At 40.4% G+C, this 72,089-nt stretch overlaps 1 protein-coding gene across 4 annotated transcripts; it reads left to right on the top strand.

Annotated features, from left to right (window-relative positions):
* The first annotated feature begins 52,951 nt into the window (after positions 1-52,951).
* Positions 52,952-71,474, top strand: Serbp1 (SERPINE1 mRNA binding protein 1). Of its 4 annotated transcripts, none has more exons than XM_021164558.3 (8): positions 52,952-53,374; positions 57,024-57,174; positions 57,714-57,854; positions 57,984-58,055; positions 58,679-58,753; positions 63,522-63,699; positions 67,300-67,473; positions 69,415-71,474. In XM_021164558.3, the coding sequence occupies exons 1-8, from the start codon at positions 53,062-53,064 to the stop codon at positions 69,469-69,471; spliced, it is 1,161 nt and encodes a 386-aa protein (XP_021020217.1). In that variant the 5' UTR covers positions 52,952-53,061; the 3' UTR covers positions 69,472-71,474. The 4 variants fall into 4 exon arrangements, with proteins under 4 accessions (XP_021020217.1, XP_021020214.1, XP_021020216.1 ...); XM_021164555.3 differs by having other exon boundaries at positions 58,634-58,753; XM_021164557.3 differs by having other exon boundaries at positions 57,966-58,055.
* Positions 71,475-72,089: the final 615 nt, after the last annotated feature.

Genomic DNA, 72,089 nt, shown 5'->3' with positions numbered 1-72,089 from the left:
TACTTATCTCAGCCATTGCTATTAAACATTACATTAAATGTGTTTAAGCAGCAGGGAGCTTATCTACAATTTGCATGATTTTTAAAATAAAAGAGGTCTAATTAATGCCACTTATCCAGAAACAAGAAAACTCACACACACATGTTTTCTAGATAAAGCCAACAAATTAGAACTGTTGGGATATGTGATGATTGGTATATGCTCAGCCAGTGATACTATCAAAAGGTGTGGCTCTGTTGGAGAGTAGGTGTGGCCTTTTTGGAGTAGTAGGCGTGGCACTGAGGGTGTGGCTTTAAGACCCTCATCCTAAACCTGGCAGTGGTGGCACACTCCTTTAATTTCAACACTTGGGAGGCAGAGGCAGGTAGATTTCTGAGTTCGAGGCCAGCCAGGGCTACACAGAGAAACCCTGTCTCCAACCACCACCACCACCCCCCCCCCAAAAAAAAAAAAAAAAAACTCATCCTAGCTGCCTGGAAATCAGTATTCTCCTAGCAGCCTTCACATGAGATGTAGAACTCTCAGCTCCTCCTGCACCATGTCTGTCTGGATGCTGCCATGTTCTTGCCTTGATGATAATAGACTGAACCTCTGAACCTGTAAACCAGCCCCAATTAAATGTCCTTATAAGAGTTGTCTTGGTCATGGTGTCTGTTCATAAAATAAAACCCTAAGACAGAAGTTGGTACCAGGGACCAAAGTATTGCTTTGATAGGCCTGACCACGTTTTGTTTGTGGACTATGGGACTTTGGGTTTGGAAAGCAGTGGATTGCTTTAAATGGAGCTTAATGGACTATCCTGGTAGGACTATGGAAGACTTTGTTACTGAAAGTGATTTGAATTGTGCAGACCTGCCCCAAGAGGGTTCAGTGGAAAATTTCAATATATGGCCTAGAGACTGTTTTCGTGGTATTTTGGTGAAGAATGTGGCTACTTTTTGCCCTTGTCTGAAGTGTCTACCTGAGGCTAAGGTGAAGAGACTCAGATTAATTGCATTTACAAGGGAAGTCTCAGAAATGTTCATCATAGACTTTGTTCTCTGGTTGAGTCTCACGAAGAGCATTTTAAACAAGTGTAATAAGCTGAGAAAGGGAAAATATAAAATATATGATTCGAGTATTAAACGGGCACCAGAAAAGTGAAATGGAGCTGACTCCTGTGTTCAAGGAGATAACAAATTAAGGAAGTGGGACTTTGAGGCAAGATCCTGCCCAGCTAAATTTAGATCCAGGAATGATGGTACACACTTTTAATTCCAGGAGATAAAGCCAAGCAGATCTCTGAGTTCAAGTCCAGGCTGAGACAGAGCAAGTTCTAGGTGAAGAAAAGTTTGAATCCAGGCATGGTGGTACACACCTTTAATCTCAGGATACAGGTATGCAGATCTCTGAGTAAAACATCAATCTACAGAGCAAGATCCAGGACAGCCAAGCTTAGGCAGTGAAGGAGTTGAAAAAGAGGAAGCGAGTGATAATGTATAGAGCAGGGGAGACATGTTCTAGGTCCTGCAAGCAGCAGAACTCAGCAGCTTTGGCCACATGGCTCTGGCTTTAGAGTCCAAAATAGAAGGGACTACTGGAACAATTGATACTTGTTAGCTGGGACTAAGAAATTAGTGGTGGTTAAGAAGAGACCAGCACCACTGAGGTGAAATCTTCTGGGAAGTGTTCTTAGAGAGCACAAAGAAGCTGTATTCCAGAGATAGCCAAGGTTGTACCTCGTGTTACAGCTACACTTGGTAATGTGTAAGGGTCACCATGTGGTTCTGCTTTTGAAACCGTAAAGGGGTCAAGGAGACAAGCTGAGGCTTTGGCACTGTGAGAGGCCATGGAGGGCCATTGGTGAAGGTGCAGCCTCAGTTGCAATTGATGGCCAGGACCTAAGGGGTCATGCAAAGGATTTGAGGCTTGGCACCATGAAAAGAGCCTATGAGAGGCTATTAGTGAAGCCTAGTTGCAGTAGAAGACCCCAGTGTATACCATGGCATAATCACCAAGAACAGCAGCAGCAGTGGAATGGATCAACCTGCGCTTAGAGTGCTACAGAGGGAAGAGCTGGAAAAGTGACACCAGCCCTTTGGAAGAGCTCCCAAAGATCATGTATGGATCCCAGACATTGAAACATGAAACTGTAACATTAAAGTTGCTCTGGAGGTCCCAATATGTTTGAAATGCCAGAGCCATGGGCTTCTGCTGAGGAAGGCTGGTAACAGGGAATAGAATCAGCCCAGGAGAAAGAAGTTTGTTGCCACCAACAAAGATGAAAAAGGAGTTGGAGTTCTGAAGAGCACTTTGACATCAGACAGGAGATGCAGAGTTTGGAGTTTGCTCAGCTGGTTTCCTGTCTTGCTTTGGGGTTTACAGTTAAGTGATTGGATGAATCTCAGAAGAGACTGTGAACTTTGGACTTTTAACATTGTTGAGGCTGCTATAGTGTATGGGAACTTTTGAAATTGAACTAAATGTATTTTGCATTATGCTATGTTTAGGTATGGCCCCCATAGACTCATATGTTTGAACAAGTAGATGGGGGTGAGGGAGTAGAATGTGATGGTTTGTATATGCTCAGCCCAGAGAGTGGCACTAATAGAAGGTGTGGCCCTATTGGAGTAGGTATGGACTTTTTGGAGTAGTAGGTGTGACATTGTGGGTGTGGGCTTTAAGACCCTCATCCTAGCTGCCTGGAAATCAGTATTCTCCTAGCAGCCTTCACATGAAGATAGAGAACTCTCAGCTCCTCCAGCACCACACCTGTCTGGATGCTGCTATGTTCTTGCCTTGATGATAATGGACTGAACCTCTGAGCCTGTAAGGCAGCCCCAACTAAATGCTGTCCTTATAAGAGTTGCCTTGGTCATAACATCTATTCACAGCAGTAAAACCCTAACTAAGTTAGGATACCAGTGGTGGATCTAACGTGGATCTTCATTTTCATTCCTTCTTTATATAGACCTTCACAGGCATAAGAGTCCTTTCTTCTATGACTTGGGGCAGCTATTGCAAATGCTTGGGCATGGGTCTTATGTGGAAAGTCAAAATCTACATGTCTTAGAAAGTAGATCTGCAGGCTGGAGAGATGGCTCAGAGGTTTAAGAGCATCGACTGCTCTTCCAAAGGTCCTGAGTTCAATTCCCAGGAACCACATGGTGGCTCACAACCATCTGTAATGGGGATCCAATACCCTCTTCTGTGTGTCTGAAGACAGCAGCAGTGTACACACATATACAAAATAAATCTTAAAAAAAAGCAATCTTGTTTAAAAGGAAGAAAGAGGGGCTAGAGAGATGGCTCAGTGGTTAAGAGCACTGACTGTTCTTCTGAAGGTCCTGAGTTCAAATTCCAGCAACCGCATGGTGGCTCACAAACATCTGTAATGAGATCTGACACCCTCTTCTGGTGTGTCTGAAGATAGCTACGGTGTACTTACATATAATAATAAATACATTTTTTTTAAAAAAGGGAAGAAAGAAAGAAAGAAAGAAAGAAAGAAAGAAAGAAAGAAAGAAAGAAAAAGAGAAAGAGAAAGAAAGAGATAAAGAAAGAAAGAAGACCTGCTCCATTTATACTGCTGAAGCCTTTAACTATCCAACTTGTAGGTCCACAGTAACATGGTTGAGAGCCTAAGGGTTTGATATCATCTTTTTTCACTCCTTTTAGTTTTTAGTAAACAAAATAAAATGAAATATCATGTTAACAATAAATAAACCAGAGAAGGCAGGCAACAGAACAACTCTCAGGAGTCATAACTCAGTGGGCAGGATGGCCTTAGCTAGTAACAAGTTCACGTCCTGCAGCCTGCAGAAACAGATGTAGAACTCTCAGCTCCTTCTCCAGCACCATGTCTGTCTGCATAATTTAATGGGCTACAATAGCAGGAGTATGGAAGACAGTGGTGCTAAGTGTTATTTGAAATGTGGGGGGCCCAGTTCAAGAGGCTTCAGAGGAGAAGAATATTAGCATGTGGCCTAGAAGCTGTTACTGTGATATTTTGGTGAAGAATGTGTCTGCTTTTTGCCATTGTCCAAAAGATCTGCCTGTGGCTAAATTGAAGAGCTCTCATTAGCAGCTTTGGCAGTGGAAATTTCCATATAGCCTAGTATTGACTTTGCTGCTTGGTTATTAGTAGAAATACTTATTCAGATTTATGATGAAAAGTAGCAAGCTAAGCAAGAAAAAATAGAAAATGTACCATTTGAGGAGAAAGGGGAACACCAGGAAGTGTAAACTGACTACAGAAAAACCTGATGTTAAAGGGAGTGGTGACCTCAGGACAAAATCCCATCCAGTTAAGCTTCCAGTTTTTGAAAAGGAATTAAAGAAAAATTTAGGGGCTGGTGAGATGGCTCAGCGGTTAAGAGCACTGACTGTTCTTCTGGGGGTCCTGAGTTCAAATCCCAGCATCCACATGGTGGCTCACAACCATCCGTAATAAGATCTGACTCCCTCTTCTGGTGTGTCTGAAGACAGCTACAGTGTACTTACATAGAATAAATAAATAAATCTTAAAAAAAAAAAAAAAGAAAAAAGAAAGAAGAGAAGAGAAGAGAAGAGAAGAGAAGAGAAGAGAAGAGAAGAGAAGAGAAGAGAAGAGAAGAGAAAAAGAAAAACTTAGATCCAAGTGTGATGGTGCTCTCCTTTAATCCCAGCACTCTGGAGGGAGAGGCAGACAGTTCTCTGAGTTTGGGGCCAGCCTACTCTGCAGAGCAAGTTTTAGAAAGAAACCGTTTTGTGAGCCAAGTTTAGGCAGAGAAAGAAACTGTTGAAAACAGAAAGCTGGTGAAGATGTAATTGAACAAGGGGAGGCATGCTCCAGCCGCAACAAACAGAAGTACTTGGCAGCTTCAGCCAAATGGCTCTGGTTTTAGTCAAGGATAGAAGAGAGGGATTATGCAATCTTCCTCCTCCATTAGGGAAGCTGCTGAGGCTAGGTCAGGGGTGTCTGTGCTTGGAGGCCTAGAGAGGCCATTGTGTGAAGCTGTGAAGGTGAAACTTAAATTGTCTTAGAGACCCCAAGATGTTGGAGATGCCAGAGTGATGGGATACCTGCCAGGGAGAGCTCCTAACAGGAGTGGAACCAGCCTGAGAAGAAGTATGTTATTGTCAACAGAGCTGAAAGGAGTCGGAAATCTGAAGAGCACTTTGACATCGTACATGGAGATGCAGAGTTTGGAGTTTGCCCAGCTGGTTTTTGGTCTCGCTTCAGAATAGTATTTCCTCACCAGGTTCCCTTTTCTCTGATTTAGAATGGCAATAAATATCCTGTGCCAGTATATGTTGAAAGTATGAGATCTGCCTATTAATTTTTGTTTTGTGGAAAATTAGAGTTAAGAGATTGCATGAATTTCAGAAGATATTTAGGAATTTGAACTAATTTTAAACAGGATTGAGACTGTGATAGACGATAAGGGTGTTTGAAGTTAGAATAAATACAATTTTACATTATGATATGGGCTATGAGCCTATGGGGACCAAGGAGTGGAATGTAGTGGTTTGAATAAAGATGGCCCTGATAGACCCATAGTGAGCAGCACTATTTAGAGGTGTGGTCTTGTTGGAGTAGGTGTGGCTTTGTTGGAGGAGGTGCATCACTGTGGGGTGAGTTTTGAGATCTCAGAAACAAGCCTGTTCACTTCTTGTTGCCTGCAGAACGGGATATAGTACTCTCAGCTCCTTCTCCAGCACCATGTCAGCCTGCACACTGCCATGCTTCTTGCCATGATGATAATGGACTAATCCTCTGAAACTATAGACCAGCACCAATTAAATGCTTTCCTTTATAAGAGTTGCTGTTTTACTAAGGTTTTATTCCTGTGAAGAGATACTATAACCATGGCAACTCTTTTTTTTTTTTTTTTTTTTGGTTTTTCGAGACAGGGTTTCTCTGTATAGCCCTGGCTGTCCTGGAACTCACTTTGTAGACCAGGCTGGCCTCGAACTCAGAAATCTGCCTGCCTCTGCCTCCCGAGTGCTGGGATTAAAGGCGTGCGCCACCACGCCCAGCTCATGGCAACTCTTATAACGAAAAATATTTAACTGGGGGTTGGTTTATAGTTTCAGAGATTTAGTCCATTATTTTCATGGCAGGGAACATGGCACCACACATGATGCTGGAGAAGTGAGAGTTTTACATGTTGATCTACAGGCAGAAAGGAAATACTGTGTACCACACTGGGTGTAGTTTGAGCATAGGAGACCTCAAAGTCTCACCTCCACAGCAACACACTTCCTCCAACAAGGCCACACCTACTCCAACAAGGTCACATTTCCTAATAGCACAACTCCCTATGGGCCAAGCATTCAAACCCTTGAATCTATGGGGCTATACCTATTCAAACGACCACAGTTATCATGGTAATGGTGTTTTTTCACAGCAGTAAAACCCTAACTAAGACAGAAGTTGGTACCAGGTACTGGGGTATTGCTGCAATAGGCCTGTCCTTGCTTTCATTTGAAGGAATGTGGATTTTGGTGCACTGAGTTAGAAAAGCAGTTGAATGCTTTCTTTAAGCACAGCTTAACAGGCCATACCAGTAGAAGCATGGAAGACTGAGGGTGATTTGGACTTTGGGGGCCTGGCTCAAAAAGTTCAGAGAAGAATTTTAGTATGTTGCCTAGAGATCATTCTTGTAATGTTTTGATGCGGAATATGGCTGCTTTTTGCCTTTGTCTGCCTGAGGCTCAGGTGAGAAGATTAGATTAATTTTGCACTGGCAAAGGAAATCTCAAAATAGTCTAGTACAGACTTTGTCCTGTGCTTCACTCTTATGAAGAGTATTTAGATGAAACAGAGCAAGCTAGAAAGTGACCTGCTCTGGCTTTGGTAGAACCTTCTCCTTTTTGGAGATCTGTGCTCAGGTGGAGGCATCCTCCTGTGGTGATCACCTCAACAACGCCAAGAGAGAGGCGGGCCATAATTTCCACTTCCCTTTTCAGCAGCAGCAGCATCTCAAATCTGAGGGATCTTCAAATTCAACGAAGGCAAAGCCAGGAGGGTTTTGAGCAGTCCACACACTTCAGAGTGGTCCATAATACCCAAAAGCCTGGTCTAATTCAGTCTTGTTCCCATTGTTTCCAAGATTCCTACATAAATCTTACAGTTCACAGGACAGGAATCACTATTTCATTTCAAGATCCTGGGTCCAAAAGACCAAAGCTCAAATTCTAATGATCTGATAGGCCCACCCAGCTCCCCTCTGGTTCTGTTCTCACATATGCTCTCCATTGGCGTCCACGAAATGCCTCCACTTTCCCCCTTTAACTTTAACGTCTTTCTTATTTCCTGATGGTAAAACAAATACATAGTTGTTTGTTTGTTTTTAAAGTTAAATAGTTCAATATAATAGTTAAAATATTGGCAGCACTCCATATAACTCCAAGATTAATATTTTCACTTGTGGTATTTAGAAGCCTATTAATTGAGTAGAGGAAATAAGATTATTTGAATTAAAACCCAGCACTTTGGATCTGTCATCAACTCAACCCTTGTTCTGCCATATATTCTCAGAAGAAAAAATCTCAGCATGGATAATCAAGTTCATATCAGTTACTTTCCCTAATGCTGTTATAAAATTCTCTGATCAAAGCAACTTAAAGGAGAATGGACTTACTTTGGCTCTCAGTTTGAGGGTACAGTCCATCATAGTGGGGAAGTCATTTGGCAGACGCTTGAGTAAACTGCTAGTCAAATTGCATCTAGAGTCAAGAAGAGCAAGTGATGAGAGCTTGTGCTCAGCTCACTTTCCCTTTGTTCTTCAGTCTAGGCCCCCAGTTGATGTCATGATGTCACCAGGAGTTAAAGTGGCTCCTCCCACCTCAATTAACCTAATCTAGATAATCCCTGAAAGGCATGCCCAGAGTCCTGGCTCTTAGGTGATTCCAGATTGTGTCATGTTCACAATCAGTAGTAGCTACCATTAAGTTCACAGTGGATAATCTTTTGTAATTATAATCTTGAAAGAATTATATCAGGCAATGAACTCATAGAAGGAAAGATGTGATGGCTAAACCTAGGATAAGCAAGCTGCAGTTAAGTCCCTGGAGGCTTTGGAGCCTGGCCAACTCAGAATCTCATCTCTATTACTTTCATCAAATGGGAAACTCAACTCCACAGAGCCTAGACAATAAAAAATGACAATAAAGCCTGTATTGTAAAAAGATCATACATCTCTGGGATTACTGGGATCCTGGTATGGAGCTAGGCACAGAACATGTCCTCACTCAGTGTGACCCACTTGTATATATGGCTTTCAGCACAACGTCATAGCAACCAGCACTAAAGCAAGAGACAGGAAAGCCTGGCTCTATGCTCTGAATCATCAAATTTTCCTTTGGTAACTTTATGACAAGTTATTTATAGAAGCAGGCTGGACCAGGCACATTCTACTGTTGCCCTGGATTTGGGGAACTGGGTAGTAGTTTCCTGGGAAGCAGAGGCTTAGCTATAGTCTACAGTAGTTAAATCCCTCCTCTGTTACACAGAATATTGTCCAGATGAAATTTGGTAGAAATAAGTGGAGTGAAGGAAAGAAACCACAGAGGGACAATCCAAAGGCTGGGAGAACTGTAGAGCCAGGCAAACAATTGCTATCTTCAGGGCTCTGTGGAGAGACAGAATGGGACAACAAAGCCAAAAACCATGATAGAAAAATCAGACAGATCCCAAAGTCTTGGAAAATCAGTTCAGGAAACTCGAACGGGGTTAACTTGTTAAGCCTTTGGAAGGATACTGAGCAAAAGTGCCTTAGGAAAGGGAACAGAATATACCATGTCTTCTGCAGGGAGAGATTCCAACGAGTATTTTTCTTCTGTTTCCTGTTTTTTAGAGGAAAGGATAAATACACACACTCTCTCTCCTCCATAATTAGTGGTTTATTCCATACTTCTTTTGGATTTGCCCGACACCAGCCCCGGGAGCCAACTCTTCAGATTCTGGCCCTTTGGGAGTAGACCCTTGGAAACACATTCAACTTTGAGATCTGAACAATCCAAACTAAATCAGACCAAGCAACCACTTGTGAGAGATGGTTTATTTCTTCAAGGGGGCCTACTTCCCTTCTCTAGTTCACTGCCATTCCAGAGTTAAGATACCATTTATAGATGCACAGACTATGCACAAATCAGATCTCTTCCCTGCCAGTTAAATCCTTTGTAGCTTCCTGTTGTCTTCCTACTAAAAGTCAAATAATAAATTGTGGGCCATAAGTTTCATGTGATCCAGTCTTTGCTCACCTCAGTCCTTAGTCCACCTTCCTCTCAGCATCTTCTGGCTGGTCAGTGATTGTACTATTTTTGCTTTAGATGTCTTCCTCCTGGGCTCCCTTCTGTGTAGGCCTTTGTAGCAGCTGTTATTTGAGTAGGAAATTCTCTTCTCTCTGATTGTGGCATGGCTGACCATTTGCCTTTCCCAGTCCACATAAACAAGGAACCTTCCAGAAACACCCAATCTAAAGTCCTCACTCTCATTCATCAGCAGTTTTTACTTTCTAGCATTTTTTCTTGGGCCTTTGCATCCTAACTGCAGCTTATCACTCTCCTGGGTCTGATCTGTCATCTTTACCACTGAATCCACAAATCGACAATATAATAACTACTGTAGACAAAAGGAAAAAAAAAGGAAGCTCTGATTTCCCTCCCCGCCTCCCCTTTTCCTTCCTGCCTTCTTTGATGACTACCATTCACTTTGATGGTAATTAATTCCTTCCATGCCATGCAGACACAGGGTAGCCATATTCTAGATTTTATTCTCCAATTCTGGTGCCCTGAAGGAAGAGAGGCAATGTGGGCACAAGCCAAGAAGCTACCCACGGAGTCTGGCTCTGGTTCTGTGATTCATCTACATTAAATGGTGAGACCCTGGCCTTCACTCTCTTCAGACACATCTCAAAACTCAACTGTGGGGACATTTTTACTTGAGAAAGTTTAAATTCATTTCAGGACAAAGCACCAAGCTTGAGAGAGTGAGGACAACATAATACCCCAGTTGAGGGATGAAGGACAAGTGTGACATCTATGCAGCGAGAAGAGAAAACATGAGGAAGAAAGTGTTTCAGTAAAGACAACAATGTGTGCAAAGAATAAAAGATGAGTGGGCAGACAGCTCCATTCATCTTCAACACAGCCTAGCCTTGAGGACGGTCTAAATACTCTCCAGGTGACCTTAATGTGTACCCAAGGTTGAATCAGACCATTGGTAAAACAAAAAGGGTTAAGGAGAAGTGATGCTGAGGGAGTCACCTCAACAGATCACAGGAGGCTTAGAGGACCTTGCATTTTCTTCTCTGAGCACTTGGAAACAAACCATTTTCTTTTAAAGGGAAGGATGACCGGATTAAACTTGTATGCATCAAGACATTCTTCTTGTGGACAATGGACTGGTGCTGGGGCTGAGTATAAGACAACCAGTTTGGAGGCTCTTGCAATACTAATTCAGGCAAGAGATAACCACAGCCTCAAGTTGAGCTAATAGAAACAGGGGTGAAGAGAAGGTGAATTCCAGAGATGTTTAGCAGGTAGAAATGCTTGGGCTTGATGAGAGACTGGCTGTGGGAGGAAGATGTCAAGAACCACCTGCTGTTAAAACAGCTGGGTGGAGGATGCTTCCATCACTAAGATAGAGATCTCTGGGTGGAAGGCATCAAACACAGGGTAGAGGCCAGTCTGTGGATATATGGGTGAGAACATCAGCCTGGGAGCTGGTGAGTTTGCGGTACCCATGGGACATCCAAATGACACCAGAAGATCACAGATAATAACTTAGACTTAGGAGAAACCCCTAGACTGAGGACAGAGATTTGGGGATCTGCTGGAAAGGTTGAGAATGTGTGAAGTTACTCAGAAGTGAGTGGGGAGTGAGAAGAGGCAAGTGTGTCACAGGAACTCAAGTTATTCTCTCAGCTAGGCAGCCCTAAACCACCAAAGGCAATTACACTGAGTGCTGAGCTGACTTGTCCTGGCTAGTCTTCTTCAAATCTCCAGCCAGTAGGAACACCTGCTGCTGGCCCATGTTATTCCTGTCTCTATCAGTCTAGTGAAACCAACCTGGTATGCACTGAGGGAACTGGGTACTTTGGACTCAGATGCAGAAAGCCACTTTAAATTCCAAGTTCCGGTTTAGAGCTTCCTAAACATACTGGGAGTTGTGTGATTGACATCTGAGCTATTTTATTTTATTTTATTTTATTTATTTATTATTATTATTATTTTTTTGGTTTTTCGAGACAGGGTTTCTCTTTATAGCTCTGGCTGTCCTGGAGCTCACTTTGTAGACCAGGCTGGCCTCGAACTCAGAAATCCACCTGCCTCTGCCTCCCGAGTGCTGGGATTAAAGGCGTGCGCCACCACGCCCAGCTGAGCTATTTTAAAGGATGCCAGTCTAAATCATCTGAGAATGGGGATATTTAAGAACTAACTCAAGGACCATTGAGATGGCTGAGCAGGTAGAGAGGTGCTTGCCGCGCAACCCAACAGCCTATGTTCATCCCTGGGATTCATATGGGAAGAGAAAAGGACCAACTCCTCTGAGTTTTCCTCTGATCTCCACATATTTACTGTGGCATACATATGTCCACAATATACAAAATAAATAAATGTGATCAATAAAATAAACACTAACTAACTCAGTATAAAGTCTTAGGAAAAAATTCTATAAGCAGTAGCAGAACTTGCTCTGGGTGAGGAAGGCTAGGTAACCGCTCTAATTCTAGACTTTGGATCACTGTGATTTTATCTCTAGCTTTCAATCTGGATGACTCTACATTACCTGTTCTACCTCTAATTAGAAGCAACATTTGTTGCATTATGAATAATGATGGCAGAGAAGTTTCTTTTATGTCTTACAACAGCCTATAAAATAGATTAAGTTCCATTTTAAAGGTGAAGAAACTGAGACTTGAACTAATGAACTTGACCAAAATTTAGCTCTACGCCACATATATATATATAATTTATTTATTTTATAGTTATTATTTATTATGTTATAATTTGTTATAATCTAAGTTCAAATTCCATTCAGCCTCCCTAACTACCTTTTACTTCTTTCTTAAAGGACCTCTGGACCAGCCCGAGCAGAGAGCTACGGGAGAGAGAAGGAGGGTCTGAGAGAAGCCCCGAAGCTACTCCCTGATAGCTCCGTGCTTGTGACTTTACCTTTCGCCTTCAGTCCCTTCTCAGTACAGATCATCCGCATCACCACCAAAGAGGCTGACGACGAAATTTGTCGGGAAGGAGGGGAGGCAGAGTTGGCTGGGCAGTGGCGGAGTGCTCCTCCAGCATGTATAAGGCCCTGGGTTCAAACCCCAGCAATGAAACTAAGCAATTGTATTCTTAAACTACATATTTTTTTTCTTTTAGTTATGTCTTCATAGATCTGTGATAGGGAAACTTAACTAGGGAAATGTCTGTGGTGTTCTCTTCCCCATCTTTCACGAAAGGCATAGAAAGAAGTAGGTGAAGGTGCCTAGAAGGTAGAGTGGGTGGAACTTGTCGGGGACAATAGGATTATTGGTTCCACCAGTTTATTATTCACTAGTCACTAGAATTAAGCATAATAATAGTTTGCATTTATATAGTATGTTCTAATTTATAAAGGGCTTTTATGACATTATCTCATTTGATCCTACTGACAACTTTGTAGACAAGGCATGTATAATTATCTCGTTTTATAGTTGAGAAAAAAACAAGACTTAGAGAAGTTAAATGAATTGTATGTTCAGTGATTAAACTAGAAACCAACTGTTCTTACTTAGAAAGCTTGAACTTGACAAAGGTCATTAAGCTACACTTAGCTTGAACCCCACGGAGGTCAAAAGTGTTTGCTTTTAAACACCATGTTCCACTAGTCGTTCAACAGATATTTATTATGTCTTGTTTTCTTAGTTCCTTGCTCATTCTAAATATAATCCGCGTGCTTTTGATGAAGCAGGTACTCATTAATGAAAACACAATTGCGTAAGGCTTCTAGAAACTTCTCCATACCTCAGCAACTCCTTTGACCACTGAAGCAAACACAAGCCTGTGGCCTAATCGCAGAGTCCCCACAAGCACTAATTGCATAGAAGATGAACCAAGCAATGACTGAGGCACAGCCCAGAGACTGTCACTCAAGACCTCTCAACCTTTGGGCACTGGGCTCATGAAAAGCTGCTAAGAAGTCATTGTGGTAGCTCCCAGCCAGAAGCCAGCGCAAGGTGATGAAAAAGCTTTTACTCCCAGGAGTCTGTGTGATTCTCTTTTGCTGCGCGTTAGCCTTTCCCTTTAAAAACTGGTAGCAGCTGTTGGCTGTCTTAGAAATTGTCTAGCCTTAATAGAGCACATCAAAAAGCGCCCCGTGGAGCTGGACCCCTGGGGCAGCTCTGTAAATAGCACCTGTGACGTGTGAATCGGAGAGAGCCAGAAAGCCCTGCTGGCTCTTCTGCAAGCCCGTACTGTGAAACCTGGAAAAGACGGCCTAGCTACAAGCGTCTCACACCGCGGGGTCTTCTGACTTGACAGTTTCCTCTCTTTCTTCTCCTCTCCCCTGCTTAGTTCTCTACCGACTCGTTTTATCCGTCCAGTCTGTCAGATGATATTGTACAAGAATCCAGACCGAGCTCGCCTGTCTATTTATAGAAGCCAGTCCTGCCACTTCAGCCCCGTAGGGAATGAGTTTGGTTCTGGATTATGTCGCATGTGAAAATGTATTTATTCCCAAACGCTTCAGCCCCACCCTCGTTCCATCACATCAAATACTCCTCTTAGAATGACACACCCTGCTCCTAGGTTCGTTTAAAAAGTGTTTGAGATCACAAAAGTAGTTCAGACTAGTTAAGAGTGTCACAGACTATATAAATGTACAGATAAAAATTGATTAAAAAAAAAAGTCTCAGGTTCTTGCTCCAAGATAAAATTTTTAATGACTTTAAAAATGTTTTGTTTTGACTCCCCCCCCCCCCAGCTTGGAGGTCTGGTGAAATGACTTATGGGTAGAGTGTTGATAGTAAGACTGGAGACTCAGCCATGATAAATCTCCTAGGCAAAATCAATAGGTTATCAGAAGAGGAAGAGGAAGGAAATGAACACTGATCTTTCAGCCTGGGTGAGGAGAGTTCTCATAGAATAATCCAGTGAGTAGGCTGAAGCACAGAACTGGGAAAGATCGGCTGAGCGTGATAGTGACTAGTGCCAAATACTGCCACTCTAGAAGCCACAGTTACAAATGCCCCACGGCACTAAGATAGCCTCCCGAATCCCAAACTTCCACTTTAGCATCTCAGCAGCTACGAAAATTCAAATAGACTGACTTGCCCAAATGCCTAAAGACCTGCAGTCAGCGCCCAGGCTCCACGTGGTAGAAGGAGAGCACTGACTCCTGTAGGTTGTTGTCTTCTCCATACTTGCACCCTGGAAACACATATACACATACAGAGCAAACAAATACAATTATTATATGTGTGTGCGGGGGGGGGGGTGCAGGGAAGGTGCAGGGGGCAGGGGGGCGGGGGGGGGGGGTGCCTGAGCCTTAAGACCAAGGAAAGACAGATTTGTTTTGTTTTGCGCTTTGAGTTTTGAAACAGGAGTCCCCTGGGTAGTTCAGGGTAACCTTCAAGTAGCTATACTACAAGCCTGCATCACCACACCACGCTCCAGTCAAACTTTTGATCCATACTCCCTAGGCACTGTTTAATACTGCTGTTGCTTTACTCACTGCTATGCGCATAACCTGGGAAACTTTAGTTGGGTACCTGACTGACAAGTCCCACTGGTTTTCCTCTTTCTTAGCGCAGAATCTGACAGTCTGCACTTAAGTAGCGATAATAACACCAGTTCTTCCACACCTGGAGTGAGGCTAGGGCAGCACTCAGCCTCCAGTCGGGCTGACTTCAGTGAAGCAAGGTAATTGCTGCTGGTTTACAGGCTCGGCTCCCTGGAGATCCTGATTTCCCGGGATTGTGCCTCCTGCGAGTTTTTGATGGGGTAATGATTGAAGTGTCTGCACTTTTCTTGCTTTGTAATGATTATGGATGAAAAGCAAAACGCTCTCTTAGTGCTTGCTGCCCTATAGTTATTTTATTTCAGTTTAATTTGACATTTTAGATTTTTAATACTGGCTTAATTACACATCAAAGTTTAAATTTTCTCACCATCATCCAAAGAATAGAATGAGGGAACATTAAGAGAAAACAGGGAAAAGAGACAAGTTTCTTTTTCTTTGTTTTGTTTTGACAGGGTTTCTATGCATAGCCCTGGCTGTCCTGGAACACACTCTGTACACCAGGCTGGCCTCAAACTCAGAAATCTGCCTGCCTCTGCCTCCTGAGTGCTTGGATCCAAGGCATGAACCACCACACCCGGCTATAATGTGAAATACTAATAATGACAATAAAATAATAATAATAAATAAAAGACTGGTTTCCATACCTAACATTTGTTAGTACTTTTCCTTACTAGACAGAGAGAGAGAGAGACCCAAAGAGTAACCCCAGGGATCCCAAGTTCCCTCTCTTTCGAGCAGGAGCTAAATGAAGTCAGTGTTAACTGTTCTGAGGAGGCAGTCATGAAAAAGCAAGGCAAGTTGGCTGAGAATCTCAAAATTATACCAGAGTGACATCACTTGCATATCATCATCAAATTTTCCCTCACACTGGCATCTCATATCCTGAGTTATAAATACACCAAGAAAAGATCAGACACAAATGGACTAAACTTACCAAAGCCAACACGCGCACACACACACACACAAACACAAACACACACACATACACGCATACACACACATACACACACACATACACACATACATACAAACATGCATACACACACACATACACACATACATACACACACACACACACACACACACACACATACACACACACACACACACACACACCACCTCACATACACCCTAGACAGCCTTTTTCTCATTCTCACTGAGAAACATAACTTCAGTGTACTGGATGCATCAGATGATTGAATGCATTATCAGTTGTGAAAGAAAAGAATAAACTTTCAGGGGCTGGAGAGAAGGCACAGTATTTGCTGCCAAATCTGATAACCTGAGTGAAAGCCCCAGGATACACACTGTACAAAGAGAGAATGAACTTCAATGGGTTGTCCCCTGATCGCCACATGAATGCCATATCACAAACATACACATACAAATACACACAGAAATAAAGTTATTTATTTATTTATTTACTTACTTACTTACTTACTTATTTATTTATGGTTGAGTTCCTCTGTATAGCCCTAGCTGTTCTAGAACTTACTCTGTAGACCAGAGTGTTTTCAGACTTGGAGATCTGTCTGCCTCTGTCTCCTGACTGTTAGGATTAGAGGAGTACACTATCACTACCTGACTTGTTTGTTCTTTTTCTTTTTTGTTTACTTGTTTGTTTTTGTTTGTTTCTTTGTTTTCACTGTATAGCCCTGGCTGTTCTAGAACTCAATCTGTAGACTAAACTGACCAAAACTCACAGAGGTCCTCCTGCCTCTGCTTTTTCCCAAATGCTGAGAATAAAGGTATGCATCACCACCACCCTGCTAATGTACTTTTTTTGAAGCGGGGCTAAAGTATGGTTCAGCAGTTAAGGGCACTGACTGCTCTTTCAGAGGGCCTGGATTCAATTCCTAGCACCCATATGACAGCTCTCTACCATCTGTTACCTCCCATTCTAGGGGGTCCCATCCTCTCTTCTGGCTTCCATAGGCCCTACACACACAGAGTGCACACACCTACATACAGCCAAACACCCATATACATACAAATAAATTACTTTCTTTTTTAATTGAAAAAGTAAATAAAATTTCACAGCATCTACGGAGTCTTAGAGATAGAGTGTGGGGACTGTGACACTAGGGCTTTATCATGCTTGTAGAACTTTAAAACTATCCGCAGATTCTGGCACTCTCACCTTTCCAGAACAGTCCAGTTTTGGAGGATACCTCTCTTTTCAGTCTGTCTTTATAGGTTCAGGGTCATTTCCATACTTACTCACTTGCTTGCTTGCTTACTGACTTACTGAGCAGACTTAGGCTGTATAATTTGAGTCATGATAAATGCTTTTCTCAGAGGACTCTCAGTCCAGTCAGTTCCAAACTAAGCTTGTAGCTTAACGCTTCCCCGACTACAGTGTATCCAGTTATTGAATGGCAAGCTGTAATAAATGACCTTCATGGTCCTTTTGAAGGTAGGTTTTATGGGTGCATGGATAGAGCAAGAATAGGAAGGAGGCATGGGAAAAATTACAGAATTGAGGCAGGCAAGGGAGAAGAGTGGAGACCGACAGTTTGTCAAAGCTGGGTTGAGCTCTGGCCTCCATGCTGCTACATAAACCCTTCCACTGAGCTAGATCTTTGGTCTGTGACCTGATTTAATGAACTAGTGAAATTATTTTTACTGAGGAGAAGAATGTGGAATTATGTATGTCGAATATTTTCTACTCTGATCGATCGTTCGTTGCTGAATGCACTCTTAGCTGCTCTACAGCTAAAGAAGCTGTCCTGGGACAGACCAGGCAGTTGCTTACACTGGTGCCTGAGCAGTGGTTCCCAGGGAAGAAGGATCCATCCCTCACAGGAGTGCCCCGGGCACTCCAGCTCTAGGCAGGGATTGATTTGGTCTCAATTCCATGTAGCTAAGTAGCTTGGTATGTCTAGTCATTAACTTGTTAAAACAGCTTTTATGGAACACTGAAACAACTGCAGTATAAAAGACTAGGACATTGCCGCCCAGAAGCTAAGAAGATGCAGAGGAAATGATTTAAAGCAGAAACTTTCCTATTTTGCTACAGAGAAATAAAAGTACTAGGGAATTCAAAGGACAAAGCAAAGGCTCCAAGATCTACCTGAGCTACACCTTACAGATGTCAATATTTTTTGTACTGTCATTTCTTTCTACATCTTTTTGAAACAAAACAAAACGAGACAAAACAAACAAAACAAAAAAAACAAAAAGCTTAAGACTGCCTTTTTTAAATCTGGGAATTATTTATGCAGAATTTACCTCTTTGGAGATGCTTGTTATTTTTCTGCTTTTCTAATTTGATTACTATGGTTGGAGAAGCTACTGTGATACAGCCCAGGCTGGCTTCAAACTCAATACATGGGTGTGGCTAGCCTCTGACATAAGATTCCCCCATCTCAGTCTCTACAGTGATAGAACTGGGGAGGTGCTACAATGCCTGGTTGATAGGTTTTTAATTTTTTTTTTCTCTAACCTGCATTCCTGTGAGCTAGTTAAAACCTTTTATTTTATGTTTTTTTGCTTGCTTGTTTTGAAGCAGGATCTCACTGTGTAGCCCAGACTTGCCTCAAATTCATAATTGTCCTGCTTCATGTTCCTGAATGCTGAAATTACAGGTGTTTACCATCAATCATATCTAGTAGTTGAACATTTTTGTAATTCCATTTTCTTTCTTTCTCTCTCTCTCTTTTTTTTTTTTTTTTTCTGAGACACGGTTTCTCCGTGTAGCACTGGCTGTCCTGGAACTCACTTTGTAGACCAGGTTGACCTCAAACTCAGAAATCTGCCTGCCTCTGCCTTCCAAGTGCTGGGATTAAAGGTGTGTGCCACCACTGCCCGGTCGTGTAATTCCATTTTATTTGTCTAGTATTTTGAGTGTACCTTTTTTCATACCTCCGTGTGTATGTGTGTGTGTGTGTGTGTTCATGTGCACATACAATTGCTTGAGTTATTAGATTATATACACATAATTCACTTTTTTTTCTGTTGAGTTTTTGAGACAGACTCTTACCATGTAATTCTGGCTGTTCTAGAATTTGCATTCTAGACCAGGCTGGCCTGAATTCACATGGATCTACCTGCAACTGCCTTCTAAGTGCTGGAAATACAGGTGTGTACCACCATGTCCAGCCACATCATTTTTTCACAAATCTTATTTTTTACATCATTCACTCATTTTGAATGATGAAAATAGTCAAAGTAAAAGTGGCGCTCAAAGCATGTTAGTACCTGGCTCCTCCCGAGAAGGATGTGATATCATCTTGTGTGTGTTTCAGAACTTCCTCAGAGCTCAGAGGTTCCACCTGGCAACTCTATGCTCCAAGGGGCTGAAGAGATGGTTCAGAGCTAAAAGTATTTGCTATTTTTTCCAGGAGGACTTGGGTTCAATTCCCAGTGCTTACTTGACAGCTCCCAGCTGTCTGTATCTCCACTTCCAGTGTATCTGAGACCCTCCAGGGTACCAGCATGCACATGGTACACAGACCTATCCATGTCAAATATCCATACACATAAAAGAAAATAGATAGAAAAATAGATGCTCTAAAATGTCAGTACAGAAAGCTGACCATTATGCATTCTAATGAGCAAAGGGAAAAATTAAAACTGAGAAAAAATTCCAAATTTTAGTTGTATACTCTTAAACCTATTAAACATTTTTTACCAGGAATGTTGACAATAGTAATATTGAAATATTCAAATTTTGCATAATGATTTTAAAATTTTGCTAATATTTTATGCAGGATGATGACTCAGCCCCCATCCTGGATCATCAGATCACAGGATAGGATGAGATGTATGAACTGGGTGGTCTGACTTTTTGGAAGATGTGGCCGGGCAGTGTTGGCACACGCCTTTAATCCCAGCACTTGGGAGGCAGAGGCAGGCAGATTTCTGAGTTCAAGGCCAGCCTGGTCTACAGAGTGAGTTCCAGGATAGCCAGGGCTATACAGGGAAACCCTGTCTTGAAAAACAAAAACAGGGCTGGTGAGATGGCTCAGTGGGTAAGAGCACCCGACTGCTCTTCCAAAGGTCCAGAGTTCAAATCCCAGCAACCACATGGTGGCTAACAACCATCCGTAACGAGATCTGGCGCCCTCTTCTGGAGTGTCTGAAGACAGCTACAGTGTACTTACATATATAATAAATAAATAAATCTTTAAAAAAAAAAGAAAAAGAAAAACAAACAAACAAAAAGGAAGATGTGGAGACTGAGTAAACATAATGATGTGGGGGATTAAATGTCAGCTTTGTCATTTATTAGTTCTGTGGCATTAGATAAATACCTAAATTCTGAATAATTTGTTTTCTAATTTATAGAGTATAGTTGCATGCACATCATCTTCAAGCTCGAGAGAGACAGAGCAAGGCAGAAACAGCAGAGGTCTGGCATCTGGCTCCGTTCCCTAGGTACATGCTTGACCTTGAAGAAGTTACTCAGCTTCTTTATGCTTCAGTTTCCTCATCTATTAAAGGAGGCTAGACCTGTGAGGGTAAATTAGGTCATGTCCATTAAACACTTGAGGTCTTTGGAAGAAATGCATTTACAAACCTATAAACAGCATGATTAATGTCCTCCTCAGCATTATTATGGTTGATGATGGGAAATAGTTCAATGCACATGGCAACTTCAGAGTTGGGAATGTTTGCTGGAGAACATACCCCCTCACCTCTCAGCATCTTTTGTGCTAGATTAAAACATATCTCTCCCACAGAGGTATTTTTGCCTGTAAATTGCAACAAAATATGAGTGTACCAAACCATCTGAGTCACCTCTTTATTCAATTATTTCCATATACTCATGTAGGAAACATCAACTATGAGTGTTTTCTATCAGGTACTATAAAACTCGTGTTTAGGACAAGGAATTAAAATCTTGCTGGGCAGTGGTAGCACATGCCTATGCCTTTAATCCCTTTAACTTGGAGACAGAGGCAGGCAGATTTCTGAATTTGAGGCCAGCCTGCTCTACAAAGTGAGTTCCAGGACAAACGCTGTCTCAAAAACAAACAAACAAACAAGCAGAAAAAAACAAACCAAAAAACAAACAAACAAAAATATTTGAGTCTTTCCAACTTTTTAATACTTGTAAATGTTTTAATCTTCCCTACCCAGTAAAACTTTTGTATCCTCAAAGGCCCACTGCTCTCTAGTCTAGAAAATTGTTGGCTTGGTTCAGTTGTCCTTTTCTCCTTGGAACAGAGACCCCTTGCTGTTATTTACATTTCTTAGACACAAGTTCTTTTCAGAGTAGCCAATTAAATAAGACTGTGAGGACCCCAGCCAATGGGGAATTGGAAATGGTCACCACCTTCTTTAGAATAAAAACCAAGAGCACCCTCGCCAGCATACCTTCTTGATCAAAAGTATGTCTGCCATGTCCAGACACAATTGAAATGATCAACTCTTTCTTTGCTACCCCAAACTTACTTTAACACCTGTTGTGTTTTCTACAATTACACAGTCTGCCTTCTGGATTATATAAACAGTGTGGATACAACGTCCTGCGTATTCCAAATGTGATGTTAAAGTTCCCTCATTATTTAATGGATTTCTCAGGCTAGCCCAGGATACTCTCCACTCTCATTTCAGACTCTACAAGGAGGGCAGCTAATGATGGAGGCGTTTTAGAGCTCCCTAGGTAAACTGATACATTGCTCCCTGAATCCCAGCTCTCTCGCCTGGTTTTGTGTATCTTTCTCCGTTGTACTAATTACTATCTGCCATATTGCCTAGGTTACTCTAGGCTCTCCCATCAGAAAACAAAGGGAAAGATTTAATTTTGTTTCCTATCTATCTTCAACACCTCACAGTATGTGTGAAGGGTGTCCCCAAACGTTTGAGAGTGAATTTGTTATCCTGTGAATAAAGTAACATTTTGTTTTGTTTTGAGCCAAATTTTGTTTTGAGCCAATGCAAGATGTGCTCATGGGCATATACTATATGGCTGAGCTGGACTAGAGAGTCTAACACTGACCTCATATCCTCCTGCCTTCAGCAAAGATCATAGAGATCCTTTATAGCCATGGCATGTTTCTGTTAGGAGGGATTTGATGGCAATGGGGAACAGATAAAGGCAACAGCTGTGTCTAAGGCATCAATCTGGACCAAGTAAGGATATTCTGCCAAATTGTTCCTAACCTCCCTTCTGAGATTTTTCACACCTAAAAGGTGTATCCATATTCCAGATGGACTGTGTGTGTGTGTGTGTATGAAATGGTTTCATGGAGAATCAATAAAAACTATTCTAAAAAATAAAACCAAAGCTATTCTAGCCAACTTGTAATTTCAGGGCCCTGCCATCTCTTGCCTGCTTCGCCAGCCTTCTATAACTTCTCTATCCATTTGTGGATGCTACACTGCGGTTCCTGTAAAGAGAAATTGAACATGCAGCCCCGCTGGCTAGGATGCTTCGTTCTTTCTGCCCACCCCTCACTAGCGGAGTAACTAACAGTAAGTATTTTAATACATGAGCAATTTATAAGTGAGAAAACTAATCAAGAGGTCAAATGTCTGCTTTCTCTGCTATACTTTGTCCTACAATGCTTGTCCTGGTAGGGAAGACTGCGGGGGGGGGGGGGGGGGGAGTATTCAGGACGGGATTTCCTCAGCCCTCAAGGCTTTGCTCTCTCAGGGAGGAGGTCCTGGCCCAAGGAAGGAGGTAACCCCACCCACCCAAATACATTATTCCAGGAATGTGGTCAAGTCAGCATGAGAAAAGGACACAGGCTGTCGAAGAGTCAGGAGCGGTGAGGGCGGCTACAACAGATCCACAGGTGTGCTGCTCTCCCAGAACAAGGCCGCATCCTTGTAAATGGAAAACTGGTTATGTAGGTACCGTATGCCTTTCTCTACATCAGAAGGACTTCTCTTACCTTAAGACTCTTTGAGAACAAACAAATAAAAATGGTCAGTGAAGAAACCACAAGGGGCAAGGCCCGCAGTCAGGAACGTCTTAGGTAAGCACAAATTTCATCTGACAGAAGGTGTATATCTAAGTGTTGCATTTGGATTAACTACGTAAGTCAGGAATCGGAAGAGTTCTCAACTGAAACTTGACTGATGGTTTTTGGTTTATTCAGAAGTTATTTGGTGGCTAAACACAACCTAACCTGTGCCCATTAAGTGCCAAAACCTAAACTAAGCTCGAGTGTGTGTGTGTGTGTGTGTGTGTATACATATATATATGTTATAGACATATATATGTGTATACACATATAAATATATGTAATTCCCATCATAGGAACCTTCCCACACTTGACTGCAGAAATAAAGTTTGATTGTATCCACTGACATTCAAACACACAAATGTCTGCCAGCATCCCCACTGTTAGGCAATTTAAGCAGCTATAGAGAGATGGAAGGTGGAAAGACAGGCTTCATCTGACCTTAAGTAGGATGTTTATTCACTGTGAGGGGGCATTTTGTCACCCATGGTGGATGTGTGTGGCTTCTCCTGGTGGGAAAGGCACCTATAGAAGTAGGTGGGAGGTAGCACTTTTCGGTGTGAAACTTACTTTCACAGTCCACAAAGGAAGCTGAAAAGCAGATCTTTAGCAGGAAACCATTGTTCCTAACTCAGATAGGATATCAAAAATGCCTGACAGGGGTGTTTCATTTTTTTCCTGTTGAATCTTTGTTAGAAGGAATGATTATGGGTCCATTGAAGGGATGTCCTCTACTTAAAGTCTCAAAGGGAGAGTACTATTTTAATCGGTTGTGAGGGAGCAGGCACTTGTCCTGTGTTCCTAAGGAGTCTTGGGAAATAATTATTTGAGGTATGCAAGCAAATGAGTTGGTTAGGGGAGGGGGCAGAGTGAAGTTGGGATATACAAAGTGGGCCAGTGAGAGAAAGTAAGTGGGCCTGGTGGTGGTGGTGCACGCCTTTAATCCCAGCACTTGGGAGGCAGAGGCAGGCAGATTTCTGAGTTCGAGGCCAGCCTGGTCTACAGAGTGAGTTCCAGGACAGCCAGGGCTATACCTGTCTCGAAAAAAACAAAACAAAACAAAACAAAAAACAAACAAAGAGACAAAGTTACATGAAGAAAACTTTTATATCAGCATTAACATGACTTAAACACGATTGTAGAATTGGTTGAACCATGAACCAGAATTCTGCAGAAGGGCAAGGTAACTGGAATTAGCTGTTTTGTTTACATCAGACTACTGTATAAGGGACAAGCTACTGAAAGCTTTGTAAAAGATGTCAGTTAAAATCAGCATTTAAGGAATGACTCTGAACAGAAAGAATTTAAGTCCTTTGCTTCCACATATGATAAACTTCATATATTTATTTCAAATGTTAACAATACTAGTTCTTGCCTGGCAGTGGTGGTTTACACCTTTAATCTCAGCACTTGCGAGGCAGAGGCAGGTAGATTTCTGAGTTCAAGGCCAGCCTTGTTTGCAGAGTGAGTTCCAGGTCAGCCAGGGCTATACAGAGAAACCCTGTCTCAAAAACAAACCAAAACAAAACAAAAAAACAAACAATACTAGCTCTTAGTTAATGGACAAAACCAGAGTATCTCATGTAAAATGAAATTCTTTTGGTTGGAAACAATTTGCTTAGGTAAAATTTTTAAAAATTGGGACTATTACTTTAAATGACCATATCTAGTATTTGAAAACATAACCTAATACATATTTTTGTTATCAGTTGATAGCAAAAATTGATGTACCTGTAGTAAATATCAAGCTGCATAAAAAGACGATTTAAGCCGGGCGTGGTGGCGCACGCCTTTAATCCCAGCACTTGGGAGGCAGAGGCAGGCGGATTTCTGAGTTCGAGGCCAGCCTGGTCTACAAAGTGAGTGCCAGGACAGCCAGGGCTACACAGAGAAACCCTGTCTCGAAAAACCAAAAAAAAAAAAAAAAAAAAAAGACGATTTAATTTTAAATTATATTCCTGCAAAATATTGATTTCCATCTTCCAATTTAAAAATTCAGAGACAAAGAGTTCCATGTCAAGAGTAAAAGACAAAGGTTTACTAAGTTTTCTAAAATCAACCCTATTAACAGAATTTTTGAAAAAAAAAATCTCTACAACATTTTTATTCCCTATTCTTAGCCAACAGATGAAAGATAAAAGCAGTCAGCCAGGTTAAATCTGCTACACAAAATACATATAACATGGACTTTGCAAAGAAGGCTAAAGCCAACTCTTTATTCTTCTTCATGCACAAAGAAAGCTCTAGGCCCCCACATACTGACAGCAGTAAGCATATTTCTAAAAACATTCTATTTTTAAATAGATTAGTTGTTAAGCAAGATAACTAATTTAAATGAATTTTTGACTTTTGGAATCTCTTGGACAACTCCCCTGCCATCATCTAGATAAGCATCACTGGCAAAGCCTGTATCCTTCTTGTAATCTTCAAGGTAAGAGCTTAGGGACTGTCCCTGGAGCTCTCTAGCTGGGCAGAGACTAGATTATATTCCCAAAGTGCCACAGATGAGCCCAGGTTGGAGAGACTTTCCTTCATCTAAGCCATTTCCTCCTGAGGAATCTAAAGTCTTGAGACATCACTTCGTAGAATCATTTGTTGACTCTACAGATCTAAACCAACTGTCAAAAGCTCTGCTTAGAGGCTGGAGAGATGGCTCAGCAGTTTAGAGCACTGAATGCTCTTCCAGAGATCCTGAGTTCAATTCCCAGCAACCACCAGCTCACAGCTATCTGTAATGGGATCCGATGCACTCTTCTGGTGCATTTGAAGACAGCTACAGTGTACTCATATACATAAAATAAACAAATAAATCTTTAAAAAACAAAACAAAACAACCCATACGCTTAGCTATTCTGAATAATTTTCCTAAGCTGTGAGTTTGATGACAGAGTATCTGACAACCTCCTTTAATCACGGAAGATGGGTGGCTAGGGTGTGGACCCTGGAAGTAGTGTATGCTAAGGGGAAGAATTGAATGCCAGGGTAAAGGGCATGTCCAACTGAACTAGCATGCAGGTCTCATATCAGTCACATGTCTTATATACAAGGTTCCCTGAGAGAAACCCTGTCTCGAAAAAAAAAAAAAAACCAAAAAAAAAAAAAAATATATATATATATATATTCTTGAAGTAAACATGCTTTAGAATTAAAATAAACTTTAAACTATAGATATAGTTTACAGAGAGGCTAAGGACCACTTTTGTTTGTTTGTTTGTTTGTTTGTTTGTTTGAGACAGGGTTTCTCTGTATAGCCCTGGCTATCCTGGAACTCACTTTGTAGACCAGGCTGGCCTCGAACTCAGAAATCTGCCTGCCTCTGCCTCCTGAGTGCTGGGATTAAAGGCGTGCACCACCACGCCCGGCTAAGGACCACATTTTTATGATCCTATTAAAGTGTACCTTTACAAAATGCCAGGCTTGTTTTTTGTTTTTGTTTTTGTTTTTTATGACTCAGTTTCTCCAAGTAACTAAAGCTTAACAAAGACAGCAAAAACATCACCTTTTTATAACTCGGTTTTGCCAAATGTCTCAAGCTTAACAAAGACAATAAACAAACAAACAAACAAACAAACAAAATAACAGTTTTTATATGACCTAGTTTTAAAACAAACCATATGGGGACACGATGGTCAGCAGAGAGACGCCCTGTGAACAACTTTACCAAGATGGTGATACAGTTACATGGCATGCTTCTATCCTGATGAGGTTGAGCAGCCAAGATGCTAACAAGCTACATAGTTGCTACATCATCAGCCAAGATGGTGACAGGCTACATAGTTGCTACATCATTTTAGCCAAGATGGTACCCCAAGTGAGCCTATGAGGTGCATAACTTTTTTCTAAAGAAAATTTGAATCCAAATATCATATATGTTATGTTATAGAAAACTTAAATTATCTAAATATACTTTTAAAATCACTCAATAAATTTACAAATCCTAAAAGACAGAAAACTAAAAGTTTCACAAAAGTTTTAAAGACAGTAAACAAAACCAAAGGATGTGGGTTGGGAGGTGGGGATTAAGAGAGTTAACTAGTTGCCATTTGTAACTGCTATGGAAAATGGCGTATTTCTTACTTGTTTTCAAGCACAAAGTATCTTTTCCTGGCTGTTCTATTTTGCTCTCTTCCCTGTAACAGAGTCCGGTGGTCAGCCTGAATCAGGACAGAAACTCTAGAGTCAGCCTTCTATTTTTCAATATTATCCATACTCCAAAGATATTTGAATCTCTGTAAGACTGAACCCAGTGATCTACATGTCCATAACCAGTTTATATGTGTCTTTATATGGGAGCAGACAATCTGCAATGCTTTTACCTTTTAGCTGTTAAAGATACTGTCTTAGCCAGGGTTGCTATTCTTGCACAAACATCATGACCAAGAAGCAAGTTGGGGAGGAAAGTGTTTATTCAGCTTACACTTCCATACTGCTGTTCATCACCAAAGGAAGTCAGGACTGTAACTCAAGCAGGTCAGGAAGCAGGAGCTGATGCAGAGGCCATGGAGGGATGTTCCTTACTGGCTTGCTTCTCTTGGCTTGCTCAACCCTGCTCTCTTATAGAACCCAAGACTACCAGCCACATACTACCAGAGATGGTCCCACCCACAAGGGGCCTTTCCCCCTTGACCACTGGTTGAGAAAATGCCTTACAGCTGGCTCCTTTCTCTGTGATAACTCCAGCTGTGTCAAGTTGACACAAAACTAGCCAGTACAGATAAAAAGGATTTTCTAGACTTGGAGAATCAGATACATTAATAGGCCAAGAAGATAAGGCAAAAGAGGTATAAAGAAAAAGAAAGTTCTATGTTATCTCAGGAATAATTGTTAAGATTCAAGTTTGGAGGCCCAGCAGAAAAGACAGGCATTCCAGCTCTGGGTGTGGTTGTAAGCCAGAGCCTTAAGAAAGATTAGTGTGAACTGTGAGTCGTACAGAGGAGGGACCACGCCAGCATTCCATTGTGAAATTACCTAACTCAGTTTAGTTACTTAAAATCAAGAGCTCTGAATTTGGGCAATGGCCAATGTATATCGAGACCAGATTTGGACTGAGAACCGAACAAGGGAATTTGGTATGAGGCCTCCCAAATGAAACATTTTAGATTAGCCAGGCTGAGTGAATGTACTTTGGAACCCATAGCCAGGTCCAGGATCAAGATTAAAAACAAGGGTCGATATCCAGTCAGCGCATTCTCTGGGTTTTGAAATGACCAAATGTGACTAGAAAGTAAGGGGCACCCCCGGTCATTACAATTCCAGGTTAAGCAACCATAGGGCTAGTAGGAATGATAGGCCAGTAGAGAATTCCCAGAATTAGATGTCTCAAACTTTCTCACAGTGTTGTGGGGTATTCACCAGGGAAGAGTGCTTGGGCATGGGTTTAAGCCCAGAGAAATTCCTTCTCAGCCCACCAGTGATGACCTTGGGTGTTCTGGATCCCAGTGCAGCACTAAGCTTTCTTCAGAGTGTGCTCTTAAACACAAAAATCACATCCTGTGTACTGACATACTTCAGTTAACTAGAACAGTGAGTCAGAGCCAAAAAACAAAGTTAGTACATCTAGAGACTTTCCCAGAACTATGTGGATTTTGAAGGTTTAGGTCTGTTTTCATTTTGGCAGGTGGTGCTATCTCCCTGATGAGTTTTCTAGCCGCACTGGTACTACCACCACGGAGTCAGTTGTCATAAGGTCTGAGGGACTACCACGGTCTGGGACCCTGTCATAAGAGCTAGTGTAAAGTCTTCCATGCCATCAACTGAGCTTAAGAAAGACAGAAGAACTGTGTAGTGGTAGTGCAAGCCTTTAATCCTAGCACTTGGCAGATAGAGGCAGGTGATTCTCTGTGAGTTGAAACTACTTGTCTTGGATTGATGGGGTTGAATACAGGCAATTAGCCTCAGATTTTCTGCTGAACTACTTTATTGCCATCCTATATGAGAAATGATTATTACTGCTAGTCAATTTCAGTGTACCTTCACTCAAATTTATACTTTATTCTACTGGGCTAGGGAATTCACTAAGTTTAGGGATATGTTTAGTATGTAGTAATAATTCCCACAAAATTGTTGCTGCTACCTTTGACCAGAAAAAAAAAATTGTAACAGCAACAAGTGTGTGAAAAGGATCCTGCGATCCTTTATCATGGTGGCCTGTTCCTTCTGACGGTTACAGTGTTTGGAGCTGCTGAGTAACTTACAATTCAAAACACCGAACTCTATAAGTCTGGAACTAACATCCTTTTCTCTTTCAAGGAATGTATAACGTTTTTGGTAAATGCCTTGAATTTCTTATGTAATATGGAAAAATAAATATGTCCAAGAACGAACATCTATAGCATCCCAGCACTGTGGGGACTCAGCGGGGACAGGCAGGATGGTCATGAGTTTGAGGCCAGACTGCATTACATAGTGTGACATTATCTCAAGAAAAATGGAAGGAAGGAAGGAAGGAAGGAAGGAAGGAAGGAAGGAAGGAAGGAAGGGAGGGAGGGAAGGAGGGAGGGAGGAAGGAAGGAAGAGAGTCAGGCAAACAAGCAGAAAAGGAAGGTCACTGGTTAAGAGCATTTGCTACACAAGCATGAGGACCTGAGTTCAAATCCCAGGACCCATGTAAAAAGTTGGATTTGGCTGTGCACACACCTACAGCCCCAGTGTATTGTTGGAGGCTGAAACACGGGATCACTATTGTTGAATGGCCTAACTCCTGATTCATTAGCAGGCTCTGTCCTAAAGTAAGGCAGAAAATGATAGAGGAGGACAACTAACATCCTTCTCTGTCCTCTACCCATATGTATAGGGACATGCACACATGTCATGGACACACACACACAGAGGGTGGCAGGCAGAGGGAGAGGAAGAGGGGAGGGATTGAGAAAGAGAGAGAGAGAGAGAGAGAGAAGATAGAGAACTAACTCATCGAATATCTTCTTTGGGTCCCTTGTTAGAGGAGAAAATCTCCTGGTCAAGAGAGTAGCCTCTTTGGCCTGGGTGGAGACCCAAACAATCCAGTTATGCTGGTTCTATCACTTTGGCTAAGAGACTACCACTAGGAAGGCAGACTCAACATGCACTATGCTAAAGAGAGAGACTGAATAATTAGCTCCTTATGAGATATTGTAATGTCCCTTCCCAGAATCCCCACCCCTAGAGCAAAATTTTACAGGCTATAGCCATGTAGAATCATAAATGGGCCCGTGTTTCTGAATTATTCAGAAAAGCATAGTTTTTTTCTCCCTTCCATGAATTTTCTAAGGATGTATCCTAACTTGGCTTCTATTGCTGTGATAAACACCTTGGTCAAAAACAACTTGAGGAGAAAAGGTTTATTTGGCCTCCATATCCTGAGTCACAGCTTCTTGAGGGAAGGCCAACTCAGGGATTTAAGACAGGAACCCAGAGACAGAAAGTCATGGAGTGCTGTTTACTGGCTTGCTCAGCCTGCTTTTTTTTTTTTTTTTTTTTTTTTTGGTTTTTCGAGACAGGGTTTCTCTGTGTAGCCCTGGCTGTCCTGGAACTCACTCTGTAGACCAGGCTGGCCTCCAACTCAGAAATCCTCCTGCCTCTGCCTCCCGAGTGCTGGGATTAAAGGCGTGCACCACCATGCACAGCTCAGCCTGCTTTCTTATACCATCCAGGACCACCAGGGATAGCTCCACCCACTGTGGGATGGACCTTCCCGTTAATCGAGATAATGCCTTACAGAATTGCCTCAACTGCGTTTCCTCTTCCCAGTTAACTCTAGCACACGTTTAGTTGAGAAGAGAGGAAAAGAAAAAAGGGTTTCCTTAACACTTTGAGCTTTCCCCCAAATTTTAGGCTTCCTTTGTCCCGAGCTATCGTTCTTGCCGACAAGAACACACTCGGGGGCAACCGGATTCTTCTGCAGCAAGCTTTATTGCTTCTTAAGGAGGGAAGACCCTGACCCCGGAAAATGGTGCTGCTTAAATAGCCCTCAGCATGGCGTTTCAGCACCTGATGTGGCGTGTCAGCTCCTGATTTGTTGCTCGCCCATCACCTCATTACTACCCCCCCCCCCCCCAAGATGGGCAGTGACTAGGCGTGAGTTCACTCTCGCACTTGCGCACAAGGCTTGTTTACTAGTTAGGCACAGCGGAAGCCAGCACCATCTTATAATGGCGATTGCTCACTGCACAGCTCTCCACATTCCTTACTCTCTCTGGAGCTTCCGGTCCTGCCTTACTGCTGCTTGTCAGCCATCTGACCTCAGTGGCCACTCAAACGACATGGCCTTTTCCTTTTCCCCTGCATTCTTCTCCTTGGTTTTAGAGTTTGCCTACCTTGTAGGTTTTCTTTTAAATGCTAATAAAATGGTTGTGTTTTCATTTGAGTCCATTTTCAATTTTTTTTTGAGTCTATAACCTCTAAAAGATGTATTTTCCTTGTATCATTGTGTCTTCCATAATGTATTCCTAATGGATAAGCTTTTCAATCTATATTTGATCCTTTAGTAATTCACAGCCTAGTCTATCATGCTTTTTCCAAACAATTTATCATTGAGTCTTATGATTCTATAGGTTCATTGGTCTGGAAAGTTCTTACTCCAGGACTTTTGAGTCCTTTTAGCCTGTATACTTGGAAGAAGTCTGGTTTCATGGCCCATGATGTGGACCATATGTAGAGCCTCTGATTAGAAGGATATCAGGCTTAGCTCAGTGCTCTGCCCTTGTTGAGCTGTGGAAGTGTACTGCTAGTCTCTGCTGCAGCTGCTCTTCTCATAGTCTGACTAGTTGGTGCCTCTGAGATGTCCCTACTCACACAGGTGGCAGATAAGGCTACCTGCTGACAGAGTCCTCACTGTCAATCACCTGAATCACTGCTCGTGACCTTTCTGTGTTGCTTAGGTTTATCAGAAAGCACATATAAAGAGAAAGTGGTTGCAGAAATCTAAGTAGAGGCTGACTTTGGTCTTCTCAGAAAGTCATTCACAGCACATTCTATGGATCTGGAAATCCCCGAGGACCAACCCAGGTACTAAGTTAAGAAAATTAGGTTTTGCTACTGTTTTCAAACTTTAAAAAATTGTGTTAGTGTTTGTGTGTGTGTGTGTGTATGGTGGATCAGAAGACAGCTTGTGGAAGTTGATTCTCTCTTCCTACCATGTAGCACCTGAAGGTCAAATTCAGTTGACAAACTGGGTTGTTAAGCTGGGCATCAATCACATTTATCTACTGAGCCATCTTACTTCCATTTACTTCATTTTTTAAAAACACAAATAAAATGGATGTACAGTTGTGATATTTAGCGTTTTGACATACATAAATGTTTTAGTATGACTAAATTTATCCAGATATCCCATTTCTTACCTCACTTACTTATTTTTAAAATTATTTTATTTTTATTTATGTGTACATGTCCATGCATATATAAGAACAAATTGTTTGTTTGTTTGTTTGTTTGTTTTTTCGAGACAGGGTTTCTCTGTATAACCCTGGCTGTCCTGGAACTCACTTTGTAGACCAGGCTGGCCTCGAACTCAGAAATCTGCCTGCCTCTGCCTCCCAAGTGCTGGGATTAAAGGACTGTGCCTCCACTCCCTTGCTACAAATACTTTTAAAAGCACCTCAAAAGCAAAATCACAAAAGAGGGTGTCATGTCCCTTGAAGATGGAGTTATAAGTGGTTGTGAGCTACACCATGTGGGTATTGGGAACCAGTCCTCTGCAGGAACAACAAGCTCCCTTAACCACTGAGCCATCCTGCAGCTCCCTCACTTTCTTACTGAGTCTCGTCTGTTGGGGAATTTGTACACCCACGCTACAGAAGCACAAGTGGAATGAGCATATTGTCTTCATTGTAAAGTACTTTCCACAGGGGTGTCTGGAACACAGTGTTGTTTTGATTAGATGCTATGCCTTTCTCTGGCAGCTCTGCCAAATTTGTGGGCATACATTGCCATATGTGGATGGACAAGACAGCTTCCAACTATTAGCTTTCTCTTTAGTTTCTTTCTAATATGATCAAAGTAAGTCTTGCTCAGGATCTCTTAACATTAATCATGTGCCTACTAGAACTATTCACAAGTGGTACTCTCATCTCCAGCTGGGGCCATAAGGTACTGAGGGAAATTAAAATGTGCATCCTTTCTACCAGTCCACATTGAGGAAAACATTGAGTTTTTCTAGATTACATTCCTGAATCCTAGGGATTTCATCTCTAAGATGTCAGTGAAAGGATATTTGGAGTTTGATACTAGGAATAAACCCCAGCCTGACTACTTACTGTAAGCCTCTAAAGTCCTCAGCTTATTTATTTATACAAAGAGGGAAAAGACTAGATGTAATGGCATCTGTAATACTTGGGAGACTGAGGCAGAAGCATTGCTGTGGGTTTGAGAGCAACCTGGGCTCAGCCTTTCATGGCTACCTGTCTAAAAAAAAACAACAAGAGAGCAAAACAAAACAAACAAGCAAAGAAAATGAGTGATGAGAGTCAAAACTTCCATGTGGTTTTTGTGATGACTCATTAGGATAATAGATTAGGTACACTAAAGGTGACAGGTAATACACATCACATGCCTTTAATTTAGGTTATTTGTTTTCAGAGATTAATTCTTCCTTCCCTCTCAAAACCTTGGGTTTGAGTTACCGAATTTGCCCATATTCTCTGGATCAATTTACTATTGCAGACACAATGGAAACCATCCAAGGATGGCAAACTCCAGAAACGTGTATACTAGAAATGGAGGACGTGTTGGTTCCTCTTATAGTCATAAAGGTCAGGCAGCTCTATTCACAGTGATAACTAATACCTGAGTAGGTTACTTCTATGTTTAGGGACATTTTAAAAATTTTACTTAGTTTCTATTTTGGCATACAAAGTCCTCATTTTTATAAAAAGGAGGTCTAGTTGCCTTCAGTTCTGTAGAACTACCTCTTCGAGCAAGTTAACTTGGCTCGCCAGCCTGGAAATGGAATTCTCCAAATGACCTAACTCTAAGTCTATCTAGGAACTGAATTTCCTAAGGTTTGGTTCCCAGGAATCAAAACTGAGGTGCCTATGGCAATTATACTGAATATTCCTGACTTTGCTCCGATGAGGAAAGCCAGAGTTGGCACCCATTTGTCCTTCTTTAACACTGAGTCCAGGGCACTATGAGGTGTCCCTTCTTCTCCTCTATAGTCAATAATTTGGGGAATAACAGATCAGTATACATAGAGTGGGGGTGTGACTGTTCAGTGTGTCAGAGGAGGCACATTTAGTCAAACTGTTAGTACAAGTAATTTGAAGACATGATGGAGTGCCTCGGCAGGACGACCCACTATCCATTGACAGGTGGTTAACCTAGGTTAGTAGACTTTGGTCAGTCTTTTTTTTTTTTTTTTTTTTTCTTCTAGACAGGGTTTCTCTGTGTAGCCCTGGCTGTCCTGGAACTCACTCTGTAGACCAGGCTGTCTTCTAACTCAGAAATCCACCTGTCTCTGCCTCCCATTCCATGTGCCACCACTGCCCGGCACTTTGGTTAGTCTTAGAGATAAGACCCTCAAGGGTCCAAGTGACAGTTCATCTGTCATCATCCTCAGTGGCCTTTTTTTCAAGGAATTATATCAGTTACTTTGATAGCAGTTGGGGTGATGAGAATGACTTGTTGGGCCCCTTCCAGTCAGGCTCCAGGGTCCAGGCAGGGATAGTCTTTATTCAAACCAAGTCTCCTGGATAGAAATGGTGAGTGGGTTCAGAGGTGGGAGATGGTTGAATTCCCTTCACAGTCAGGTCAATGGCCTGGCAAACTTCCTGCAAAGCCTGCAAGAACTTGAAAGGGAGTGAGTAGACATTGCTGCCATCTTGGAGCTTAGGGAGGATGGGATATGGTCTCCCAAGCATAATTTCAAATGGAGGAAGCCACTCCCAGTAAGAAGTATATTGGGCCCTGAGCAAGGCAAAGAGGAGGAGGTTGGCTTGATTTTTTGCAAAATTTCAGTCCCAATTTGGCCAGAATCTCCTTACGAGTTCTTTTTGTCCTTCCTACCTGACCTCTGTGACCTATAAGCACAATATAATTGTCATATTTTGAGACACTTTGGCTGTGAAAGTCAGGTTTCTGTTGGACCTCAAAGCTAAGGGCAGTCTAAACCTAGAAATTATTTCCTGCAGAAGTTCCTTAGTAACTATTGGAATAACTTCTGTGTCTACAACCTCCCCCAAACTTTTGTAGCCAAAATCACGAGGCCAGATTTCAGTAAATTCCAATTCCCAATGTCTTCTAGGCCTTTTTCCTTGAGCCAGTATCTCTTATGGGTTCTTCCTTCCTCCCCTTGGGGTTTACTTGAGCACAGGTATAGGTGTTAAATCTAAAGGGGAGGGGTGGGTCTTTAATCAGTCTTCCCTGATTTAGAACATAATAGCTGGGTATAAGGAACTCAACACTTTCTGTGACCCTTAGGTGGGTGACTTGGTGGAGATCCAGAACCAGTTGCCTTCCCAGGCCTGCAGGAAGGATGGGCCTGCAGCCCAACATCATTCACCATTCTTGTCTATCCTGTTTGGCCAGTTCTTGTTTTGCCCAGTCAATCTTGCCCCAAGCGGTCATAAACTGGGCTTGAGCAGGGCTTCGGAGACTTGGAGAAGTCCCACTGGTTCCAGGCCCATTTCCTAGGTGGCCAAGTCAGCTGCTCTATTGCCTTTGGTTCTAGGGAATTCCTTTTTGATGTTCTTTGTGATGAACAATAGCCACTCCCTTGGGTAACCAGAGAGCTTCCAATAGGGCTAAGATTTCTACTCTAGCTGAAATTAGCAATCTTCACTTCCTGTATAGAACCCATGGACGTGGGCCTTGTTGACAGCCTATCTGCTGTCAGTGTTTATGGTGATAGCCTTGTCTTTTCCCTAGCAGAGTGCTTGAATCAAAGCTCTGCTATTTGAGCTGAGGTTCATTTGCTTCAAGATTGTGCACAGATAGTCTTTTTTTTTAAATATACATTATTTTATTATAAATGTAAAACAAAAAAATGCAACATCCTAAATTTTTTTTTTTTACTGGTAATACAAATTCCTATGACTTTTTTTTTTTTTTTTTTTTTTTTTGCTATCATAAGAAATTAAACAAACCGTTGAATATTTAGAAACATTCAACATCAAAAGCTGTAAATCAGCCGGGCGTGGTGGCGCACGCCTTTAATCCCAGCACTCGGGAGGCAGAGGCACGCGGATTTCTGAGTTCGAGGCCAGCCTGGGCTACAGAGTGAGTTCCAGGACAGCCACGACTACACAGAGAAACCCTGTCTCGAAAAGCCAAAAAAAAAAAAAAAAAAAAGCTGTAAATCTTTACGTTGTAGCCCCTAAAAAAACTACAAACTCTTTTTAAAAAGTATTTTCTCTACAAAGAATCTCATCAGCTATACAAAAATCTGTACAGTTTTTATACTGAAGCTAATGTTGAGCTGCACTTGAATTTCACATTCTTAGCAAAATAATTGCCTAAGCACATATACTCCACACTTTCAGACCGCCACTTATTCTTCATCCTCATCTTCTTCTTCATCTTCCTCCTCTTCATCTTCCTCCTCCTCATCTTCTGGTTCATTCTTCTACTTTGAGCCTGTTGGCCTACCAGGACCCTTCTTTCCTGCTTCACTTTTGCCCTTGGCATGGAATGCAGCAATATTCTTTTCATACTTCTCCTTTAGTTTAGCTGCTTTCTGCTCACATGGTTGTTTATCTTTGGCAGATTGCTCAGACCACATCTCACCCAGTTTCTTCACAATATCTCCAATAGACAGGCCAGAGTATTCAATTTTGATCTTTGGGCAATTTTCAAAGCAAAGCAGGAAGAAGGCAGATGGTGGTCTCTTTGGAGCATTTGGATCTTTTTCTTTTCTTTTCTTTTTCCTTTCCTTTCCTTTCCTTTCCTTTCCTTTCCTTTCCTTTCCTTTCCTTTCCTTTCCTTTCCTTTCCTTTCCTTTTTCCTTTCCTTTCCTTTCCTTTCCTTTCCTTTCCTTTCCTTTCCTTTCCTTTCCTTTCCTTTCCTTTCCTTTCCTTTCCTTTTTCCTTTCCTTCTTTCCTTTCCTTTCCTTTCCTTTCCTTTCCTTTCCTTTCCTTTCCTTTCCTTTCCTTTCCTTTCCTTTCCTTTCCCCTTTTTCCTTTCCCCTTTTTCCTTTTTCCTTTTTCCTTTTTCCTTTCCTTTCCTTTTTCCTTTCCTTTCCTTTTTCCTTTCCTTTCCTTTTTTCCTTTTCCTTTTCCTTTTCCTTTTTTCCTTTTCCCTTTCCCTTTCCCTTTCCCTTTCCCTTTCCCTTTCCTTTCCTTTCCTTTCCTTTCCTTTCCTTTCCTTTCCTTTCCTTTCCTTTCCTTTCCTTTCCTTTCCTTTCCTTTTCTTCTTCCTCTTCCTCTTCCTCTTCCTCTTCCTCTTCCTCGTCTTCTTCTTTTGGTTTTTGGGTTTTGTTTGTTTGTTTTTGTTTGTTTGTTTGTTTGTTTGTTTTTCTGAGACAGAGTTTCTCTGTATAGCCCTGGTTGTCCTGGAACTCATTTTGTAGACCAGGCTGGCCTCGAACTCAGAAATCCGCCTGCCTCTGCCTCCCAAGTGCTGGAATTAAATTTTCTTTCCTTTCTTATCACCTTTGGGAGGAACATAGTTCTTCATCTCCCTGTCATAACAAGCTTTGTTGCTCTTGGCCAAACCTTCAAACTTTGACTTTTCCTTTGCAGACATGGTCTTCCATCTCTCGGAGCATTTCTTGGAGAACTCGGCAAATTTGACTGATGAGTGTGCACAGATAGTCTTATCTTGAGTCACTACCATGTACCACTGCTCCATATACCTGATCTGGTCTTAGATGGAACTGCTCCCATCTGTGACAATACCTTGTGTGATGTCACCAACCTATGTTCTTTTATGTACCTCTCAAGTCCTCTTCTCCTAAGAGCCCTCTACCCTTACAAATCAAACTTCCCTCCCTAGGTGTTCAGAAAAGATGACTTTTGATTTAACATTGTTTCCTTTTGGGTGGCAGCATCAGGATACATCTAGAGTACTTGGCAGCGAGGTCAATGATGATTTATTCTGGAGCCCTGGAACATCTCAGGGTATGTACCTAAGAGTCCTCTCCAGTTGGTACACTGTTTCCTGCTTCTGAGGGTCCCATAGTCCCTACATGTCAAAGTTCAATCTCTGGGGACCTTTCTTGGGCAGATATTGGGAGCATGCCAGAAACAACCACTCAGACAGAGTTTATAGTTAATTGAAAGTCTTCATTCCAGCCAGCTGAGATTATACTCAGGTATTTAGGGATCCAAGTATAACCCTAAGCATCTAGACAAAGGGGCTCTTAAAGGTAAAAACCACATCCTCGAATCTTGCTCAGCAGTTGCAGGGCAAGGTTTGCACAAGCAAGTAGTTTATCAGAAACTAAAATAAGTTATCAGGGGCATCTTGACCTTGGGTTCCTAGAATAGAGTTGGGTAATTTTCCATAGGATTCCCAGTTAGGGAGATCAAATTCTCATTCAGCCTGAAATAGCCTCAACAAGAATACAAGATGAAGGAACCGCTACAGTCTTTCCTTGCTATGGTATGTCTGTGCACCATGTGTATCTAGTGTGCCTGCAAAGATCAGAAAACAAAACAACCACTAGAGTTGTAGATGAGCCATCATGTGGGTGCTGAGAATCAAACCAAGGTCCTTTGAAAAAGCAGCAAGTGCTCTTAAGCCCTAAACCTTCTCTAGTCACTACCAACTCTGATAGCTACACCATACTCTTGTTTTGTAAAGTGTTATAAAGTGTTACTTCTTTGAAAACTCACAGTCCTAAGAATTACATCCCTATTTAACAATCAAGGAAATGAAGGCTTAGAGATATTTAGGTCTACACTCTAGGCCACAGGGGCATGAAATAGGGTGACTGTTTAGTATAAGTCTTTATTTTAGAACAACCTCTCATCTATACCATGATCTGACACCTCCCAAAACAATCTACTAACTCACAATGCTTCCACTGTCATATACCAGAAACTCTCAAAATATTTTAACTATTTGCAAGGAAATACATAACATTTTCCATATGAGTTATGAAATACATGCCTGTTACAGATGCTGCTTTTAGCCTTACTGTTTTCAAAGACAGAGGGAGAGCTGGGGAGATAGCTCAATAGGTAAAGTGCTTGCCTTGAAATCAAAAGGGCTTGAATTTGATACCCAGAACCTACAAAAATAAGCTAAGTGTGATGGCTGACTTGTAATTAGAGCCCTGGGGAGGTGGGGACATGCAGATATCTGGAACTCAATAGCTAGCCCACTTAGTCTACCTAGCAAGTTTCAGTCCACTGAGAAATCCTTCTGTAAGGAACATAACTTAAAAACCCTCTTGTGTAGCTTAGAAATCATTTTGTGTTACTTGAAATAATGTAATACAAGTGAGATAGAAATTTGCCATCAGGTAGCTCTGATAAGAGCTAGTCCTCAGAAACAAGTCCTTGATAGGTTACCAGGCAGCTTAGAAAAAGCATAGACCAAGACAGGCCTTGATATGCTAAGGAGCTAAGCCTAAGATGGTGTAGATGTACTAGGGATGCCCCAAGTTGTCGCCCTGATAGTGCAAACCTACTGCCCAATGAAATGATATAAAAATTGAAACTTTGGAAACAGTCTCTAGGATCTCACTGCTGTGTTCTGGAGACTCAACCTCGCCAATTCTCTGTGTTGATACCCACTGGCAAGAGGACTTGAGACTCTGTGCTTGGCCCTGGCTTTGGTGACCATTGAAGTTTTAGCAGTGTTGCTGGGCCTACACAGGTTTGCCTGACATCTCTAGCCATTGTCCTACTCTCTCCAAGATCTCTTGGACTTCCACCAGTGCCATCCTCCCAGCCTGCCACATAATGGCAGATGAGGGTTGAAGCCTGCAAGCTTCCAAAGCATCCTCAACAGAGAAGAAGCCCCAGTGGAACCCTGCAGTAGGATTTCTGCCCAAAGAATTGTTCCCTGATTGGTGAGATGTCTGTTTAAATTTTATTTTAGCATAATACTTTGAGGTGTGTTTGTGAGAATAACTGGGCATATTCAAAAGACAAATCTTGTTTGGACATTCTACTTGCTGAACGCCTTTCAGACCATTGGCTATGCTCTCTGCACCTATCTTTTTAAAAAGGTATGTGGCAGAAGGATAATGATAGCCAAGGTTTGTCCTCTGGCCTCCATATGCAGATGAGTGTGCATGTGTCTCTGCACCCCTCCTCCAGGGCTCCTGTAGATGCTAGAAAGGATCATATTCATTAATTTCATCACTTGACAAGCAATTAAAGACACACGGGTGATGCAAAATAATTTTAGGGTGTTAGGAACCAAAGGACTTTGTTTGAATTGCAACCCTGCAGATCACTTGCCCAAGGTCATGCAACAATTTATTATTTATCCTTTCTGTGTCCTTGGTCCCATATATAAAATAACTAAATGATAATGCTGTCCTCACATAGTTATTATGAGTTTTATATCCATATGAAATATGTAAGAGCATGCTTGGCATGCTGAGATCCTGTTAAGCAGATACTGAGGAACAAGAGATAAGCTCAGAAGGAAAAAGATTCAGCCTACTTTCTACTGGGCTCCTTTGTTCATCACTAGACACTTTTATTTTATTTTATTTTATTTTATTTTATTTTATTTTTTGAGACAGGATTTCTCTGTGTAACAGTCTTGGTTCTCTTGGAACTCAATTTGTAGATTAGGCCTTGTAGTCTGGCCTAATTCTCACAGATAATTATCTGCTTCTGATTGGAGAGTGCTAGGATTAAAGGTGTTTATAACCACACCAGGCTGCAGTAGACACTTCTTTTTAAGATTTATTTATTTTTATTTATATGAGCACATTGTAGCTGTTTTCAGACGCACACTAGAAGAGTGCATTGGATTCCATTACAGATGGTTGTGAACCACCATGTGGTTGCCGGGAATTGAACTCACGACCTCTGTAAGAGCAGCCAGTGCTCTTAACTACTGAGCCATCTCTCCAGCCCCAGTGGACACTTCTTTACACTCATTAAGCACTAGAAGGTGGGAGTATAACAGCTAGACAATACTGCCAATATTTATGAAGTGCTGGGAGAAGCCAAGAGAAAAGCAAACAGTGACAATGCTTTATAATAAGTAATGTAACTCGGTAGTCATCTGGTAACTGGGCAAGCAAGGCAGGCTTATCATAAAAAGCTTTCCCTCTACAGATGATGTGATTGTGATAAAAAAATAACCCGGATGAGATGTGATCTAGAGTCCCAGTGCCGGTTACATAACACTCCTGTTGAGACATGAAGGTCTTCACTGGAGTGCTGACCTCAGAGATGGAGAGAAGATGTGTTGGAGGCAAGAGGAAGAGTTCCTGGAGTATAATGATGGCTAGAGTGGCTTTGGAAGGGCAGTGGCATCCTAACTTGTCTTCAGTAGTTGTGTTCTGGTGCTAGGAAAATGGTTCAGTGGCTAAGAGTGCTTGTTGCTTTTGTAGAGGAACTCAGTTCTGTCCCTAGCACCCATACCAGACAACTCACAACCGCCTGTAACTTCAGCTCCAGGGGATCTGACATCTTCAAATTTCCATTTGTATGTTTTCCCCTCAATTTTTATTAGATATTTTCTTCATTTACATTTCAAATGCTATCCCGAAAGTCCCCTATACTCTCACGCCGCCTTGCTCCCCTACCCACCCACTCCCACTTCTTGGCCCTGGCATTCCTCTGTACTGGGGCATATAAAGTTTACAAGACCAAGGGGCCTCTCTTCCCAGTGATGGCTGATTAAGCCATTTTCTGCTACATATGCAGCTAGAGACATGAACTCTGGGGGTACTGGTTAGTTCATATTGTTGTTCCACCTATAGGGTTGCAGACCCCTTTAGCTCCTTGGCTGCTTTCTCTAGCTCCTCCATTGGGGGCCCTGTGTTCCATCCAATAGATTACTATGAGAATCCACTTCTGTATTTGCCAGGCACTGGCGTAGCCTCACCAGAGACAGCTATATCAGGGTCCTTTCAGAAAAATCTTGCTGGCATATGCAATAGTGTCTGTGTCTGGTGGCTGATTATGGGATGGATCCCCGGGTGGGGCAGTCTCTGGATGGTCCATCCTTTCGTCTCAGCTCCAAACTTTGTTGGTATGTTTTTATTTATTTATTTATTTATTTATTTATTTATTTATTAATTATTCTTGGCTAGCCCGGAGCGTGCTATGTAGGCCAGGCTGGCCTCAAACTCAGAGATCTGCCTGCCTCTGCCCCCCTGAGTGTGGGGAATAAAAACATGTGCCACTATGCCAGGTGATACTGATTTTTGTTTGTTCCTTTCTTTGTTCCTTCATTCTTCCATTCATTGGATCTTTCTTTCCTCTTTCCTGTGTGTGTGTGAAGTTGTGAAGTTAGCTTTGCTGTAAAAATCCTCCAGCCTCAGCCCCTCAAGTATACTACCATGCCTGGCTAAATATGGATCTGGATTCTCAGATTTTTACTGCTTCCATTGGAAATAAGTTAATGTAAGTGAGATAGAATCTGATGGATGACATTCACAGTGGAATTTGTCTCTGAAAATTGTGAAGCAAATCATATGTTGAGATTACAAGGTTTGCTGCATGCTCCTTTGGTGTCAACTCTGCAGAGATTGGGTTTGAGTTTATTGAGGATAATTGAATCTGAGGTCTCTTATATCCTAATTTGTGCATGCTTTCAAGAAAGAAATCACTTTCATCATACCTTCAAGAGAATCAAAGTGTGAATTTACAGAGAAAAAGTTGCTTAAGCAGGGCATCTTGATGCATATTTTCAAATCTTAGAAGACAGCAGAGTGTGGTGGCACACATGTATGGTCCCAGCACTCAGGAGGCAGAGGGAGGCAGACCTCTAAGTTTGAGGCCAGCCTGGTCTACAGAGCAAGTTGCAGTATAGCCAAATCTATAGAGAGAAACACTGTCTTGAAAAAAAGAACAAGGGGCTAGAGAGATGGCTCAGCAGTTAAGAGCACTGACTGCCCTTCCAGAGGTCCTTAGTTCAAATCCCAGCAACCACATGGTGGTCCACAACCATCTGTAATGAGATCTGATGCCCTTTTCTAGTGTGTCTGACGACAGCTACAGTGTATTTATATATAATAAATAAATAAATCTAGAAAAAAGAAAAAGAAAAAACCCAACAAAACAAAGAAGGAAGAGGCATGTGAAGTGGGAATTTCTGGTTTCATTGGAGACACAGTTTTGTCATGTGATGTTTTTCTGGAAACTGTTTTGTGAGAGGATGTTCTGCTGAGAACAGACATGTGGAGTTTTTCTGGAAGCTGCCTGATGAAAGGGCATGTGATGTTTTGCTGGAGCAGATGTTTGAGAGGACACGTGATGTTTCGAGAGAATCTAAGTATAACCCAGCAGAGAGTGGACAGTGCTCTTGCACTCATTTGCCTTGCACCTCCTTGCTTGTCATTGTTGGGCTCTGCTGATACTGTTCTTTCCTAAAGACACTCTTGCATTAGTTCGCCTTGCTTTCTTCAATGATCTTTACTTGTGTGTCTCCATACACAGAAACACACCAAAGAACTTCTGGTTGTATCCTGGCTGCTTCTTGTTGCTTCCATGAACTCATACCAATTGGCAGAGCCTCACTTCTTCTGGATCAAGCCACTTGTACTGATTTGTGTTTGGTGTTTTGCTGTTGGACTGGACTGCTGATAACAAAGATTGGAATCACCCGAAAGAACTATTTCTAAACAAGTCCACAACTCCTGTCTTCTCTTAACCTTTCTTCCCCGCTAATGCTAGTGAGTGATGGGCTAGAAGGGAAGTTGAAACATAAAGAACCATAATTAAGGTAGGTTTTGAAAAATCTAAGCCTACTGGCATGATCAAGAGTTCAAAGCTGCTGAGCAGTGTTGGCGCAAGCCTTTAATCCTAGCATTTGAGAGGCAGAGGCAGGCAGATGGCAGATCTCTTAGTTCGAAGTCAGCCTGGTCTACAGAGTGAGTTCCAGGACAGCCAGGGCTACACAGAGAAACCCTGTCTCGGAAAAAAAAAAAAAAAAAAAAAAAAAAAAAAAAAAAAAAAAAAAAGCTAGACTGTGTTACCTAACTAGACCCTGTTTTTAAATTTTTAAAGCCGGGTGTGGTGGCGCATGCCTTTGATCCCAGCACTTGGGAGGCAGAGGCAGGCGGATTTCTGAGTTCGAGGCCAGTCTGGTCTACAAAGTGAGTTCCAGGACAGCCAGGGCTACAGAGAAACCCTGTCTCGAAAAACCAAAAAAAAAAAAAAATTAAAATTATGATGAAAAATAAAGGAAGGGAAAGCAGGAAGGAGAAAGAATGAAGGAAGAAAAGATGAAAGAAGGGAGAGAGGGAAGAAGGAAAGAAAAAAGAAGAGAAAAGAAGAGAGTGGGGAAGACAGAAAAAGAAACGGGGCAATGGGGAAACGACAGTGATTGTTACAGGTACTGGATTTCTTTTTTTTTTTTTTAAAGATTTATTTATTGATTATATGTAAATACACTGTAGCTGTCTTCAGACACTCCAGAAGAGGGAGTCAGACCTCATTACGGATGGTTGTGAGCCACCATGTGGTTGCTGGGATTTGAACTCTGGACCTTTGGAAGAGCAGTCGGGTGCTCTTACCCACTGAGCCATCTCACCAGCCCCCTGGATTTCTTTTAAGGGCAAATAATGAGTTCCCAAATGAGATCAAAATCATGGTTGCATGAGCCCATGAATACATGGAAAACCACTCAACTATAAGCTCCATTTTTTGCTGAATTCCATGGTGTATGATTTCTATCTTGATGAAAATTTTATTCAAGCATTTAATATAGTCAAAAGACAAAAAGCCATCTGCTACCTGGCATTAATTCTAACTAGGCATATTTTCTTTTTCTTTTTGTATTTTTCATGCTTTTGTGTAGACAACAAGCTTTCTTCGTTGATTGTTATGGCTGTTGATTGACTATATGTAAAGCGACTAATATAATGCCTAACATATAGCAAATTCTCAAAGTATGATAGTTAAGAGAGTTTAGAAAATAAGGCCTGGCACAGTGAAACTGCTCCAGTGGCCAAGAACTTGAGACTAGATAATCCAGCAACCTAGAGGAAAACCAAAAAGTACTCATCTGCTAATGGGATGTAGCAACAAAATGACTCCTAACAGCATTCTGTTATATCCACAGATCAGTGTCTTGCTCAGTCATCGTTAGAGAAGCTTCCTCCTGCACTAGATGGAAAAAATATCAAGACCTACATACAACTGGACAATGTGTAGAGTGAGAGAACTTGGAACCTCTGGTCGGAAATGGGGTTCCTCCATCAAGTCTCTTCCCTCAGAGCTCAGGCAACTGTGTGGATGAGGTGGCAGAAGGACTGTGAGAGCCAGAGGAGATGGAAGACACTAAGAAAACAAGGCCTTCCTAACAGGGCAGGATCAATATATATGAACTCAAGAGACTGTGATAGCATGCCCAGGGCCTGCACAAGTCAGGACCTAATGGGCCCCAGTGCTTAGAGTAGAAATGGACACAAGTCCACATCTCTAACTCAGAAGCTATCTCCAATTGATAACTGCTTGCTAATGAAAAATTCCATTTCTCCAGTGGAGTCTCATTTGGGATACCAACCCATGCCCAGCAGCACATGGCCGAAGCAAAATGAACCTACTATGCTTGTTCGTTTGTTCTTGGTCTCATAATGTTTATCTGGGCATTGTTCTTTCTTTTAGTTTATTTTTATCCTACTGGTCTTTTGCTTATATGTTATAATTTCCTGTTTTGTGAGGCGGTTTGGGGAAATTCTGTTTGAGAATGTGTATATTTCTATGTGTATTTGTATTTCTTGTGTTTTTTCCTGTTTGTTGGTTTGTTTTTATCTTTTACTATTATTATAAGCTTATTTGTTTTCTAATGAGAGAGAATAACAACAAAAAAGGGGTGTGGATTTGGGTGTACTGGGGGTAGGGAGGAACTAGGAAGAGCTCAGGAAGGGAGAATTATAATCAAAATATATGTATAAAAACTATTTTCGGGGGCTGGTGAGATGGCTCAAGGGGTAAGAGCACCCGACTGCTCTTCCAAAGGTCTGAAGTTCAAATCCTAGCAACCACATGGTGGCTCACAACCACCCGTAACAGAGATCTGATGCGCTCTTCTAGTGTCTGAAGACAGCTACAGTGTACTTACATATAATAAATAAATAAATAAATAAATCTTAAAAAAAAAACTATTTTCAAAAATAATAATAAAAAACAAACAGAATATAGAGGCCTTTGTTCCACACAGAATCTGTTAAATCAGAACAATACTCTGGAACATGTTCAGCAGCTGTTGAATTAAATAACTATTAAACCATACTGTTGTTGAATGACTATGAATACATTAAAGCAGGAAGTATGAAATCTATTACTTTCAAAATGCTTTCTATAGACACAATGAGAACATTGTTGGATGCATTTAAACTGAAAATCTTGGGCGGAGGAAATTAGTGGATAAAAGTGCTTGCCATATAAGCTTGATAGCTGGAATTTGATACCTAGACTCCCAAGACCTAAAACTAACAACTTTTAAAAAGGCAAGCATGCTCCCTCTGTGCTATATTTACAACTCCTGGTGTTTTAAGACAGGCTCCTTGTGCCTCTCTGCCTCTTGAGTGATCTTACAGGCAATATATAGCAGAAGGCATAGAAGAAAACTTTTGTAGACTTGGGTTGGGCAAAGCCTTGTTGAGACAACAGAAGCATAATCAACAAAACAAAAATAATAGTACCTCATCAAAATATCCTTTTATGCCTCAAAGGATATTACTGAGAAAGTCAGAAGTCAACATTAGCTTCAATAGCACATGAATATGATTGAGGAAAAAAATACATGAAACACTGTAATCACCTGGACACAAGGACGGTAGGAAGTATTTCATATTTTCAAATGTAAGAATAGAATTCTAAACACAAATATCCAGCTTTAATACAGAAAGTAAATCTAAGAATATGGAATTTTGGGACCACTCTTGGGAATTTTAAAATCTAGTTTAACCATATTTATTTATTTACTTATTTATTTGTGGGGTTGATGGAAGCACACACACATTCTTTGGCAAGTGTGTGTAGGTCACAGGACAACTTGTCAGTTGTCTCTATCTTGTGGGTCCTGGGACTCAACCTCAAGTCATAGACAGCAAGTGCCTTTACCTACTGACCCATCTTGTTGAACCTTAATGATCTTTTAAATAAAAAACTTTATGTGAAAATAATGAGAGAAAAGAAAGTAAAAAGTCAGCCCACAGGAGAAAATATTTGCAGAAAATATATCTGATGCAACAAACATCTGAAGCATATGAAGAAGCCCTATGACATAGTAACAAAAGATAAATATAGAAATTATGAAAAGGCAAATGATCTCAGTAGACATCTTCTAAAGAATATGTAAGAGGGGCCAATAAGCAGGAGCGAAGGTACTTGGTTCCATCAGTTCTTAGAGAAATGCAAATCCAAGGCACACAGACCTCGTGTCATATTGAGCAGGATGGCTATGACCAAAGACAGACCAAGCCATGGCCAAGTTTGAAGGTCTGGGGCTTCCTTCACTGTTAGTGGGCCATTAAAGAGTGGCCTTTTGGGAAAATAGATGAATAGTTCCTCAAAAGTGTTAAGCACATTGTTACTATGTAACCCAGAATTGATTCATTGTTATATCCAATAAAATATCTCAGAGAACTGAATACATATAGTCACACAAAATCTGTAAATCAATATTCATAAAGTATTACTTGTGAAAGACAAGAAGAGAAAAAACCCTAAATTTCTGTCAACTTGAAAAAGAGATAAGTAAAATGCAGTCTCTTCATGCAATGGAACATTATTGAGTCATAAGAAGCAGCAAAGTATTGATTCATGCTGCAACACGTGTAAAGTTTGAGAACATTACATAGGTGAGAGAAGGCAGCCAGCCACAACAAGACTATATACTGTACGACTCTATTTATATGTAGAGAATTGACACCCACAGAGAAAAGCAGCTTAGTGGCTGCCTAGGCTTGAGGCCAATGGATGCTCTCAGCTGTGTGAACACAGTAAAAATACGCTAAAAACAAACAAACAAACAAACAAAAACACTACACAGCAGTATTTTTTTTTTGTTTTTTTGTTTTTTCGAGACAGGGTTTCTCTGTGCAGCCCTGGCTGTCCTGGAACTCACTTTGTAGACCAGGCTGTCCTAGAACTCAGAAATCCACCTGCCTCTGCCTCCCGAGTGGGGCAGTACTCTTTAGATAAGTGGGTAACATGGTGAATGAATTACATCTTACTATGTTGCTTTTCTGTTTTTTGTTTGCTGTCTTGTTCTTTTGAGACAAAGTATCACTCTGCAGCTCAGGCTGGCCTTTAAGTCATGGCAGCACCCCTGCCTTAGCCTCCTGGATGCTGGGACTGACTTTAAGTGTAACTAGAACACAAGCTTTGTGGGGTTTGGTCTCAGGGTTTTTTTGTTTGTTTGTTTTTTTTGTTTTTGTTTTTTGTTTTTTTGAGACAGGGTTTCTCTGTGTAGCCCTGGCTGTCCTGGAACTCACTCTGTAGACCAGGCTGGCCTTGAACTCAGAAATCCACCTGCCTCTGCCTCCCAAGTGCTGGGATTAAAATTGTGAGCCACCACTGCCCGGCTTTTTTTTTTTTTTTTTTCCATAATGGAGGACAAAAAGAACTAAAATTTAAAAGCAAAAGGCTTACCCTTTGAAGTCTGTTTAAGGTAGCAAAATAAGCAGCATAATATTTCTGTTTTTAGCTCTGATAGTCTCTAATTTTAGCAAGAACCCAAGCCTGAAATATTATGCTGAAAGCATTGCATCCTTATACACAGAAGATTAGCCCTTCTCATAACAACCATCTTTAATGTGTTTGTCTTTAGAAATGAATTATACATTAGGTAAACACTAAAAATGTATCAGTCTCCTACTTACTTTTATGTGATGCCTATCTCCCCAGTGTGTTCTGTTAGAACAGAATTATAGCTTTATTTTGATATATGAGGTAACTCTATATCTATCTATCGATCGATCTATCTATCTATCTATCTATCTATCTATCTATCTATCCTTTCCTCCACTATGGTCTTCACAATTATAAAGATTGGGCTACTACCAAGCTGTAAGACCAGACTGTTCAGGTTTGGAGAGATGGCTCAGCAGTTCAGAGTACTTTTTGTCTTCCAAAACGACAGGATTCAGTTCCCAGCACAGACATGTTGGCCCACAACCACCTGTAATTCTAGTTCTAAGGGTTCCACTGCCTTCTTCTAGCCTCTGTGGTGCACATGCATACGTGCAGGCAAACATTAATGCACATGTAATAGAAATAAATAAATCTATTTATTACTGTTTTGACTTTAGTCAGTACGAATTTGTCAGAATCCTTAAACTCAGTGTCACTCAGTGTAAATGATCAGAGGGGTTGGAGGGATGGCTCTACAGTTAGCAGTGTGTGCTGCTCTTCCAGAGGAGGGGTGTGTATAAGTTCAATTCATAGCAACTACATGAAGGATCACAAACTTTGGTAACTCCAATACCAGGGGATCCAATGCTGTCTTCTGGCCTTCACAGACACAGGAACACAGGTGATGCATAGACATACATGCAGGGCAAATCACCTGCACATGTAAAGTGAATAATAGTAAAAAACCAAACCAACTAAAAAATGTGGGAGGTAGTAGTACTATTTCAAGTTATTCTTAGAATTTAAGAAAATGAGGCATATAACATACTTAGCACAGTGTCCAGAACATAGTGAATGCTAACAGAACTGTTGTTAGTTATAATTATAGGTACAGTAACAGGGGATTGAGATTGTTAAGAAATGTGTGAGCATAGCTGGGGAGATGGCTATCAGTAAAGTGCTTGCCTTGAAAGCATGAGGACCTGAATTCAATCACCAGCACCCAGATAAAAATGAGTGCATCTGTTACTCTAGCACTGAAAGGGAGGACTACAGAGAACTTCTGGAGTTTGCTAGCCAGCCAATCGAGCCAACCAGTGAGTTCTAGGTTCAGTGAGGGATCTTATCTCAAAAAAGTAACGTGAAGAACTGAATGAGGAGAACTCCTAGCATCAACCTCTGCCTTCACGTGTGCTTGCATGCAGGCATGTGGCCACATGTACGCACAGAGAAATGTGTGAGAACAAGATTTGAACATGGCTGAAAACTGAGTCCTAGCATCAAAGGAGCAAGTGCTTTTGAGGTTTCCTATTAGGCCAGTATCAGACACATAAGCTGTATATTTAGTCAAGGTACTTGGATAGTTTCCACATTTACTGATAGAATATTCTCAAGAGAAGCTTGCTGGCTATACATTAAAAACTGTCATGTTGCATGAGTATACGTACAAGAATGTAATGTGGGTCGTGAAATGCTGTGGAGCCTTGATTTGAGTAAGAGCTGGAGAGTCTTCGCTGCTCTTACTGTGAGGATTATCCTATAAATGCTCTTACTGATAGTAGCAGACATTCTTTAGATATTAAAAAAACCACTTTTATCTGTTATTTATTTATGTGTGTTTGAATGTGACTGCACCACAGCATGAGTGTGGACATCAGGAAACTACTATGGGAATCCCTTTTTGCCTTTCATTCTGTTGATCAAGGAGACAGATTCAAATTGTCAGTCTTGGAGGCACCTTTACCTTCTGAGCAATCTTACTATCCCAGGATTTCTATATTTTAAAGTCTATATGTGTGTATACTTCGTGGATGTGTGGTGTTGAAATCAAACATAGCACCTTCTATATGCTAAACAAATGGTCTATCATTTACCTATATATTTGCTCTAAAGACCATTTTAATTTCTTAGGATAAAGGCAAAGTTAGTGCTAATAGTTGTATAATAATAACTCAATAGTAAAAGGTTTACCACTCTGGGCTTTATTTGTATACTTTAAAGATGGGCTTTAAACTTTTTCTGTATTAACCAAAATCTAGATTTATAAGTTCTTTAAAGATTCTCAGTGTTCTCTCAAATGTTTATTCCTAACATTTACACAACAGGTAAAATTCTGCAAAAGAGGATGTTAGTTTTATTTATATCTAGGTAGCCAACTCTGTATAATAATCTATATTCTTAAGACAAATAATGCTTGGTCCATGTGAAGATCTGTTTGAGGAAGTTAATGATCTGTCAATACACAATGACTAGCAGAGGCCCTCTCCATCTTCTATACTGAGGTATGGGAGAGTGACTTCACCTCAATGTGCTCCATTTTCTTCGTTTTTCTCCTCCTCCACCCTTCCTCTGGGGACTGAGCAATGTACCTCACATGTACTATGCTCTACTACTGAGAGACATCCCCAGTCCTCAGTTTCTTCATCTTAAACTGAAACTAATAGTCGCAGAGCCAGTGAGGATCAAATGAGATCTCATATGCAAAGTGCATTAGGCATATAGTAAAATACTGTTTTAGCTCTTAATATTGTTATTGTGGCAGTGGTCTGAAAATAGGTAGTTACTGTACTTGAAGAAGAGAAAGGGTTTGTTACAGTATGATCTCGCACATGTTCTTGAGCTATTTTCTTTTCTTTTCATTTCCTTTCTCTCTTTCTCTTTCTTTCGTTCGTTCGTTCGTTCGTTTTTTTGAGACAGGGTTTCTCTGTGTAGCCCTGGCTGTCCTGGAACTCACTCTGTAGACCAGGCTGGCTTCGAACTAAGAGATCCACCTGCCTCTGCCTCCCAAGTGCTGGGATTAAAGGCATGTGCCTCCACTGTCTGGCTTGAGCTATTTTCAAAGGGTAGAAAGAGTATAGCTAAGAACTGCTGCTGGTTGGGCATTGGGTAAGAGACAGAAGCTGTGGGAGAGTGAGAGAGTGTGGATGTGGGGGGAAATGAAACAACACAGAAATAAGTGATTTTGGCATTAAGGAGGACAGAACATAAGAAAATCAAGAGGCATGCTGCTGATGCCTGTAATATAACTCCATATTCTAGTTTCCTCAAGGCATTGACTTAAATCTGTTCAGAAATTTTTATTATCTTCAACCATGTTATTTAAACTTGATTAGTTATTGGAATTTCAGCACTTGATGTAATTTCTATCAGGACAGAGATTGGTTTACAGAATTGATGCCAACAGTCTCATAGTGCAGCTACAAGATTGCCACTAGCACTTAAGTGTGACCTTAGTAAGTTTTATCAATTCTGACAGTTTCATCCCTGTGAGAAAGGGATAGTTATTTATCTAAAAGGATGTGAGGATGAAACATTTGTAGCACCTGCTGCCTGAGGTATGTTTTCTATTACATAATGTATCAATGGAAACGATGTAAAATTATAGTGGGATTTAAGGTTCCCAACTGTCAGAGTTAGCATATAATTACGAAATTAGTTTCCTCCCTTCACACATAATACCCAATGTACTATAAAACATTTCCTCTTGAGCACATTTGGGGAGCTCGAGATAGGGTTTTTTCTTATGCGGTCCTGGAACTTGCTCTGTAGACCTGGTTAGCCTTGAACTCAGGGATTCGTCTGCCTCTGCCTCCTAAGTGTTCGGATTAAAGGCAAGCGCCACCACCCCAGGCTCTGGAGCACATTTTACTAACACCGTAGACCAGATACCGACAGACCAATTCATCGCGTTGATTCTAGAAAGCGTTTCCACAAACACTGTTTTAGAGGATTGCCGAGCGTCCAGTTGTGCAGTCAAGACTTAACAGTTCTTAGAGCATGGTTGCAATGACCGGAAAAGGCGCGCAACCCAATTAGTTCAACTCCTCTTTTGGATTCCTTCTGACACGCAGATTCAACCCTGGAACTCCGTTCCACATTAAACCGAATTGCCCTGATTCGTTACGAAGGGTGGAGGGACAGCTCTAGAAACCCAACAGTCAGGGACGTGCAGCCTTACGGTCGCAACCTACCGGAGGCTACTGTGGCACCCCCCACCCCCCGGAAGTTTTTGAGGCTCCAGTTACTAGGTCTGGGAGTCACCTTGACCCTCCCAGAAAGGTGGGGAAAGTCCTCGGCCGGAGACAGAATGAGTGAAACCAAAGACAGAGAACACTTTCGTGAGCAGAAGACGCCCTCACGTTTTCCTGTTTTCAGAGGTATCTAAAGACCGAGAGTTTAAGGGTGACAAGAGCAGGTGGCAGAACTCCGCCCCGTACTCGCTTCCCCACCTTCGGCGAGCACGCCGCACACTTTCCTTGAGATCCCGCCTCTCAGGCGCGCGCGAAGAGTTGCTTCGCGGTGCACGCTGGGAGTTGTAGTTCAGGAGTAGACAGCCACCCCGGGCTGAGCAGGTGTGGCCTACAGGCCCCATAGTGCCGTGCGGCGCAGGCCGCTCCCGGATGTGTGCCTGGCGCCGGAAGAGAAGGCGGCCCCCCTCTCTCGGCCCGGCCATCTTGTGGGAAGAGCTGAAGCAGGCGCTTTTGGCTCGGCGCGGTCCGCTGCAATCCGTGGAGGAACGCGCCGCCGAGCCACCATCATGCCTGGGCACCTACAGGAAGGCTTCGGCTGCGTGGTCACCAACCGATTCGACCAGCTATTTGACGACGAATCGGACCCTTTCGAGGTACTGAAGGCAGCAGAGAACAAGAAAAAAGAAGCCGGCGGGGGCGGCGTTGGGGGCCCCGGGGCCAAGAGCGCGGCTCAGGCCGCGGCCCAGACCAACTCCAACGCGGCGGGCAAACAGTTGCGTAAAGAGTCCCAGAAAGACCGCAAGAACCCGCTGCCCCCCAACGTCGGCGTGGCCGACAAAAAGGAGGAGACGCAGCCGCCGGTGGCGCTTAAGAAAGAAGGTAAAGCCGGGCGAGGCGGTGGGGAGCCCGGGCTGGCGGGCTGGACGGGGGCGTGCGCCGCCGCTTGCTCGTGCAGGCGGCAGGGCCGTAGAGCCCTCTGAGCCCCTTCACGGTGCGGGGAACGTGGCTGGTCCCAAGTCCACGCCGCTCTCTCGGTCGCTTGCTCGCTCGCAGGCTCGGCGGGAGCCTTCCTTCCCGCCACGGGCGGACGGAGCGTGCTCCGAGAGGGCGGCCCGGGCGTTCCCGCCGATTCCTGCCGGGCGCTCGCCTCCTGGCTCAAGGCGCCCGGGAAGCAGCGCGGGCATTGCTTCCTGCCCGGCGGGCTCCTGGCTGCCGCTGCCTGCTGTGGGCTCCTGCCCTGCCATCTTGTCCCACAATGGCGCGGACCCTCAAGGAAAGGCCCGGGCTCAGAGTTTCCACTTGGGCTGTGTCTCGGTTTGGGGTCACACTGTTGAGTGGAGGGAGGAGTTGCTGTTTGGGTCCCACGTGTGTGTTTTGTGTTGTGCCCTTTCGTTCTTATGTTAGAAGTTCCTGTAACTTACTGGCGTGAACTAAAGTGTTGGAGAGGAGAAGACTTTGGCCCCACTCATTTTAGAGGGAGTTCTGAATAAAAAACTGGTCATTAGCGGAACCCATCTCATGTCTCGATCCCTTCTTCCAGCTAACTCCCTGGAGCCCCCAGGTCATAGGGCTTTGCTTGCTTTGGGCCTCGTGGGCGAAATGAGTGCCCAGCCTGTCAGGTCCGGGCAGCAGAACTTAGGCTGCAGCTTTTCCTCCGCACGTGCGTAAAGCGTGGTCGGGTCTTCATTGGCGGCTAATGGTCTCTTCCAGGGCACTAGAAGTTTCAGAGTTGTTTTGATTTTAGCCTTCTTCTCCACTACTGGCTTATTGTGGATGAAAAGGCAAAGCAATTAGGGGCTAAAAAAGTGAAAAATCAATAGCGAGTACATATAGAATAACCCGTGAATCTTTAAAATTGCTATTATGTTAAAGTGCCTCTTAATGCCACGTGCTCATGAAAGGAATTGTTTCTCATTAGATTGTGTTAGGTTTGAAGTTATTTTGGGGGTGGTGGTGTCTTTCAATGAAGGCTTAGAGTAAAACATCCAGTTCCTAGTAGATTTATAAAAGGGAAGAATTCTATTAATATATTTGGAAGCATAGTCTGGAGTGTTAGAAAACATCACTTGGGCAGAAGTACTGAGCCGATTAAGCTTCTTGACATTACATAGTTGAATAAGACATTTAATTTCTGTATTAGGGACACTGGATAGTGTTATTTAAACTACTAAAATTTACCTCTTTTATGACTTTAATTCACAGAAGTACATGAATAAGTTGAGTAAATAAAACACATCAGGTAGATGAACTCAAAAAATGGTCAAAACATGAAGCATGATTTAAAATTATTCAATTTTCCTCACAAAGCCAATTTATGATCTTGCCTGTATACTAGCATTATAAGTCATCAATGTAGGACATTTTTAATTATAGCCAGGATTACGTTTGTCATTTACTTCAGGAAACTTTTTCACAATAGTAGTCAACCTTTTTCTTAGTTACTTCGAAGTGTTCCGTGGGTTGTACTGGGTATTGAACTTAGAACCTTGTCCTTGCTAAGGGAAAATGTTGCATTCCACATTTCAAACCCTTAGATCCCTCTTAAAAACCAGAGTTGCTTTTAAATAAGGTTAAATATACATAAGGGGAAATTCTGAATAAAAATGCCAGTTAGTGCTGTGTGGTGGTGGTTGGTAGACTTGTAAACGAAGTACCTATCTGTAAGTGGAAACAATTGTTAACCTATGGTGTATCCTGTGTCTCGGGAACACAATGCTGGAATGTAATGTTTTTCTACATAAATTTTGATGCACTTGTCTATTTGAAGAACGTGAACTGGCAAAATGTCATTAAAAGTAGACCAGGTTTTTTGTGTTTAGCAAAAAAAAAAAAAAAGAAAGACAACTCTGGATATTAGTGCAGTTAAGAACTCCAGTGTCTGGTAAGTACAGTAAAAAGAACCTTGTATGCTTTTTTAGAAAATCATTTTTCAGTAGATGAATTTATATTTTGTGGTAATAGTGGCCGAACCCAGCATTTTGCAAACTAAGCGAAAGTAGCTCTCACTGAGCCACACTCCCAACCACTTGATGAGTTTAGTAAGTTTTTTTCTGATTATGTAGGCCTCATACTGAATATTGGGTGGGGAAGCAAGCCATTGTTCCTTGGGTGTGTTTAGCTTGGTTATCATTACAAGTTCTGAGCTGGTTCTATAGCTCCACCCCAATACACTATACCTCTGATGAAATTTATGTAAATGCCACGGTATAAGGGCTACATTTAAGGCTTGCCCTGAGAATTTACAGAGACTGAGCTTAAATATTAAGGGATTTCACCTTTACTGTATGACTATAGTTAAAGATATCTGAACAAATGAATATATCCTGATGGTGTTCCATTTTCTTAGAATTAGTCACATGTTTAAATATTTTGCAAAAACAATTTCTCAGCTGATTTTGTTTTTTTGACTATCAACACCTATGGCTTAGAAATTATGCTCAGAAATGTTAGGCATGCATTTAACTATCAACTTGTCCTTTTAGACTACCAATAATTCAATTTAAATTGGTTATTTTTTGTGAGTTTCGAAAGTTATCAGGAGAAATAAAGGCAGGAAAACTATTTAATGCTTTAAATACCACTTAGTGCCATAAGTTTTCTATTTTCCTTTTTTTGAGAGGGTTCTGTGACAGAATTCAGGGCTGTGCATGTTACTGACACCCTGGTAATGGGCTACATTTGCAGCCCCCTGAGCATGTAATTGCTAAAAGAAGGTCTTATAGTGTCTGATTTGTGAAGATGCTTTGAAAACAAATACTTGTAAGAGCAGACCTAGAAAAAGGCTTTCTATCCATACTAATAATGAAGTACTTCCTACTGGTTACATGATTATACTAAAAGGATAAATTTGGGAATGTGTATAGAGATATGTGTACACATACTTGGACTTTGAATGTTTTGGGTCTGAGGAAGGTGTTTTTTTTTTTTTTTTTTTTTTTTCCTGATTAAATAGCTTTGATTGTTTGGATTGAGTTGGCACATGGTCTCTTTGTAATCCAGATTGGCCTTGAGTTTGCAAACCTGCCTTGCCCAGTGCAGTGTTAGTGTTGTAGGACTGTCTAGTTCAAATAGCCGTCTTAAAGTTGTTTCTAGAATAAGTGCCTTTTGTTTTCCTTTCAGAATTACAATTTTATAGGATCAAGACTTCACTATTGGCTCATCCAGATTATATAGAATGATACAGGGTGAATTTCATTCTTCTGAGGGGCATATTTAGTGAATATCCAGTGCTTTCTTATTTATGAATGACTGTTGGTATTGGCTTTGGTGTCTTAAAAGCCAAAAATATATCCCTTGATTGAACTATCTGTAAGTTTAGAATTTTGTAGTAAGACTGACCTGGAATGGTACCTAGTGATTTCTGTGCCAGTTGTAGAATGCTTGTAGATGAAGTTTGAGATATTTACTGTTGAATAAGAATGTTTTACTTTGTTAAATATATATGGATGATGCCTATCAGATTTAATAATTTAGGCTAAACTTTGTGTATTATAAAAATGATTTGCTTATGTTGGTTATTTGTTATAAGGAATAAGGCGAGTTGGAAGAAGACCTGATCAACAACTTCAGGGTGATGGGAAAATAATTGATAGGAGAGTAGAAAGGCGACCACCCCGTGAGAGAAGATTTGAAAAGCCACTTGAAGAAAAAGGTGAAGGAGGTGAATTTTCAGTTGATAGGTAAGTATTAAATAAGGTTTTATTGCTTTGTCATCTTATAGTTAGAGCTTAACATAAAACTATAAGTTGGACAGAGTAGGTGGAGTGATTACTTTGTGTATTTCAGGAAATGTAAATATATGTTATATTTACATTTTTGATAACATGTTTTAAGTTAGCTATCTTAATAGTAATTTAATTAAGTCAGTGCCCAGTTTCTTTTCCTTCCTCTGGGTTTAAAAGGACAGTGGTATTGGTTCTCCCTCATGTCACATGCAGTCTCCATGCGATGATTGTAATTTTTGTGTGTATAGGTAGGTGAGTAGCATATGACATGCCAATGAGGCAGTAAGTGAATGTGGTCTAACCTGCAATGCTTTAAAGACTACCAAAGCAGTTTTTAATTCTCCCATATATGAGTAGAAAAACTTGGAATTTTCTACACCAGATATTTAGTTGTTGGGTTATGAGCCAGTACACATATTCTGTATTTTTGAGCTTGGAGTGGATTTTCCCAGTTTCTGGAAACATTAGAAATAAACTTTTTAATTTGTTTGTAGACCGATTATTGAACGGCCTATCCGAGGCCGAGGTGGTCTTGGAAGGGGTCGAGGAGGCCGTGGACGTGGAATGGGCCGAGGCGATGGATTTGATTCTCGTGGCAAGCGTGAATTTGATAGGCATAGTGGAAGTGATAGATCGTAAGTCTTATATTGATTGTTGCATGTATGAGATTTAAATGTGTTTACTTAATAAAAACAAAATTTGAATTTCTAGAACTAAAGAGTATAATGTTAACTCAGTTTTGTTAGTTCTTTTTCACATTACAGTGGCCTGAAGCATGAGGACAAACGCGGAGGTAGCGGATCTCACAACTGGGGAACTGTCAAAGATGAATTAACGTTGGTATTCTGATTTTTTTTTTTAAAGTTAAATAATTTCAGTGAAACCAAAACTGCTAACTTACTAGTAGATTATCAGTAACTTAAATTTTGTTCCTAAAGGAAGAGTGGATGTATATTAATGGTATATAATGGAAGGATTAGTATATAATGGAAGTATATTAATAGTTTTATTTTGATAATGGATGTGTATACAGTCCTGAAGTCCTGTGATGAGGATGCTGGGAATATTATGACTAATAGTTCTAACTGTAGCTATTGTAGTCTTGTCCTTACAGAGTTGATAAGCCCTCTTCCTCTGTTTTTGTTTTTGTTTTTTGGCGATGGGTTTTCTGTAGTTGAGGCTAGCCTTGTACTTGCTATGTAATTTACAGCCCTCTCCTGTGTCTGACTTAGAAAGCTTTTTTTTTAAAGTGTGTAAGCTAATTTAATAAATTTGTTTTCTCAGAGGTCTACTGGAGAGTAAAATTAGTAGAAATTAGTAAATATATAAAAAATGTAAAAGTTTTTACTTTGGTATGAAGGAATTTTGGCTACATGTAAATGGACCTAGATGCCTTTCTTCTTTCTTTCCTTAGAGAGTCACCCAAATACATTCAGAAACAAATATCTTATAATTGCAGTGATTTGGATCAATCAAATGTGACTGAGGAAACACCTGAAGGTGAAGAGCACCCTGTGGCAGATACTGAAAATAAGTAAGTGGGTTTGTGTGAGGAAATATTACTCTTAACATGGAACTCTGTCTGGGTGTTTACCTGTAAGGTAACTGTAATTTAATGCAGTTATTTGGTCGTACCAGCATACAATGAGACTTTGTTGATTTGAGACATTGTCTTGTGTAGTTTGGGTTGGTCTGGAATTCAGGATTCTCCTGTCTCACTTGTTAGTACTGGGATGGGGGAAGTGTACTACCACACTGTTGGCTGGATAATTGTACTGTTTTCCCACACCTTAGAAAGGTGTATGTATTTTGAAAGAATGTATGTATTTTTAGTAAAGCCTTTTAGAGCGAATCATAAAAAATGATCTGTAACTACTCAAGGATGAAGGAAAAGGAACAAAGTACTTTGAATTTGAACTTACATGATAGGATCTAGTGATAGTGTTCTACACGGAATAGGTAAGATTATTAAAAACTGAACCAAGTATTGGTTTTGGTATTGGAGAGTTTAGTCATAGTTCAAAGTAATCTCACCATTTTCAGTTGTAAAATAAAACTAGGCAACTTGAAAAGACTTGGTAAATTAGGTCCAATTCTTTAAGTTTCTTCTATTAATGTGAATTTTGAGCAGCAAATTATTATTTGAAACCATGAAAAGCAGTGATGAGAATGTTTTAGCTCATTGACAAATATTCTTTTAAAATTTCATGTGTATGGGTGTTTGCCTGCACATGTGTGTTAAGTGCACTGCATTCATGCGTGCAGTGTCTACAGAGGCTAGAGGAGGAGGGTGTTGTATCCCCTGGACTATTCCAGTGCTATAGTAAATAATGGGATATTGGTTGTATTTTTTGGCATACTGATTTTATTTTCCTTGGATTTGTTGTGGAACTCAATTTCCTGGGTTATGACATGAGCATTGTTGTCTTGACATGAGTAGCTGCTGCTAAACATTGGTTCTAGTGGAGCTTGCCAGGTGGTCTAAGGACCCCCTACCCTCTGAATATGTGTAAACCATTAATGATTGCTAAAGTGTAGGTAGAAAGCTCTTTTTTTCTTGGTGTTATCTGTTTCCTGTGTTACTGTAAATAAAGCCATACTCCTGTAAATAACTAGTGAAACTCATTGGTCTACCAGGCAACTAGAATAATTTCCCTTTGTGTGTTTGATTGGAGTAAACGCATGTTTTTCATGTCTTCCCAGGAAAAGTGAAGTTCAGCACAATATATTTTAAATGGTGAAATAGTCGGGTCTGTTTCCAGGCTTTTATTCTTTGACGGTCTTTGCTTTCCATTGTGGTTGTATGGATGTACATTTGTGATATGCTTTGAGGGTATTTCCTATGAACCCCCACCAACATTTTTTTCTCTGTTAATAGCCATTTAGGACTAGAATGAAATTATACTGTGGTTTTGATGTTTTGTTTTTACAGTCAGGGTCTCTTGTAACACTGACTTACCTTGAACTATGTGACGAAGGATTATTTTGCTTATTTATGTATGATCCTTTCCAAGTGCAGGGATTCTAGGTGTGCCATGTTATGTCTAGCTTGCATTTCCAGGACTCTCCATCCCTCCTAGGTATACACTGCCTTCTGAGTTACATCCCAGCCTCATTGTCCCCCCCCCCCCCCCACACACACACTGTTAATTACTGATGTTGAAACTTTTTCATATACTTTGTAGCCGTTTGTATTTCTTTTGAAAGGAAAAAAAGCTTTTTCATTCCTTTTTTTCTGGACAGAGTTTCTCTGTGTAACAGCTCTCTCTGGCTGCCCTAGAACTTACTTTGTAGACCAGACTGGCTGGTCTTGAACTCAAAGAGATACGCTTACCAGGTTCTGACCCCTTCATTTACCCATTTTCATTTTTGTTGTTATTGTTGAACTATTTGAATTTCTTACATACTTTATATTAGTCAATTGTTGATGAATATGTTATGTATTTTCTTCTATCTGTGCACAATTGGTTTTTAGTTTGATGAAATCCCATTGGTCGGATTTTGCTTTTATTTCCTTGCCTTTTGGGGTCTTTGGCCAGACCTGGCCAGAACCCTGAGGTGTTCTTGCCATTTGAACTTTGTTGATATTTTTTGTTATTTTTAATTTTATGTGTATAGATGTTTTATGTGAATATATATACAAGACATGCATGCAGTACCCTGAGGAGGTCATTAGATCTGGGCCTCGAGTTGTAGATGATTGCAAGTATGTATATGTAGGTACTGATGTTCAAATCTGGGTTCTCGGGAAAGGTGGCTCTTAATTACTGAACCATTTCTTAAGTCCTGTTTGGTTTTTCAAAGAGGGTCTCACAATTTTGTAATGCTGGCCTAGAACTCAATATGTAGCCTAGGCTGGCTTCAGTTTACAAGATCTGCTTGCCTCTGTCTCTAGAGCTGGGATTGAACATGTGCCACCACTCTCGATTTCAATCCATTTATTTAAAATTTTTAGCTGTTAAAGAATTGGTTTTCCGTATAGAGCATAGGAGAAAGCCGATGTTTCCTATTATCATTTATTGAAGATTGTCATTTTCCACTGTGTATGTTCTTGGAATATTATGTAAAAAAATCAATTGGCTGTAATTACATGGATTCACTTTTAGGTTTTCTATTTTGTTACTTGGAACTGTGTTGGGTCTGGACAGTGATTCCCTATAGGACAGTGATTCTCAGGCCACATTAGATCAGAGAAAGGAGTTCTTACCAAGTTTCCTTTTTCCCAAAAGAGTAGCTCTGGTAGCTGGGCATGATGACATAAGCTACCCATAATTATAGCACTTCAGGCGCGAATGCAAGATGATCAGGAATTCAAGACCAGCCTAGCTACATTGCAAGGTTGAGACCCTCTGAAGCTACATGAGAAAAAGGACTAGAATATAAAGTACTATTTTGATGAGAAACTCTTAATGATGAGAGAAGCATTGTATTTTGTGAGCTTGTTGAAATAGGCATATCACTGGAATATATACGAAAGTAAATGGAAAAAGATGGCCTTTACATTGAGAATTTTTATTACGTTAGTTGATGGTGGCGTGTAGCTTCAATTCCAGTACTTGGGAGGAAGAGACAGGTGGATCTCTGAGTTTGAGGTGAGCCTGATGTACAGAGAGAGTTCAGGACAGCCAGTGCTACACAGATAAACCCTATCTTGAAAAACAAAACAAGGCCTGGCAGTGGTGGCACATGCCTTTATTTAACCCCAGCACTTGGGAGGCAGAGGCAGGCAGATTTCTTTTTTCGAGGCCAGCCTGATCTACAGAGTTGAGTTCCAGGTCAGCCAGGGCTACACAGAGAAACCCTGTCTCAAAAACCAAACCAACCAACCAAACAAACAAAAAAACCAAAAGAACCCAAAATAAAACAACAAAAGAATTTATATGTGAAATGTGGTTTACTTTGGAGGGGTAAGCATAATAGGGATTAATGGTACCCCACAATACTCAGCACATACTTTTTCTTTATTAAACAAAATTGAGTCACTTTCAGAGTGATTCTCAAAGACTGTTTCTCAGAAGAAAATTACATATTCATGGAATATTAAAAAGATTTCTCTGGTCAGGACTCAGGAGCAGTTGAAGTAATTATTTCTAATGAAGATGATGGTCACCATGATAGAGTAGTCTAGTCTTAGTATAGGGAAGCCGAATGTAAGGATATTTGAAGGATAAGTTTAAGAAGCAAAACTTCCAGTAGTTTTTAAGGTACAATTACTGTCAGAGTTGGTGAATTATTAGGACAATTCCAGGGCTTTATTTCTATTTGGCTTTATAACCATTTGGAAAATGATTTGATAGATTTTATTCAACTTCCTGTCAAGATTGAATGCAAATTTACTCAGGGAAGTTATAAGATAGAATCTGTCCAAATATAAAGAACTACATAAAGATATTTTAGCAATGATGCTACACTAAATCACTTGCTATCTTTGGAAGGAAGCAGAGCTTCCCAAAATAGCAAATGATTTGTTTGGTGACATTTGGAATTAGACTTAGATATTGGATCCTTAGGCCTGTACTTTATGTAGAAAGGGGAATAGATAATTAAAATAGTTAAAACCTAGGGATTATATTGGGAAATAACTATTTTACTCTTTGCTTGAGTGCTAAAGTAGGAGAGCATTAGATATGGTTTCCTTTATGAAATACAAACGATGGGGTGGAGTTGGTTCAGTCAGTAAGTAAAGCACCTGCTACTTGAGCTTCAGTCATGGGTGCACATCTGACCAACCTTACTCCTTTTAGTGAGGATGGGAAGATCTTCTTGGCATGCCTCTACGTGAACATGCATGTATGAACACCTGTGTGCACCGCATACACTGTTTTAAGAGAAAATAGACCATGAAATTATTTATACAAGATGGTACAGTTTAAAATATAGTTTCAAAGAGATGTGTATTAATGGGTTAATAAGGCCAGTTCAGGGTAAATATTCATTTAAGAAGGCTCATGTTGGACACGATCACTGGGTTATATAGAAAGCTGTGATTCTACTTTTGATAGTCTTTTCTAGCAGATTACTAACAATTAGTTTCTTGTTATTGTAATTTGAAATACACATTTTTAAAATTTTGATTTTATATATTTGGGTGTTTTGCCTACATCTGTATATGTGTACCATTTACTTGTTTGTTGCCTGTTGAGTTCAGAAGAGGGCATTTATCTCCTGGAGCTGGAGTTAGAAGGAGTGGTGACCGGTGGAGTATGAGTGTACCAAGTCTGTCCGTGTTCTTAACTCCCCAAATAGTTTTCTAACAAATTAGTAGCTGCCATTCGACATAAAATTTAAATATTTTTTCACAGGGAGAACGAAGTTGAAGAGGTTAAGGAAGAGGGTCCAAAAGAGATGACTTTGGATGAGTGGAAAGCTATTCAAAATAAAGACCGAGCAAAAGTAGAATTTAATATCCGAAAACCAAATGAAGGTGCTGATGGACAATGGAAGAAGGGATTTGTTCTGCATAAATCAAAAAGTGAAGAGGTAAGGTTAAAATTGTTTAAATTTGTTCAGATGTGACTCGAATTACAGTTTTTGTTTTTCATATGGTTAACCTTTTCTGAGATAGGGATTTCTTTTTGTGTAGTTCTGGCTGGTTTGGAACTTGCTTTGTAGACCAATCTGGCCTTGAACTTCAGATTCATCTGCTTCCGCCTCCAAGTGCTTACGATTAAAGGCAGGTGCCTTCACTGCCTGGCTCATACTGATAGCTTTTAAGTTTTTTTTTTTTTTAAAGATTTATTTACATGAATACACTGTAGCTGTCTTTAGACACACCAGAGGATGGCATCAGATCTCCTTATAGGTGGTTGTGAGAGCCACCATGTGGTTGCTGGGAATTGAACTCAGGACCACTGTAAGAGTAGTCATTGCTCTTAAATCTGAGCCATCTCTCCAGCCCTTAAGCTTTATTTTAGTCTTATTTGATATAGGAACTTTCTCAGAAAGGAAAACATTCAGGATTGGAAAATGTTGGTATTTTTCCTAATCTAAGAAACATAGGAACTAATGTAAATTTTTGAGAAACTCATGTTGACAGCTAAGGCTGTCATGAGTCTGAAGGCTGAACATGAATCTGGCCAAACATATCTCATAAATTATTTTTCTCTAGCGGGTTTTTGTTTGTTTGTTTGTTTTCTTTCTTTATTTTTTTTTTTTCGAGATAGGGTTCCTCTGTATTGCCCTGGCTGCCCTGGAACTCACTTTGTAGACCAGGCTCGCCTGGAACTCTGAAATCCACCTGCCTCAGCCTCCCAAGTGCTGGGATTAAAGGCGGTGTGCGCCCCCACGACCGGCTCTCTAGCAGTTTTTGCTTGCCTTTTTGATACATTAATTTATTCATGTCATAAGTTGGACTGTGTCAGACATTCAGACTGTCATGCAAAGGTAAAGTTAAGGCAAAATTTAATGAGATTTTGTTTATCCACTTATTTTTTTAAAGATTTATTTATTTATTTATTTTACATAAGTACATTGTCGCTGTCTTCAGACGCACCAGAAGAGGACATCGGATTCCATTACAGGTGGTTGTGAGCCACCATGTGGTTGCTGGGAATTGAACTTAGGGCCTCTGGAACAGGAGTACAGTGCTCTTAACTGCTGAGCCATCCCTCAACCCTATTCACTTATTTTTGATTTGGGGGATTGAACACGCTAAAAGCATATTTTCTGCTATTAAATCAACCCTTAGCACTCAATTTCTTAATATGTTTTAGTTTACTAGACATATGGATGGCAGAAGCCAATATGAAAAACCTTGTTAAATAGAATTGAAGTTAAATAGTTGGTTTTAGAGAAGGTTTTAGCATGATTTTTAAGATTTACTCTATAAAGATATAAGTGGATATTGTTTGAAATGTCAAGTCTAAAAAAGTACATCTTGTTTTATTATGTTTTTTTTCCTAGTTCTTGCAGATGAAATAGTATTGTATGAGTAGAATGATATAGTCGTAAATCCTGATGGAGCTATAAAAATTATTGTAAATTAGACTGAAAGTTATTGTAGAAATTGCCATTTAATATTAACATGTTAGTATGAAAAAGCTAGTTGTGATATTAGGTTATTCATCAGTGTATTAAGATGTGTGTTCCAATTTAAAATATTTTCCTCCCAAAAACTACAGCAGTCCTACTTATGTGTGATATTTACCTTCTGCTGTTTTCAGTTAACCTTTAATCAAGTAAGGTCAAATATACTAAATAGAAAATTGTAGAACAATTTTATTGTCTGTCATTCTGAGTAGTGTGGTAAAGGCTTAGCATTTATTTTCCTCTGCTGTCTGACTGCAGGTGTGAACCATTGATTTACAACTCTATGTGTGTGCATTGTGTGAACTTGCCCATTAGAAACCTAATATAGCTCATATATAGGAATAAAGCATAGTGTAGGTTTGATCCCTCTGGTTTCAGGCATTTCCTGAATTTTACAAATATTCTACAAATATTGGGTACTGTATTATATAAAGTAAGAAAACTTGATTTTTGAAGATCATAAAATACACAATTGGTTTTAAAACATTGAAACATCCATACTTATCAGGTCACTTTGGTTAATACATTTATATTATCTTTGTAATGTGAATACTTGTTTAAATATGGGGTTACTGATTTATTTAATATTGATACTACCTATTTGACATAATCAGGTGGTTCTGAGAAGAAATGAGCTTTGGGGAATGATAAAATTATAAGCTTTTAATTGTATTCACAGAGCTGAGATAGGGGAGGATTGAAATCCTAGGTGCTCTAGAGAGACAAAAGCTGGTTTATTTGTTTGTATCATCACATTCTAGAACTCAACCTAAAAATTAAGAATGTGCTCTGAGTATCAAAAACTCCTTTGTAGTAAACCCATCCAGATTCAAATGTATTCACTGCTTCTGTGTTCTAGAAAGTTAATAAATGACACCAGTGATTTTGAAATTCCAAACATTTAGATCCACAAGCTATAAAAAGGATTTTTATTTGGTGCTGTTGTAGATTCATATGCATGATTTTCAGATTTCCTTAAAATTTATATTTGTTGATCTAGTGACATTAAATATAGTTATCATAACTAAAGGGATGGAATTTAATTTGGGTATCATACAGAAACTAGTGTAAAGAAAATGTTCATTTGTGTTTTAAAGTAATAGCAACTGTGACTTCAGGCAGCCAGAAAGGATAGTGTATACATTATCCTTCAAAAATAGATTTTATTTGTATTAAGAATAAGAACAAATCACTTTTGATTAGTGTTAAGGGAACTTTTCTGCCAAGACTTAAAACTATTTCATCTAGAATATATAAAAGCCAGGCATTGGAATATAAGTTCTTATACTCTTTTTGCTAGTTTGTGGGTTTTTTCCCCCCTTTTCAACCCCCTAACACTACATAGGAGAGCAAAAGGGATAGAGAGGAAAGGAAAGAGATCCCTGGATATATTCAGGGATTGGGAAGGGGGATTATGTTTTTAATTAAGGGTGTTGAGTTCCTTGGGATAAATTTGATCTTTGCAATCAGGTCATCTAATTTCTTTTTTCTTTGTATATAAACCCCAACCAACCAACCAATCCACCCCACCTCTTGGTGTCCTTGCATTTATATATCCTCCAAAAAGTACCCAGAATTCCAAATGTTACACAGTAGCATAAACCACAGCAGCTGCTGTGTTTGGTCTTAAAGTCCTGTACATTCAGCCTTGGGAAGGTGGTCCTAGTTTTGAAAGATTTTAAAAAACCTCAGATTACAAGTAGAATCTACATGTCTTATCATATTGGAATACCAATTTGAAGGAAGTGTTTTAAATGTTACAAATACTGCTGAAGATTCACAAGAGTGGGAACTTGTCACTTGTACTGTATGCCAGTAATCAAGGACTGGTATCGCCTGCAATTTAGAGAAATTTGTTAAAGAGAATTCATTCCTCACGATCACTTCCTGAGCCCCAAATGAACTTATTACTTGTTGAGCTAGATAGTAGATATATTCATGCACATACAGCACAGCATTCGTGATTCGTCTTTTAGGGGAGAAAGCATGTTTAAACATTTTGCACTATTGCTTTTATGTTAATTACTCAGGGGCCTTCACTTAATATTTTAGGCTCATGCTGAAGATTCAGTTATGGACCATCATTTCCGGAAGCCAGCAAATGATATAACATCTCAACTGGAGATCAATTTTGGAGACTTAGGCCGCCCAGGACGTGGTGGCAGAGGAGGACGCGGTGGGCGTGGACGTGGTGGACGTCCAAACCGTGGCAGCAGGACTGATAAGGTAATTTTAAGATGCCTTTCCGTTTTAAGCAACTTAAGACTTGTGATTACTGACTAGAAATTTTGGAGGAAGGGGCATAAACAGAACTAAAAAAAGAACTAACACACCATTTTACTGGATTTCTGGCTGGCCTGGAACTCCTTATGTAGACTAGGCTATTTTTGAACTCATATCTGCCTGCCTTTGTCTGTGGAGCCCTGGGATTAAAGCCATGTGCTACCACATTTGGCCTTTTTTTTTTCTTTTTTTTTTTTTTAAAGCACCTTAATGATTAGTGCTGCCAATAAGTTGAATTAACCATACTTTTGAATTCTTATTCCCTACCTGTCAGGGTGCTGTTACACTTTCTGCGTGCTGGTATTTATTTTTACTCTAGGTATATCCTCACTGCTGAATAAGTCCTGGTATAGAACAATTTTGGGATTGCAAAAGTTCTCCTGAGACCCTAGTCTATATTATTTAATTAAGAATGGGATTCATGCCAGGTGGTGGTGGCATATGCCCTTAATCCCAGCACTTGATAGGCAGGTCTCTGAAAGTTCAAGACCAGCCTGGTCTACAAAATAAGTTCTAGACAGCCAGGGCTGCACAGAGAAATTCGATCTTGGAAAACAACAAAAATGTGGAATTTAATGTTATTTTTGTCAATGGGTATTCTATCAGGCTGCCTCCAAACCTTTCTTGCCCTCCCAAAGCTAACTAGCTCTTTGCTACCACTATAAAACAAGTTCTTTAATGACAATTTTGAAAGATGCCCAAGGGGTTGATTTGAAATCAGAATTGTCTGTTGACAGTATTTAGGATAACCTTAGTGTCCAGTTTGAAATAAATCGTAAAATCCTGAAATCTTACTTTTATTTGGGGGGCTTTTTTGTTTCTGAAATGTGTCTCATTTTACAACCAGTCTGTCCTGGAATTTACTCTGTAGACCAGGCTGCCTCTCTGGGTTTAAAGACTTGCATCACCACACCTGGCTTAGAAAATTTTTTTTTTAAAGTAGCCTTACCTCAGTGGTTTCCAACCTTTCTAACGCTGTAAGCTTTTTCCTTATGTTGTGAGCTCCCAACTATAACATTGTTTTTCTTGCTGATTCATAACTACTTTTTGCTACTGTTGTGAATTGTGATCTGGATCCCTGATATGTAGCCACTCTAAAAAGGTCTTTACATTCGTACACAATCACAAAGGGGTTGTGACCCACAAGCTGAGAACCACCAGCCCATCTACTTCTTTGCAGGCTGCATATAGTGGTGTGGTAACAATGCAATATGTTATCAGTGGTGCTTTTTAAAGAGGAAGGTTTTATATATATATGAGGATTTTCAGTAACTTGGTTTGTTTTCCAGGCTGTAAGTAATTGGGTCCTTTTCTAACATTGAATGTGCTATTTAAATGCCCACTGATTGTTAAACCTGCTTTTATATTGATAATACTATAATGTTGCTAAGTGAAAAGTACAGTTAGTAACAAAATGAGAACCCACGTGTTGCATGGAAATCTCCTTACATGAATTCATAAGTATGCTTGGTTGTGGTACCACATAACCATAATACCAGTACTTGGACATTGGTCAGATCATGAGTTTGATGGTGGCCTGGGCTACAAGTGGCAAAATCTTGTCTGAAAGGAGTGGGAAGGAAGTGTCACTGTGGTAGAACACTTAATCTAGCAATTACAAGCCATGGGTATGATCACTAGCATGTCAAGTAAATTACAGTATTTCACTGCAGAAAGAAATTCATTGCAAATATATGTAGTTTTATTCTGGTTTATGATTTTTTTTTTAAGTAGAAGCTTTGATCTATTTTGTGTAGTGTATTAACATTATTTTTTTTTATTTTTTTTTTTTAGAATTCAGTGTCTATACTAAGTACAGACTCTAGCAGGCTATTTTCAGGATTGTGGCTAATTTTTTGTTTTTGTCTTTTTTTCCTTCCCCAGTCAAGTGCTTCTGCTCCTGATGTAGATGACCCAGAGGCATTCCCAGCTCTGGCCTAACTGGATGCCATAATACAACACTGGTTCCTTTGTGGACCCTCCTGTTAAAAGCTTTTGCATGCTTAAGGATCCCAAACAACTAAGAATTAAAAAAAAAAAAAAAAAAGGACTGTCATTCATACCATTCACACCTAAAGACTGAATTTTATCTGTTTTGAAAACGAACTTCTCTAGCTACACAGAAGTAACAAAATATGTTAGTCAGTTTTGTATTTAGAAATGTATTGGTAGCAGGGATGTTTTCATAATTTTCAGAGATTATGCATTCTTCATGAATACTTTTGTATTGCTGCTTGCAAATATGCATTTCCAAACTTGAAATATAGGTGTGAACAGTGTGTACCAGTTTAAAGCTTTCACTTCATTTGTGTTTTTTAATTAAGGATTTAGATGTTCCTTCAATTACAAGCTGGTTTTAAATATTGGACATAATACTGGTTTTAATACCTGCTTTTCATTTTCACACATGGTCAGCTGGGACATGTAAACTTCTGACTTAAAAGATTTTCTGCTGTGTGGAATACTAACCACTATGTATTTTAACTATATTTTCATCTGGAAGTTGAAAATTTCTTTTCACATCTTATGATAGCTGATATATACTAAATCTTTATACAGAAATGTCAGTACTTGAACAAATTCAAAACATTGGTTTATTAACGTTTGGCTCATGCATGGTTTATTAGGTTCCGATTATACCTGATTCACCTATATTTACTTTTAAAATGTATGGCTTCCTCATTTTAAAAGTAAAACTAAACACTGCTTTTGGAACTTGTAAACTACTTATTGTTGATAGATACAGCCTGTGTTCAGTGAAATCGTTTTGTGGGTGTGGGTTTTATCTTTCCTTGAACAAGGTGGGCAGAGTACGTTAGTTAATGCCTAATAGTTAAACTTGTATAAAATAAGAGGCTAGCCATTTGGTATTTGTGTATGAAAGCCCCCAAAATCAAAATGTGTATCCATAGTCAACAATCTTTATTTGGTTTTATAAAAACAAAAGGGCACTCATTGGTAAGTGTGTTGAGATAGAAAAGTATCTTAAGTTTTAGTATTTCAAAGCCAGCTTTAATTTGGAACAGCACCACCATCCATAAAATTCAAAACAAGTTATCTTGTTTATGAACTTCTTATATGTTATAATATGGTCTTGAGTTGTTAGTGTTACATCAGTTTTCATTTCCTCTACTAGAAAATAGGTAATTGATAAATTCTTTGAACAGAAGCATCACTGCTTATTAAAAAGTTAGATATATAGAATGATTAAAAATCCAGGTTTTCTAGGATATTTTTATTCACATTTATTGATTAAATAGGGAAGGAATTTTATTCAAAGCTTTAAAGACTAGTCACTCATCAGTTTTTTTTTAAACCTCTGTTGTAATTATAAAAATACTGGAGATCTTTTTTGCTAGTTAGGTGATTGGTTTCATGTACACATCTAAAAGCTACTATATAGTACATTTACTCAATGCATTTATTAATCTTGTTGCCAGCAAGTCTGACAGCTTGGTTTTTGTTTTTTTAATAGACTTGAGCTGGTGGCTTACATGTTCTGTACTAGTGCTGCTTGAAGTTTCACATGTTCAGACCCCTGCTTTTCAGAGGCAAGGATTAGTCCATTTAGACTTGTTGGCTCCTTTGAGATTGTAGCATATGCTCCCTTAAGTCAGTATGCTTAAACTTTAAAGTATCTTAGTTTTTGTTTTAATAGTAACATCTTTACAGATTTTTAGCAACGTGTTGTATAAAACACCTGCTCTTAGAAGCACAAGTTTTACTCACTGAGTCACTGTAACCAGAAAACATAGCAGCATTTATTTTATTGCACATTCAGAGTAAGCTGAATATGAAGGTGGTTAATTCTGTCTGATACCTGTGAATTTCCTTTCAGAATCACTTTATGTTAAGAGCTAAACGTAAACTTTTTGTTGAAAATAACAATTTATTTTCATGCTCATTTCCTAAAAGATAAAAGCAATCAAGTGGGAACCCCTTTATATGTTTCTTGGTTTCCCTTTTTCATTATCGTAAGATAATTCTTGTTTAAGATTTTTGAATGTTTAGATATCATGTGAGGTTTTTAATTTGATAAATCTGCTGAGTCCTGTATTTGCTAGGAGTACCTAGTTGGGAAAGGTAGTACAGAGATTTTCAAGAGTGGATATAATGGCTTGAATGCTGTTAAAGGTAAATGGTATTTCCAGGTGGGTTAAAGCGAGGGTATCATTCTTAGTTGAATACTATTTGGGGTTGCTGGGAGATCTTAAATGTAAGAGCAGGTTCTATAGCTCATTTATTCGCTTCAGGATATGTCATTTGCAGAGTTGTGAATGTATTTGGTTTATTTTTGGTATGGGTTTGCAGAGAGATGATTGTGCATTCCTTCTGATTGTTATTTTTATAATTACTAGATATGACTGAAATAGAAAAAAAGTGTTGTACTGAGTTTGCAAGTGAAGTGTAAGTATTTTGTGTTGAAATTTAAAAAAATATCTTAAGAGCATTAGCAGGTGGTAGAAACCAGGTATTAAAAATTAATAATGCGAAGCTACATGAACCTTACTGATGTTGACCTTAAAGGTAAGACATTGTAGACATATCTGTGGACAAAC

The sequence above is a fragment of the Mus caroli genome, unplaced genomic scaffold, assembly GCF_978045245.1.
Source record: "Mus caroli unplaced genomic scaffold, Mus_caroli_1 scaffold_7, whole genome shotgun sequence".
Taxonomy (NCBI): Eukaryota; Metazoa; Chordata; class Mammalia; order Rodentia; family Muridae; genus Mus; species Mus caroli.
Note: the sequence above shows the minus strand (reverse complement) of the source record. Positions and strands in the feature narration are given on the sequence as shown.

Coding starts and splice junctions, on each gene's coding strand:
- Serbp1 (XM_021164554.3), top strand. CDS start 53,062: ATGCCTGGGCACCTACAGGAAGGCTTCGGCTGCGTGGTCACCAACCGA. Junction 53,375..57,023: donor GGTGGCGCTTAAGAAAGAAG/GTAAAGCCGGGC, acceptor ATTTGTTATAAG/GAATAAGGCGAGTTGGAAGA. Junction 58,056..58,633: donor ACTGTCAAAGATGAATTAAC/GTTGGTATTCTG, acceptor TTCTTTCCTTAG/AGAGTCACCCAAATACATTC.